This window comes from Caretta caretta, chromosome 25 (genome assembly GCF_965140235.1).
Source record: "Caretta caretta isolate rCarCar2 chromosome 25, rCarCar1.hap1, whole genome shotgun sequence".
Taxonomy (NCBI): domain Eukaryota; kingdom Metazoa; phylum Chordata; order Testudines; family Cheloniidae; genus Caretta; species Caretta caretta.
The window spans coordinates 5,719,108-5,783,886 of NC_134230.1; the positions used below are offsets into that span (position 1 = coordinate 5,719,108).

At 47.4% G+C, this 64,779-nt stretch overlaps 1 protein-coding gene across 1 annotated transcript; it reads left to right on the forward strand.

The window, feature by feature from the left end:
- The first annotated feature begins 24,359 nt into the window (after positions 1-24,359).
- On the forward strand, positions 24,360-55,671 carry RAB11B (RAB11B, member RAS oncogene family). The gene is made up of 5 exons (XM_048831159.2): positions 24,360-24,522; positions 44,688-44,883; positions 45,984-46,177; positions 48,000-48,080; positions 50,449-55,671. The coding sequence occupies exons 1-5, from the start codon at positions 24,483-24,485 to the stop codon at positions 50,592-50,594; spliced, it is 657 nt and encodes a 218-aa protein (XP_048687116.1). The 5' UTR covers positions 24,360-24,482; the 3' UTR covers positions 50,595-55,671.
- Positions 55,672-64,779: the final 9,108 nt, after the last annotated feature.

Sequence of the window (64,779 nt, forward strand, 5' to 3'; positions counted from 1 at the left end):
CAACATATCCACGCCCCCTTGTGTTCTGAAATAATACGTTGGTGGATAGATACGGGGGGCGCGGATGGTGTTGGTTTCATTCAAAACTAAATTAGTCCCAGGGTGTGTGAAGACGTTAGAGACCCTCTGTGCTATGTTCACTGAAGTAAGATGCTCCTACGAATAAAGAGCAGTGAAAGGGCTGCACCCTTATCTGTTCATTTCTGGATTTTCATTTTGTGGCAGTTGGAATAAATTTTCCAGCTTTACTCTCCAGTGATACTCAACCTTTATTTCCAGCACCAGCCAGAAATCGTTCCCGTTGTGAGCTACTTACTGCCTGGCACAGGGGCCCTAATGTGCAGAAACTGGCTTTCTGCAAGACTCCAGCCAAAAGAGCAAAGCTAGCAGACAGTCCAACCTTTCACAAAAGACTAGCACTGGGACGCTTGCAAGCTAGCTAAAAGAGCTGACCCTGACCAGCTGGAGAACTATCTGCTGTTCTCACTTATTCCTTGGTCCTGATCTACCCTATGGTGCAATTCCACCTCTTGCTGTGAGGGATGAGACCCCCCCCCCCAAGGCAGAGACTAATCACAAATTAAGTGTGTTACTGGGCCTTCCCAGCCAGGTGCGGATCGTTCTCTGGGAAATTCCACTATTGTGACATACATTAACAAGGAAGGGGAAGTACCTGGAATCTTAACTAGAATTCCCTCTGAATCCCTCCTCATCTATTTTCCAATGCACACTTTGATCTTCAAGTCCAAATGAAAGATGAGGGCTCCCTCTGGTGATGAGAGAAATGACACTACATGCAGTGCTACTGAGGAAAGGGCTATTTCAAATATTCCTGATATTCCAAATGTTCACAACCATGGATATGAAATGCCCCCTTCCCAGGAAACAGGGCAGCACCAAGTTGATATCTGATGCTGTGGCCTTATAACAATTAATTTAAGAAAGCATTTATGTAGCAGCTTCCATCTAAGGACTGCAGCGCAAGTCATGCAGCACGAGAGTGTTCTGAATTCTAGTGAACCGCTTCCCCCGTGGGGCACAAAGCTCCGCAGCCTTGCTGGAAAGAGTGGCTTGTTTTCCCACCCCCCCCCCCCACCTGTGAACAAACTACTCTTCCCTCAGAATAGGTTCTCTGCCTTGGATAGAGAAGTGTTTATCTGACTGACAGCTGTGCTTCAAAACCCCCCAAGAATTTAAAAGTGGTAACAGAATCTAGATCCAGGCTTTAAAATGAGTAATAGTGTGTAGCTGAAAATCAGTTCTCCTTCACTCCCCTGCCATGAGTTTGGTTCAGGTGCCTACATGGCCCCTGGTTGTAGAGCAATGCATGGGCTGTTCTATGCTAGAGAGGTGGAGCATGTCGCAAGGGGAGGTGACCATACAGAGTCCTCAGGGACAGAAGCCTCAATGAGTCCTGAGGGGTGCAGTGAGAGGTGGGTAGATGGGAGTGATGTGGGGCTAATAATACAAACTGTGCAGGCCAAGAACTCTGTGGCCCTCGGAGTCAAGGCTGGCTGGAGTCAATAGGCTGGCCTCGAGGCAGTGGTCACAGACAGATCAAGTGTGACACTGGCGTGGTGAATCACTCATGTTTTAAGCCCCTCCAGAGCAGTATCACCCACCACAGAGGTTTCCATATACTAGTTCAAACTAGGCTTCCAGACACTAGGAAAACAAAGAAAGGGCTTTAGGCTTAAATAAATGGCATTTAAACTGACTCAGGGTCTTCTTTCTAGTACAGCTGACAGGATCTTCTGCCCAAGGGGGCCCCATAAGATTTTGGCCTACCAGGGCCCTGTGATGGGTGACTTCTGGTAAGCTCTAAGCATGCATATAGGAACTTTCAACTACCTGAAAGGGGGTTCCAAAGAGGATGGATCTAGACTGTTCTCAGTGGTAGCAGATGACAGAAGGAGTAATGGTCTCAAGTTGCAGTGGGAGAGGTTTAGTTTGGAGATTAGGAAAAACTTTTTCACTGGGAGGGTGGTGAAGCACTGGAATGGGTTATCGAGGGAGGTGGTGGAATCTCCATCCTTAGAGATTTTTAAGGCCTGGCTGGACAAAGCCCAGGCTGGGATGATTTAGTTGGTTTTAGTCCTGCTTTGAGCAGGGGCTTGGACTAGATGACCTTCTGAGGTCTCTTCCAACCCGGATCTTCTATGGTTCTATTGTTTTTATGTTTCCTTTGCAATGCTTTTACGTTAGGACTCAATGTGCTTGCTCAGACAGAGCTGGGAGGTACCTTGTACCTGCTGGCAATACACTGTTCATCGCCTTTGGAGAGAGAGCAAAGCGCAGGTGCTACCTTTAGGCATGCTGGCTTGCTGGGGATATCCAGTGTAAGGCAGGAAGATGGGCAGCCTTAAAACACTGATCAGAAGGGAGAGAGAGACACACAGGTCTCCACCCAAGAGAAATAACAGCTGGGGGCCAGAAACCTTAGGTGGGTGCCCTTGAGGCTCCACAGAGAGCGAAATACAGGTGCAGTTACCCTGAAACTATGACAGGAACTAAACTGCTAGATCCATCCTCAAAAATCATGTTTGAGGGCAGGAGGTTTCTTCTCCCAGTTTAGACAGGATATGAGAGGGAAGAAGTGCTGTTAGGGGCTATGTTTGCTTGGTCCTTGGGGAAGGGAGGCAGATGTACAGCAAATGGGTGAATTCATCATTGTGTTTCCTTATTTCCCTCTTAAATGGTACCCCACTTGTGTCTCAGTCCAGCTGACTACTTTTACATCTCCCATTAACAAAATGCCTCCTCACCTTGCAGCTTCTGAGTCCCTGGGATGGAGGTGCCAGACACTTCCTCCCATTGGCTTCACCTTCACGCCAAACAGTCATTTGTTATTTACAGAACTGTCGCTTCCTTCACACGGCAGCCCTTCCCCGGGGCTCGTGCTGACAGAGGTTGTACGGAGGTCCACAGTGAGAAGATTAACAAGCAGGTGGTGATACTCCTGGCTAGCAAGCCTGACTTTAGGATTTCTGAGTCCCCATCAGAGTTGTTCTTGGAAGTTGGCATTTCCTCAACACCTGTTCTTCACCCACAGCAAATCCCCCCGGTCTCTTCTCTCTTGTTTCCTTCCACCCTGCACTGGCAATGGTTAAGAAAAAGCTTGCAGGACACTGGGCAAAGAACACACACAGCTGCAGACCGTACATCCCCACAATAAAATTGTGAGCTACCTGTGAATCCAGGTGTTAGTCTCTATCTGCAAAAAGAACAGGAGTACTTGATTCAATGGCTGAGTTATTAGACATATTGAATCTATTTCCCCATGTTAAGTACCCTCACAGCTTCTTGTCAACTGTCTAAATGGGCCATCTTGATTGTCACTACAAAAGCTTTTTTCTCCTGCTGATAATAGCTCATCTTAATTAATTAGCCTCTTACTCCACCTTTTCATGTCATCTGTATGTATATATATATACACACACACACACACACACACATCTTCCTATACGTTCCATTCTGTGCATCCGATGAAGTGGGCTGTAGCTCACAAAAGCTTATGCTCAAATAAATTGGTTAGTCTCTAAGGTGCCACAAGTATTCCTTTTCTTTCATCACTTACTGGTTTTCCAAGAGCAGAGTAGTGTCCATCTTGACAGCAAAGCATTCATTCAAGGAGCCATCCCCACCTATCTGTGAGAAGCAGCAATGGCTGCTCTCCTTCCTGGTACTCCTGTGAGACTGCTCCTCTGACCACATCTGAGGAGATCTCTGCAGGAAGGAGAAGGGATTCCTGAAGGAGGGTAACTCACTGGAACGGAGAGAGCCTTGTTGAGGTGTAAGAGGGAGGCAAAAGCCATACGTCCACCTCCCTAAGCACCACGCCTTTTTGCACATCACTCCTCCTTGATCAGATGGTGACATGCTCAGTGGCACCATTGGTGGGCTGTGTTCTATGCTGTCGGCCAATCACCAAATACTGAGGCTTGTATTCCCACGTTCTCTGCCTAAGGCCCCCCAGCTTATCAATTACTAAAGTCAAAGGGTCATCAGGAAAATATTATTCTGGAAAAAGGCAGCATGTGTTCTCTGAGAAGAAGACAATCCCTGGAGTACATCTATACTGTTAATGCTGAGTCCCTCCTATTATCTTTCTCTTCCATGTCCTGGGCTCCCCTCCCATGACCTTCATGCCCATCTTTCTGCACAGGAGTGACTGCATCATGTTAGCAGCAGCATCTCTCCCAGAAAAGAAGAACTCCCTGCCATGAGTCATCCTCAGGCGGCTCTTCCTCTACAGCTACCCGACCTCTTCTGCACCATCCTGTGACTGAGCCACATCCTCTACGCTCATTAGGGACCCCAATCCATGGCTGCTTAGTTTTCCCAGTCAAAGCATGGACAATAGCCTGGTGCTACCTGTCACAGAGTTCACTCACTGCTAGGGCACCTCCTGGCTGCTCTGGGGATTAGTTCCTTCCAGGTCCTATGCCCCCTTCTGTCACTCGTTCCTGTGCACTGCCACCCATCTCTCTCTCTGTGACTCAGGGTGCTCTCTCTTCGTGACTTGGCCCTCTGTGCAGGAGACTGTGTGCTCTCCCCTTCTGGGGGTTATCAAAGTCTCTCCATCCAAAATGGCAGTCTTCTTCCTGACTGTCTAGACTGTGTCACTTCCCCAATGGCTGGTAGGGAAATCTGGGCCTGTCTCTTCTCCAGGTTCCAGCTCAGGGACCCTCTAATCAGCAGCCAAGGTCTGCAGTGTCCCATCTTGATGCCATTTCACTGACCCTTTTCCCCCCTTCTGGATAAACCCTTCCCTAGGGCCCGGGTTCCCTGGGGGTTTCTGTTCTCGCTCTGGGTTTCCTTCCTCCCCTCTTTAACATCCTAAGAGTGGATGCTGGCTCCCTCACTACAGCCTTTTCTGCTGCCAACTTCCTGGCTTTATACCAGCCATGCCTGTTCCTTCTCAGCTGGGGTTACTTAGGCCACCTAATTCCCCTCAGGTGTGGCCTATCCATTTAATTGGCCCCTTCTCAGCCTCATTAACACTTCCTAGGCTAGTGTGGGGTGAACACCCCAGCACACTACCATGCAGTAGACTGCTGTAGGCTGCCACGGGCACAAGTGCCCAGGGAATAGGGGTTAGCAGAGTGGGAAAATGTGAGGGGTAGGAAACTGTAGAAGATAAGAGAAAACATGTTCAGCCACAGCATCAGGGGCTCGTTCACCTGCACATCCACCAATGTGATCTCTGCCATCATGCGCCAGCAATGCCCCTCTGCCATGCACATTGGCCAAACCAGGCAGTCTCTACGCAAAACAATAAATGGACACAAATCTGACATCAGGAATTGTAACATTCAAAAAACAATAGGAGAGCACTTCAGTCTCCCTGGACACTCAATAACAGACTTAAAAGTGGCCATTCTTCAACAAAAAGAAAAACTTCAAAAACAGCCTTCAACAAGAAACTGCAGAACTGGAATTAATTTGCAAACTTGACACCATCAAATTAGGCCTGAATAAAGACTGGGAATGGCTGGGTCACTACAAAAAATAATTTTCCCTCTGTTGATACTCACACTTCCTTGTCAACTGTTGAGAATGGGCCACATCTACAATGATTGAATTGGCCTCATTAGCACTACAAAAAGTAATTTCCCCTCTATATTCACCCCTTCTGGTCAACTGTTGGAAATGGGCCACATCCACCCTAATTGAATTGTCCTCTTTAGCCCTGACCCCTGCACTTGGTAAGGAAACTCCCATCTTTTCATGTGCTGTGTATTTATACCTGGCTACTGTATTTTTCACTCCATGCATCTGATGAAGTGGGTTTTAGCCCACGAAAGCGTATGCCCAAATAAATGTGTTAGTCTCTAAGGTGCCACAAGGACTCCCCATTGTTTCAGCCTCACTGAAGCTATCAAAATGCATCCTGTCTGATTTTGCAGAGCTCTCTGGGAAGCAATGGGACCTGTGGATAGATGTACAGTAGACCCCATGTCTACAAGATTAGGAAGGCATCAGACAGGGCACCTGGGCTCACGCCCCCCCAGAACAGAATATCTTGTTGTTTTGTGTTGCAAACAGGTCCACTCAAGAATAATCTCTGTCCAAAAAGACATTCTGGAGGATGGAGTCTTTGATTTCCCACTTGTGGTCTGAAGAAAAGCGTCTGCTCAAATGGTCTGCTATGCTGTTTTGCAGACCAGGTAAGAGTACCGCAGAGAGTGAGATCTGGTGCTTGATGCACCAGATCCAGAGCCTGACTGCTTCTTGACAGAAAGGGGAGGATTTTGCCCATCCACTTTGTCAGGGTTCCCTCCGCACTCTGAACTCTAGGATACAGATGTGGGGACCTGCATGAAAGACCCCCTAAACTTATTTCTACCAGCTTAGGTTAAAACTTCCCCAAGGCACAAATTCTTTGCCCTTGGAGGGTACGCTGCCACCAACAAGTGATTTAACAAAGAATCAGGGAAAGGACCACTTGGAGTTCCTATTCCCCCAAAATATCCCCCCAAGCCCTTACATCCCCTTTCCTGGGGAGGCTTGAGAATAATATCCTAACCAATTGATTACATAGTGATCACAGACCCAAACCCCTGGGTCTTAGAGAAATCAGTCAGGTTCTTAAAAGAAGGATTTTATTAAAAAAAAAAAAAAGTAAAAATCACCTCTGTAAAATCAGGATGGAAAATAACTTTACAGGGTAACAAAGATTCAAAAACACAGCAGAACTTCCTCTAGGCTTAGTTTCAAAGTCCCTCCCTCCAGCAAAGGAAAAATTCACAAGCAGAACAAAAGATAATCTAACACGCCTTGCCTGGCTTTTATAGGAGAAGGAGTTTTCTGACCTCATGCTTCTCTGCTTCCCAAGAGAACACATACAACAAAGCCTTCCCCTCCTCCCCTTTCCCCAAGATTTGAAAGTATCTTTCCCCATTGGTCCTTTTGGTCAGGTGCCACCCAGGTCATTTGAGCTTCTTAACCCCTTACAGGTAAGGAGGAATTCTAGGCTACCCTTAGCTGTATGGTTATGACACACTTGTTAATGTAAAATATGGTCATTGTATTGTCTGTCATTATCTGTACAGACTGCCCAGACTGACCCACAAGCTTTTGTGGACTGTTCTGAAGTCTAAGAGGCTGAAGTGTGTTTGTGCTTCTCAAGGCATCCACGGGCCTGCACCTGCATACCATCTATTTGTGCTCTCCGTCCCAAAAGTGAGGCACCTGTCTTCTTAATTTTGAATGGGAGGAGAGGTGTAAAGGGAACTTCTCTGCAGGCTTTGTAGAGTCCTTCCACCATTTCAGGTTGACAGAACTAGTGAAGGCATACATCCTGGCCATATCGAGATGATATTTGATGGGTGTATACCAATCTCAGCCAGACTTGCATGCATTGGAGTCATAGTCTGCCATGAGACGTCTTGAAGCTACACAAAGCCATGTGTCTGAAATGAGTGAAGACACTGTGGTGTCTGGAAGCTTGAATAATAGGAATATAGCAGTAGGAATATACTACTAACCAACTGACCGGGATGATGACCAGCAGTTGTGAAATGCTTAGGGAGATTAAAGAGGCTACAAAAACAGAAAACCAAATAATAACAGGATTTCAACTATCCCCATGTTGACCTGATACATGTCATCTCAGGATGGGATGCAGAGATTAAATTTCTAGACACAATTAATGGCTGTTAATTGGGAGTTTTCTTGGAGCAGTTGGTCCTGGAACTAGGCAATTCTTGATTTAGTCCTAAGTGGCGCACAGGATCTGGTCCAAGAGGTGAATATAGCGAAACCACTCAGTAATAGCAACCTTAATGTAATTAAATTTAACATCCCTGTAGGGGGGGAAAATACCAAAGACACCCACCACAGTGGCATTTAACTTAAAAAAGGAGAATTACACAAAAATGAGGAAGTCAAATCATGGACTTGTTTGAATCTAAAATTGCTCCGATGAATTTGATTCTCTGGATGGGAGTCAGATAGGCTTTTGAACACTGACTTTCAGATGCAGGTTCTGGAACAAGTTGAGTGTGTAACTAATGGCTTCTGAGACGTGTTGAGGAGATTGTCTCTGTACCAGTCAAACATCCAGGCAAGGATACACTAAAATATTCCTCCTTCTTAAATGTGCTGCCATGACTGCTAGCACTGTGGTAAATACTCTTGGTGTGTTCAATAGACCAAAGGGTAACATTCATAAGAACATCAGAATGGACCTACTGGGTCAGACCAAAGGTCCATCTAGCCCAGTATCCTGTCTTCCAACAGTGGCCAATGCCAGGTGCCCCAGAGAGAATGAACAGAACAGGTAATCACCAAGTGATCCATCCCCTGTCGCTCATTCCCAGCTTCTGGAAAACAGAGGTTATGGACACCATTCCTGCCCATCCTGGCTAATAGCCATTGATGGACCTTTCCTCCATGAATTTATCTAGTTCTTTTTTTAATCCTGTTATGGTCTTGACCTTCACAACATTCTCTAGCAAGGAGTTCCACAGGTTGACTGTGAGTTTTGTGAAGAAATACTTCCTTTTGTTTTAAACCTGCAGCCTATTAATTTCATTTGGTGATCCCAAGTTCTTGTGTTATGAGAAGTAGTAAACACTTCCTTATCTACTTTCTCTATACCACTCATGATTTTATAGACCTCAATCATATCTCCCCTTAGCAGTCTCTTTTCCAAGCTGAAAAATCCCAGTTTTATTAATCTCTCCTCATAAGGAAGCCGTTCCATACCCCTAATAATTTTTGTTGCCCTTTTCTGAACCTTTCCCAATTCCAATCTATCTTTTTTGAGATGGAGTGACCACATCTGCACACAGTATTCAAAATGTGGGTGTACCATGGATTTATATAGAGGCAACATGATATTTTCTAAAAAAAGGAGTTCTTGTGGCACCTTAGAGATTAACAAATTTATTTGAGCATACGCTTTCGTGAGCTGTAGCTCACGAAAGCTTATGCTCAAATAAATTTCTTAGTCTCTAAGGTGCCACAAATACTCCTTTTCTTTTTGCAAATACAGACTAACACGGCTGCGACTCTGAAACATAGTATATTCTGTCCTATTATCTATCCCTTGCTTAATTATACCCAGCATTCTGTTCACCTTGTTGACTGCCGCTGCACATTGAGTGGATGTTTTCAGAGAACTATCCACAATGACTCCAAGATCTCTTTCTTGAGTGGTAACAGCTAATTTAGACTCCATCATTTTATATGTATAGTTGGGATTATGCTTTCCAATGTGCATTACTTTGCATTTATCAACATTAAATTTCATCTGCCATTTTGTTGCCCAGTCACCCAGGTTTGAGAGATCCTTCTGTAGCTCTTTGCAGTCTGCCTGGGTCTTAACTATCTTTAGTAATTTTGTGTCATCTGCAAATTTTGTCACCTCACTGTTTACCCCTTTTTCCAGATCATTTATGAATATGTTGAATAGGACTGGTCCCAGAACAGACCCCTGGGGGACACCACTATTTACCTCTCTCCATTCTGAAAACTGTTTATACCTACCCTTTGTTTCCTATCTTTTAACCAGTTACCAATCCATGAGTGCACCTTCCCTCTTATCCTGTGGCAGCTTATTTTGAGTAAGAGCCTTTGGTGAGGGACCTTGTCAAAGGCTTTCTGAAAATCTAAGTACACGATATCCACTGGATCCCCTTGGTCCACATGCTTGTTGATCCCCTCAAAGAATTCTAGTAGATTGGTGAGGTATGATTTCCCTTGACTAAAACCAAGTTGACTCTTCCTCAACAAATTATGTTCAACTATATGTCTGACAATATTGTTCTTTATTATAGTTTCAACCAGTTTGCACGGTGCTGAAGTCAGGCTTACAGGCCTGTAATTGCCGGGATCACCTCTGGAGCCCTTTTTAAAAATTGGTGTCACATTAGCTATCCTCCAGTCATCAGGTACAGAAGCTGATATAAATGCTACTACAGTTAGTAGTTCTGCAATTTCACATTTGAGTTCCTTCAGAACTCTTGGGTGAATATCATCTGGTCCTGGTGCCTTACTGCTGTTTAATTTATCAATTTGTTCCAAAACCTCCTCTAATGATACCTCAATCTGAGACAGTTCCTCAGATCTGTCACCTAAAAAGATGGCTCAGGTTTCGGAATCTCCCTCACATCCTCAGCCATGAAGACTGATGCAAATAATTCATTTAGTTTCTCTGCAATGGTCTTATCATCCTTGAGTGCTCCTTTAGCATCTCTATCACCCAGTGGCCCCACTGGTTGTTTAGCAGGCTTCCTGCTTCTGATGTACTTTTAAAAAAAACTTGCTATTACTTTTTGAGTCTTTCCTCAAATTATTTTTTAGCCTTCCTAATTGTATTTTACACTTCATTTGTCAGTCTTTATGCTTCTTTCTATTTTCCTCACTAGGATTTAAATTCCACTTTTTAAAGGATGCCTTTTTGCCTCGTTTGCTTTTTTTTAATCAATATTGGTAGTATTTGTGTCCTATTGTGAATCTCATGTACTTCCTGTGTGATAGTATTATTGCTATGTGGAAGCACACCTCCTGAATATCAAGAGATGTGAACCAATCCCCTGGATGCAGAGTAGGAATTATGGAGGTGAGTGTAATGGGTTCCCCCGAGGGTGCCACCTGGAACTGGAGTACCACTGAGCCCTCTGACACACTAGCCTGGATTCCCTCTCACACTGTGTAGCTGTGACAAGCTGTAGACTCACTCCAGGTCCTACACTTCCTCCAGCATTCACATGGGTAGGGGCACACCCAGCTGCAGTTACATGCAGCCTCTCTGATCACCCACGGCATAAGCCAACAATAGAGAGGCTACAGCCAAAATAACCATCAGCTTCCCAACCAAGGACCCCAGAAACTTAGTACCATCCTGCCCTGGTCCAAACTCCAACCAGTATGAATTTATTATCCAGTTCACCTCCCTCTCAATGTGGAGTGGAAATGCAACAAGCCTGTGTTAAACCAAGTTGAGATTTTCCCCAAGACACTTCACTTAAAGGCACAGTGGGTTTAAATTAAAACATAAAACAACTTTATTAACTATAAAAGATAGATTTTAGGTGATTATAAAGGATAGCAAACAGATCAAAGCAGATTACCCAGCAAATAAACAAAAATGCAAACTGAGCTTAACGTACCAGATAGATTGGATATGAATTAGCAGTTTCTCACCCTGAGAGATGGTACAAGCAGGCTTGTAGATTCTTAAGAGACAAGCTGCATTTGCTTTGCAGCTTGGGATCCCCAGGTTTTCATACACAGGCTAGAAATCCCTTTAGCCTGGATCCAGCACTTCCCCCAGTTCGATCTGTGTTCCTCAGGTGTTTCCAGGAGTTTTCTTGTGTGGGGAGTGAAGAACAACAGATGATGTCACTCCCTGCCTTATATCGCTTTAGCATGTGGCAGGAGCCCTTTGTTCCAAAACCAGCTCCCAGATCAGTGTGTGGAAAAATACAGACACCCCAAGATAGAATCCAGAGTCATGTGGCCTGGTCACATGCCTTTGCATACCTTGCTGAGTCATAGCAGCCATTATTTACAGGCTGTCTGGAATGTTTACAGGAAGGTTAAGTTCTTCCAGGATCCATTGTCTTTGCTGATGGGCCAACAGCACTATTTGGCCTCTTCACTGTTGTACCTGAAAGGCTAGTTGTGGGTTTCACCCAGAGTAACCACATTTTAAATACAGATACATAGTTAATATTTATAACTTTAGATACAAAAATGATACATGCATACAAATAGGATAATAATATTCAGCAAATCATAACTTTTCTGATGACATCTGTGACAGGGTCGGGCCAGATGGCTATAGGAGAGTAATTTTTTTTTGTTTGAATCAAAAGATGTTTTTTTATTTGCATAACACACTTACAAAGTAAAAACAGCAGTATATGCAATGTGTAACATTGCAACCAATCACAATTGTTTTCTCATTAGCTTCAGGGGAGGGAAGTGTTCAAGCTTGCCTGGGCCCAGAGCGGGGGGCTTCCTCGACTCTCGTGGTCTTCCACCCTTCCGAGTTACCTGGTGGCCCAGAGCGAGGGGGCTTCATCGACTCAAGTGGTCTTCCACCCCTTTGAGTTACCTGGCACCACGCCCGAGTGTCACCAACAATTCCCTCCTCTGAAAGCACCCAACAAGAGGGGCAGGCTGTGGGGTGGACAATCCGGGGGGGACGACGTGCACCCACATGTGAAAGGACCCCTCTAAGGTGGTGGTGTCCGCAGCAGCAATGGCTGGGGCTGGGGTCCCTTACTCTCTCCCCCAATCAAAGGGTCAGACAAAGGGACCCGGACGGGGACACCGAACAGAGAACCTCGGACAGTGCCCACCGCTCCTCAAAAGCATCAAGGGAGTCAGTGGACGCCGCCCAGAGGAACACTGCCCAGATACATGAACGGACTGAGGATCGGAAAATGGCCCTACAGTCACAGGAAACTGCATCAGCCAACCTCCTCTCTCTGGTTTTATAGATGGCCGTTTTAGCCAGGGCCAGGAGGAGGTTAACTAGGAGATCCTGCGACTTTGTGAGGCTACAGATGGGGAGTGCATAAATAAAAAGGTGAGGGGAAAAATGCAACCAAAAACATAATAGGAGATTTGTGAGGAGCTGGAACAGGGGCTGCAGCCTGGCACACTCCAAATATACTTGCGCCAGGGTTTTCCTCACACCACAAAAGGGACAAGTATCTGGGACGGGGGTGAACCGCGCCAAGTATGTGCCCATGCTCACAGCTCCATGAAGGAGCCGCCAACTGATGTCTCCGACGGGCCTCGGAACCAAGGTGGAATATAGGCTGGCCCACTGGGGCTGCTCACCCTCCAAAGGTGGCAGAAGGTCTCGCCACTTTGTTTCGGGGCGGGACACTAGGGTGAGGGCGTGAAGGGTGTGGAGCACAAGCGTGTATAGATGTTTCCTTGGCGCGGTTTGGAAGCATACCGGCTGCAGTTCATGCAGCTGGCTCGCAGTGAAGGGGTGAGGGGGTCGATTGGGTCTGCGGGGCAGGGGTCCAATTAAAAGGTCTGGCGGGCCTGGGGTAGAGGGTGGGCGGGGCGTGCCCTTGAGCAAGACCCGGTCGAGGTAAGCTCGAGCAGCAGGCGGCAAAGCGGCCTTCGCCTCCTGAAGTACGCGCCGGGGGATGTGAGGTCTGGAGAGCCCCATGCGCCGGGCGAGCGTCAGGGGATCCAGCCAATCTCCCCGGTCGTAGTCCAGGAGGTCTCCGACTCTTGTGACTTCTGCCAGGATCAAGCTCTGGCGCACCGAGCGGGACTCCGCCACCTGCACACGGAGCTGGGGGTTGTGTAGCAGGGGCTCCGCGAGGAGATCTACCCCCTCGGTGGCTGCCACGGACCTGGTCATTAAAAACAGTTTCCAAGTCCGGAGGAGGTCCTGGTAGAAGACCGGCAGTCCCGAGAGGTCTCGCGGAAGACCTCCCGGACAGAGATAAAAGAGCTGCCGGTCATATCAGAGCCCTCGGATGCGGCGCAGGATGGCGTGCGCCAGTGTGCTCCACGCCAAACTGCCTGCACCATAGAGGAGCCTCTGTAGGGCCTGGAGGCGGAAGACAAGGACCTGAGTGTGCAGACACTTCAGGTCCTGTCCTCCTTCCTTCAGGGGTAGATGAAGAATCCCTACAGGGGCCCAGTGCATTCCTGACCAAAAGAACCGCAGAATTGATGTCTGGAGGTTGGTCAGGAAACCCAGGGCTGGGACCAGGGTGTTGAGCCGGTACCAGAGCATGGACAGGACAAGTTGATTAAGCAGCAGCGCTCTCCCTCAGAGGGAGAGACATCAGAGTAGTCCCGTCCATTTCCGGAGCTGCTCTATCACCCCGCTCTCTACATTTTCCCAGTTTTCCAGTGGAGAGGGATGCATGGCAGAAAGGAAAACGCCGAGGTAGAGCAGCGGACCCGTGCTCCACCGGATGGTTTGAAGCGTGGGTGGGAGGGAGCTCGCCTGCCGCCAGTCTCCTACCGCCAAGCCAGAGCTCTTGACCAGTTGACCTGGGCGGAGGAGGCTGCCGAATAGATGGCCTGGCAAGCCTCCACCCGCACCAAGTCGCCGGGGTCCTGGATCACGAGGAGCACATCACCAGTGTACGCCGACAGGACCAGCTGCAGCTCCGGCTCCAGCAGCACCAACCCTGTCAACCTCCTGTGGAGCAGACAGAGGAAGGATTCGATCACCAGAGCGTACAGTTGGCCCAAGAAGGGGCACCCCTGCTGTATTCCTCACCCGAAGCTGACCGGTTCGGTCAGGGTCCAGTTGAGCTTAACCAGACACTCTGCGGAAGTGTACAGCACCTGGAGAAAACCCACAAACTGGGGTCTGAAGCCAAATGCCTGAAGAGTGCTCAGGAGGTACCCTTGGTCCACCCTATCGAACGCCTTCTCCTGATCTAGGGACAGGAGGGCGAATGACAGATCATCTCTACTCCCGAGTTCCAAAAGGTCCCGAACCAGAAATAGGTTATCAAAGATACTGCGGTCCGGGATGGTGTAGGTCTGGTCTGGGTGGATCACGTCCGCCAGCACAGACCCTAGCCGCAGTGAGATTGCTTTCGCTACGATTTTGTTGTCCGTGCTGAGGAGCGAGATGGGAACAACCCCGGGTGTTCAATGTTGCGATGGTGAGAGGTGTCATGGGGGGGGCAGGGGGGATCCTCACTAGCGGGGATGCTCGCATCCCCCAGCAGGCCGCGCAACCGTCCTTGACCCATCCCGTAGGTGAGTAATTGGTCGCGGAAGACGCAGACCCGCCAGTAGGCCGCGGCATCCTGCTTCCCTGTCCCTTTATCTTCCCCCAAGAGGGCCCTTGTGGCCCGGAGGATTTGAAAAAAATCCCCCCATCGCTGGAGAGCAATGCTGCGGGAGCCACGGACATCCTCTAAAAACTTCCGCAGCTCTCCTCGCAGCTCATGGGGGGGTAGGGTTATGGTTTCCTGGTTGTTCCCCAGCGGGGCCCTTGGTGCAGCCCCGTGGTCCACTAAAATGGACAAGCAGGGTGCGGACCCCCGACGGGGTGCCTGATGGGCTGGTGTTTCTAGGCTCGCCTCAAGCTCTGGGGCGATAGTGGGTGGAGGAGGGAAGATAGCAGCTCCTAATGGGACAGAGCAGGAGAACACAAAGGCCGCTCCCTGGGGGTCATTAATTGGGAAAGGGAAGGAGACAGCCCCATGGGCAGCAATGACATTGCAGGAGTTAAATTGGATAGGGGTAGGGGCAGGAGCAGGGGTGAGGTTCTGGGTTTCGAGAGGCAAGCAGCTGGATGGTGGCACCTCCAAATCAGACTCAAGGGTTAAGGGGGTGGGGAGGGAGCTCTCAGTGATACCGGGCGCGGGCTCTATGGTGGATTTAGCGGCCACAGCATCAGGAGGTGGATTATCTTCTGTTGGGCCCCCACCCAAGAAGGAAATCGATTGCTCCAAACCAATGGGGGGTGCCCCTGGTGACTCGTCTCCCTGCCGCGTGGTGCCGGCTGTCACCTGAGCAGGCTCGGTGGTCGTCAGCGGGATGCCATCAGTGGTCAGGTCGGTGGAGGAGTCCAGGGGCTCCTTGGAGGTGGGAGCAGAAGCAGCAGTTAGGGGGAGGGAGCATGGGGAAAAGAGGGGTGGAGTGAGGTCACCCAAATCGAGGTTTGCTGGCAAAAGGTCACCCTCCCCCTGGGCAACTGGGGTCAGATCTAGGGCCTCGATCTCCTCGAACATGGAGGAGAGGACACTTTCCATCGCCCCAGGGTTCTCCCCGCTGGCACCCGCAACGACGGTTGCCTCGGGGTTCACGGGGGCTTTGGGTAGCGTCAGGACAGAAGGGGCTTCCTCGAGGGTCTCGGAGGGGAGGGTCTCCCGTGGAGGGGAGACACTACCTTCCGGTGCTACCACGTCTTTCCCGGCTGACACCGGTGGATGGGATGCACTCGTGGGCAAAGCGGAAGGTTCGGCATCGGTGCCCCCCTTCCTGGTCTTTCGGGGGGCCTCCGCCTCGGGTAGATGAGGCGGAGCTCGAGCCTTCTGCTTGCCTCGCTTCCCCTAGACTAGGGCCCAGCCCTCCATGGCATCATCTGGGGGCTGGTTAGCAGGGGTCGTTTCAGGGGATAAAGGCGGTGGCTCAGGGACTTGGGGGGGGAACGGTGGGGCAGCATAAGGGAGGGACGACTCTCCCTGGGGCAGGCTCTCTCCCATGCCTGGTGGTATCTCTGCCACACCCTCCTCCAGATTGTCAGCAGCGAGGGCGCGGCTCTCCCGCTCATCTGGGCCTTGTAGGGGAGGTGCCCCTTGGGCCTGAACAGGAGAAGTGGTGGTCTGAAGGAAGGGGGGGGCGGGTTCAGGTATCGGGCAGCCAGGGGCGTCGGCAATGACGGGCCGATGTCCTGCTGGGTCTCGGGGATCCCAGATGCCCCTCCTTGCCGGGCTAAGGGGCAGTTCCTCCGGACATGCCCTGACGCCCGGCAGAGGTAGCACCTGGTAACAGGCCCCCCGGTGGGGGACTAGGAAGGACCCCTCGAGTGCCTCTCCGTCAATCGCCGCCGATGGCAGTAGAAGCTGCACTTGCCGGCGGAAGGAAAAGATGTGACAGAGGGTGGGGTCCTTGCAACCCAACAGGAGAGGGCTGATGACAGAAACAGGTTTCCCCAGGCTGGAAAGGGCGGGTAACAGGGCAGCACTGGGGAGAAAAGGAGGGACAAAGGTCAGGACCAGGCGAACGCCCAGGTCCTCTAGCAGCTCTAGGGGGACAAACACCCGCCCCACCGCCAGGCCCCTTTCCACCGCCTCCTGGGCGGCAGCCTCCGATGCTAAGAAGAAGACGACCTTCCCATACATTTTGGAGGCCGCCACAATGGCTGAGGGCCCCACCACCCTCGCCAAAGCCCGCACGTAGGTCTCCACGTGGGGTGAGGTGGGCACCAGGAGGCATCGGACACTGTGCTTCCTTGTCATGGTGGGGAAGGGGCCCCGGCTGCTGTTGATGGTGGCGGAGGCGGTGGGTGGGATAGATGATGAGGCGGCAGGTAGGGGGGCTGCCTCCGCCCGGGCATACATCCTGGGGGGTGAGGGAGGGACACCCACAGAGCTGGTGAAGGGGGCAGCGGGGAGGGACGCTGTGGTCGGTGATGGGGCCACAGCAGTGGGGGTGGCCCCTGCCACGGAGGGCCTGGTGGTTTTAGTGGGGCCCTTCCCCTTGCCCTGGCCTTTCCCGCCGGCTGGGGGGGCTCCCCTAGAGTCTGGGGAGGTGGTGAGCATGTCAGCGGCGGAGGTATTGCCGATGCCCCAGCGGGGGCGGTGGCAGGTTGTTAACAAGCATTAGGGTCAGGTAAAAAGGGACAGGCTGTGGGATGGGCAGTTCAGGGGGACACATGAACCACCATACGCTTGTCCAGAGAGTCCTGTTTGGTTGGCTGGTGCTTCTGGCCCACACGGTGGAATCAGGGCGAGCAGCTAAGTCCAGAGGTAGATGTTAAACAGCCAGCAATGACGGTGGAGGAGGCAGTTGTGAAGATGGTAGTGTGGGGGTTGGGAAGATACAGATGGATCAGGGGGCAGCTCCGTGCCACACCCCCTGTGTCCCTACAAACACAGTCACGACACAGTCAAGGCCTCCCCCCACACGAGAGCACAGTTTGAAAGTTACTCAGTCTTGGGCCCCCTCCACAGCGATGTGCAAGTTCCCCGGGCGGTGTTCCTCTGATAGACAGCTGTCTGTCTGTCTGCTCTGCGTTTTCTTTTTTGCATTCCAGAAATGCCGGAGCAAGTGATAAGACTCCTTTCAACCAAAGACGGGTCCACAAACAAACAACAAGCGGCTGGGTCTGGGTCCTTCCACGCCCCCCCTCTGGGGAAGCGGGCCGGCAGGCCCCCCCCCGGGGGGGTTCAGCTGGAGCGGCAGCAGCTTCTGAGGGCAGGTGGGCGGGGGCGGGGGGGGGGGGGCTAACAGCCGGCCGGCAGCCGGCCAGCACTCTAGCAACAGCGGAGAAAGAAAAAAAACCAACAAAAGGAAAAGAAAGGGGGGGAGAGCGACTGGTCCACTCAGGGTGGGGAAGCTGAAAGCAGGGGCAAAGTCAAGGAAAGCCCAGGCCAGAGAGCAGCAGCAGGAGAGCAGGCTAAGTAGGTCCCTTTTTCCTGGGTAAGGTAACAGGGAAGATTTTTTTTTTTTTTTTGAAGCAGAAAGAAAGTTTATTGGTAACGCTTACAGAATTACCAAAGGAAACAAAACAACTATGCAACAAAACAACGCAATCAGAAGGTATAACACAGCAGCTTTCAGGAGGGAGAAGTGTTCAGGCTAGCCTGGGCCCAGAGCGGGGGGGCTTCCTCGACACTCGTGGTCTTCCACCCTCCTGAGTTACCTGGTGGCCTAGAGCAGGGGGGCTTCCTCAACACTCGTGGTCTTCCACCCCCTCGAGTTACCTAGCGCCGCGCCCAGTGTCACCGATCCTCCCTCTCCTGAGAGTGCCCGGTAAGATGGGCACGGCTGCGGGGTGGGCGGTTTAGGGAGGGGGGGGTAGACACCCATGTATTATAGAACCCCTCCTAGATGACAGGAATGATGGTATCCCCAGCGGCGACGGCTGGGGCTGGCGTCTCTCGCTCTTACCCTCAATCAAAGGGTCAGACGGAGGGAACCGGACGGGGTCACCGAGCAGAGAACCCCAGACAGCGCCCACCGCTCCTCGAATGCTTCAAGGGAGTCGGTGGACGCCGCCCAGAGGAACTCCGCCCGGATACGTGAATGTACTGAGGATCGGAAAACGGCCCCACAATCGCAGGACGTTTCATGGGCCAACCTCCTCTCTCTGGTTTTATAAATGGCTGTTTTAGCCAAAGCTAGGAGGAGATTGACCAGAAGATCCCGCGACTTTGTGGGGCCACGGATGGGAAGTGTATAGATAAAAAGGTGGGGGGAAAAATGAAGCCAGAAGCGTAATAAAATATTTGTGAGGAGCCGGAAAAGGGGCTGCAATCTGGCACACTCTAAATACACGTGCGCCAGGGTTTCCCTCACATTACAGAAAGGACAAGTGTCCGGAATGGGGGTAAACCGTGTCAAAAACACGCCCGTGCTCACAGCTCCGTGAAGGAGCCGCCAGTAACAGGGAAGATTCCAGAACAATCAGGAACCTTCTGGAGACAATTAAGACAGGCTGATTAGAACACTTGCAGCCAATCAAGAAGCTGATAGAATCAATTAAGGAAGGCTAATCAGGGCACCTGGGTTTTAAAAAGGAGCTCACTTCAGTTTGTGGTGTGAGGAGCTGGGAGCAAGAGGCACTAGGAGCTGAGAGTGAGAACGCGGACTGTTGGAGGATTGAGGTGTACAAGCATTATCAGACACCAGGAGGAAGGTCCTGTAGTGAGGATAAAGAAGGTGTTGGGAGGAGGCCATGGGGATGTAGCCCAGGGAGTTGTAGCTGTCGCACAGCTGTTCCAGGGGGCACTCTAGACAGCTGCATTCCACAGGGCCCTGGCCTGGAACCCGGAGTAGAGGGCGGATCCGGGTTCCGCCCCAAATCCTCCCAACTCCTGGTCAGACACAGGAGTCGTCGACCTGGACTGTGGGTTCAGAAAAACGGCCAAGCTGAGGGCTGCCGTGAAGCTCCAAGGCGAGCAAATCCGCCAATAAGCGCAAGACCCACCAAGGTAGAGCAGGAACTTTGTCACACATCTTACGTGCCCCATCTTGTACAAAATGCATCAAAATTATATCATAATAATATCACTGTGAAGAATATGTGGTGCAGTGTCACAGTGAGGGTGACCGTTCTGAACTTCAAGTTGTGTATGATTGAGTTCAGCTTTCTTAAGTTCAAGATGGGTTACCATCCCCCTTTCTTATTTGGGATAAGTATTTGCTGTAGAACCCTTTCCCCCAGTACTGAGGTGGGACCTTTTCTATCATTCCAAAAGAGAGGAGTGAGAGGACCTCCTGTTATAAAAGATCCTTGTGAGAAGAGTCCCTGGAAAAGGAAGGGTAAGGGGCTTTGGAGGTAGGCGCAGTGAGAAACCAGGTGGTGTAGCCTGATATCATGTCCATAAACTCCTGGTCTGTGTTGAGAGAGGACCACATGTCCCTGAAGAGGGTTAGGTGATTCCCAAAAGATAGGATCGGTTCTAGATCTGAAGAGGTGGGCTCATATCTCTCAACAGTCCCACCAAAATTAATGTTTCTGCGATGCTGGGTGGGTTGCTGAGTGTGGCTGCCTGTGTCAATGAAAATGTCCCTTTTAGGAGGCTCTGTAGACCTCTAGTGGAAGAAGGGTGGCAGAGCATGAGATTGCTGTCTAAAATGCTTCATTTTAGGGACCAAAGTGTAGACAGAAATCACAGAGATCCTCCTCTGCAAGGTGTGAAGAGCCTCATCTCTTCTTGAGCTAAAGAACTCTGCACCTTTGAATGGTATGTCCTCAATGGTGGATTGTAAATCCCAAGGGAAGCCAGAGCCTTTCAACCATGAGGTGTCCTCATGACCACCACTATGGCCACTGATCAGGAGGCACTGTCTGCAGCATCCAGAGAAGTCTGGAGACTGGACTTTGCCATGAATTGGTCTTTGTTGATTAAAGAGAAGAACTCTTCTCTGGCTTCTGGTGGAAGTCTGTCTGTAAAGGCTGCCAACTTTTTGAAGACTTGGAAGTCATATCTGGCCATTAGAGCATGATAGTTTGTACCCAAAATTATAGTCTTGCTGAGGAATACGACTTATGGTCAAATAAATCAATTCATATTGGTACTCAGACTTTTGGTGTGTCTTGGTTTTGCTGTGACTTCTCGTGTGTAGACGTCATGACCAGTAAAGATGGCATAAGGTTTGTATAGAAGAATTCAGCTCCATTAGGGAGGACTTGGTACTTTTTGTTCACCTTGCAGGAAGTTAGTGCTGCTGTGGGTGGTGTTTGCTGGGTCCATGTAGAATGTCCATTAATTTGTGGATTGGCCTCCTGGATCTCTTCTATGGGGATCTGTAAGGCTGTTGTGATTCTCCTAAGTAGGTCCTGAACCCCTTTAAGTCATCCCTTTGAATTTGGGGAGTGCTGGAAGGACAATGGCCTTGTCAGGGGAGAATGAGGTTAATGTCAGCAGCAATAGGTGCAACCTCTTTTGGTACCTCCTCAGGAACAGGAGAAGGCTGATTTGGTGAAGGTTCCAGAGCAGCCAGGGTGGCCAAGACTGTGTATGGAAGTGTCTTAGGTACACAGGGTCTGAGGTTAATTATTCCTCTTTTTTGCTGACCAGGGTCCCCAGTACAGCCACACTGGCATTGAGAGTTATGGACCAGTGGCCAAGGTATTGCGATCCACATTCCGTGACCTGATTGATGGGTTTCCCAGTGCCTGTCTCCAGAAACCTTCTGGGGTCCCTTCCAACCCTGATATTCTATGATTCTATGATTCTAAAAGTCTCTAGACCATCTGTAAGACACTGAAGAGGAGGCAGGAGAAGCTCTAGGGAAGTACATGTGCTGCAACCTCTCCGAGTTGTGACTGTCATCTCAGGCCACTGAGGAAGAGTATGTCAGCCCTGACAACACCACTTACGATCTTGGTGTGGTAAGTAGAGTCACTGAGGTAGGCAGTGCTATGGTTGCTGAATGTTTTGGCACCAGCAGAGAAACTGATGTAGACAACAGAGGTGATTCAGGCTCCTGCAATATAAGCATATCTGACAGTATTGTAAAACTCTGATGCCATCTGGTGCTGTGGAGTAGGCCGTCTACATGGGGCTATGGTCTCTTTGAGTAGTGTCATCCCAAACTGCTGGGGTTGCAGTGCCTAACGTAGCAGTACCATAAAAGCTTTTGGCGATGCCAAATGTGACCTCAAGAAGGAAGAGCCCCTGAGCGAAGGCAGCTTCATCAGTGACAATTGTGATGGTTCCTCAGTGTGCCGCTTTGGTGCCAAAGGAGCTTTGGTGGGAACCACACTGGGCCACAAAATCTCGGTGGAAGAGTGCTTTGGGGGAGATCTCCTTTTGGATTAGCTCTTTGTAGGGAATCTGCCCCTGGAACTCCCGGAGCCGTAAGGGAATTCTGACGTTCTTTTCTTGGGCTTAGTCACTAAAGCTGAAAAGGGAGCCCCATGAGTCAGAGAACCCATGCTCATGCCAGAGGTGCAGTCTTTCTAAGCTGCTGGGGAGTGTTTGACCCCCACTCCCCCCCCCCGAGCTCCCCCGCCTCCTCCCCAGCACCTCCTGCACACTGCTGAACAGCTGATCGCCGGTGTGTGGGAGGCGCTGGCGGGGGTGGGGGGAGGAGGAGCTGATTGGGGGCTGCTGGTGGGTGCTGAGCACCCACTCGTTTCTTCCCGGAGTTGGGAGCCAAGCAGGGCCTGGCCAGGGTGGGGTTGGGCAGAATTGATACCAGCCAGCTGCCCTCGGGGCCTGCCCGGGGTGGAGCTTGGGGCCGCATGTCCTCTCAGCACTGCGGGGGGGGGGACCAGCCGGGTGCCCTCGGGGCCTGCCCGGGGTGGGGGCCGCGTGTCCTCTCAGCACTGCCGGGGGAGAGGGGAACCAGCCGGGTGCCCTCGGGGCCTGCCCGGGATAGGGGTGGGGGCCGCGTGTCCTCTCAGCACTGCCCGGGGCGGAGGGGGGGACCAGCCCGGTGCCCTCAGGGCCTGCCCGGGGTGGAGCTTGGGGCCGCATGTCCTCTCAGCACTGCGGGGGGGGGACCAGCCGGGTGCCCTCGGGGCCTGCCCGGGGTGGGGGCCGCGTGTCCTCTCAGCACTGCCGGGGGAGGGGGGTGACCAGCCCGGTGCCCTCGGGGCCTGCCCGGGGTGGGGGTGGGGGGGCCGCGTGTCCTCTCAGCACTGCCCGGGGCGGGGGGGGGACCAGCCGGGAGCCCTCGGGGCCTGCCCGGGGTGGGGGTGGGGGCCGCGTGTCCTCTCAGCACTGCCGGGGGAGGGGGGGACCAGCCGGGTGCCCTCGGGGCCTGCCCGGGATAGGGGTGGGGGCCGCGTGTCCTCTCAGCACTGCCCGGGGCGGGGGGGGGACCAGCCGGGTGCCCTTGGGGCCTGCCCGGGGTGGGGGGGCCGCGTGTCCTCTCAGCCCTGCCGAGGGAGGGGGGGGACCAGCCGGGTGCCCTCGGGGCCTGCCCGGGGTGGGGGTGGGGGGGCCGCGTGTCCTCTCAGCACTGCCCGGGGCGGGGGGGGGGGGGACCAGCCGGGTGCCCTCGGGGCCTGCCCGGGGTGGGGGTGGGGGGGCCGCGTGTCCTCTCAGCACTGCCGGGGGAGGGGGGGGACCAGCCCGGTGCCCTCGGGGCCTGCCCGGGGTGGGGGCGGGGGCCGCGTGTCCTCTCAGCACTGCCGGGGGAGGGGGGGAACCAGCCGGGTGCCCTCGGGGCCTGCCCGGGATAGGGGTGGGGGCCGCGTGTCCTCTCAGCCCTGCCCGGGGCCGGGGGGGACCAGCCGGGTGCCCTCGGGGCCTGCCCGGGGTGGGGGTGGGGGCCGCGCGTCCTCTCAGCCCTGCCGAGGGAGAGGGGAACCAGCCGGGTGCCCTCGGGGCCTGCCCGGGGTGGGGGCCGCGTGTCCTCTCAGCACTGCCGGGGGAGAGGGGAACCAGCCGGGTGCCCTCGGGGCCTGCCCGGGGTGGGGGCCGCGTGTCCTCTCAGCACTGCCCGGGGCGGAGGGGGGGACCAGCCCGGTGCCCTCAGGGCCTGCCCGGGGTGGAGCTTGGGGCCGCATGTCCTCTCAGCACTGCGGGGGGGGGACCAGCCGGGTGCCCTCGGGGCCTGCCCGGGGTGGGGGCCGCGTGTCCTCTCAGCACTGCCGGGGGAGGGGGGGGACCAGCCCGGTGCCCTCGGGGCCTGCCCGGGGTGGGGGTGGGGGGGCCGCGTGTCCTCTCAGCACTGCCCGGGGCGGGGGGGGGACCAGCCGGGAGCCCTCGGGGCCTGCCCGGGGTGGGGGTGGGGGCCGCGTGTCCTCTCAGCACTGCCGGGGGAGGGGGGGACCAGCCGGGTGCCCTCGGGGCCTGCCCGGGGTGGGGGTGGGGGCCGCGTGTCCTCTCAGCCCTGCCGGGGGCGGGGGGGGACCAGCCGGGTGCCCTCGGGGCCTGCCCGGGGTGGGCTGGGCGGTCGGTGCCGGCTGCGAGGGCCCCGCTGCAGCGCTCCTGCGGGCTCAGCACATGACGTAAGGCAACGAGCGATCCCTCTGTAATGGCCCGGCCCGGCCCGGCCCGCAGCGGGCAGTGGCCACAGGCCGTGTCCCGGTGTCCCGGGGGCCGCTGCCGGCTCGGGGCGCGGGCTGCAGCAGGGCCGACGCAGGGCTCCCCTCACACCACAGCGCTCCTGCCCTGCTCAGCTAGGCTCCGCCCCGGCCTGAAATGATTGGTTCGGCGGCCTGTCGGTCCTCAGGACGCAGTCTCCCATTGGGTGGTATCTGCGGAGCTCGCGCCGTGCCCGCCCTCCGGCGTCCTTGGCGGCCGCTGATAGGCGGCGGCGGGAGCGGTTCTCCCCACCCGCACCGCTCCGCGTCGGTGCCTGGCAGCCAGAGGACCGGCCCCGCCGCCATCGCCATGGGCACCCGGGACGACGAGTACGACTATCTCTTCAAAGGTACCGCGGGCGGGGGGCGCTGCCCCGTGCCGCGGCCGCCCCCGCCCCCGCCTTGGGCCCCCCTCCGCGCCGCTCCCGCCCTCGCCCTGGCGGCAGGCCCGGGAGCGGCCCCTTCCGCCCGCTGCCTGGGCTCGCTGCCCGCGATGGCCGCCGGGCAGCGGGTCGGGGCCGCGGGGCATGTTCTGAGGGGGGCGGGCAGCGGGGCCTGCGGCGCTCCAGGGGCGGCGTATCCCGCGCCGAGAGCCGGAGCCCCCCGGGCTTGGCAGCCGGGGCGCGTGTGGGATCTGCCGCAGGCCGTGGGCGCTGCAAGCCGGGCCGGGCGCTCGGCGCAGGTCGAATGGGTCTGTCGAGCGCTTGTCCATCCCCTGCCCCGCGGCCCGTCTCTTCCTCCCCCGCTGCCGGGGGTGGCCGGAGCGTGTCCGCTTTGGCTTGCAATAGTCGGGGGGCTGGTGGCGGCCCGGGCTTGATGCACAGAGCGCCTGTGTCCCTCCCGAAGGGTTTTCCAAGCACCTTCGAAAACCCAGTTTTTTTAATGTGGTGAAGACCATGCTCCTAGCTGAGCGTTTGGAAGTAGAGGAAAAAGGTGTGAACGCAATTTTTTCTGTTCTTAGGCTCTGTGTGTCTCTCGGTTTTTAAGCACTTAAAAATGTGAGTGTAATGCTTGGCTACGTAAGGCTCCGTCTACACTACACAGCTTTTAGCGACATGGCTACGTTGCTTGCTGCATCCGTGCCGCTAAAAGTTGGGCAGTGTAGCCGCTGTTTGTCGGCTCTCCTGCCAACAAAAAACTTCCGCCCCCAAGGAATGCTCCTGCCAACATCGCACTGTTCACACTGGCGCTTGTCTTTCCGGGGGTGGGAGGCGTTAACACCTCTGAACAACAAAACTTTTGTCTTTCAATTGCCAGTGTAGACATAGCCTTAGAAACAACAGGTTAGCATAAGTTTAATTTTTCCAAAAAACTAGCTTTGGGTTGAGACCAAGCACAAGAAACTTCAGCTCAAATGTTGCTCAAAAATTGCTAAGTGAACATGGAGGTTAGAATAGAAAACTCTTCTCCACCTTAACTGGAGAGTTGCTTTAATAAGCAGAAATTACTCTATTGCTATCCCAATAGAACTGCAACTTTCTAACTACTGGACAGCTTTAAACTGGGATTGCTCAGTAGATATTTAATCCCAGCATGAAATTAATAAATTAACTTCATAAAATTCTTTGAAGCCGGTTGCTGAACATCTGCAGAAGTTTTTAGGATTAGGGATTTCTCTTTAGAGAGCTGAAATGGCTTTGTGCTCTCATCCAAAAATATTGGTGGTGGATGCTCTGGAGTTTTAAGGGTGTGTGTCTGTTAACACAAATATCTCATTGTCACATCTTCGCTGGCAGTAGCAATGATGATTGCACTAGTGCAGACTGACTGCTGGCCCCAGCTCCGAGCTGGTCTGTGACACTGGCAACAATAGCACTCTCGCTATTGCTTCCACCAGTTGAGTTGGAACAGTGTGATATTCTAGGAGAACAAGCTGAGGGTTGATGACATCTAGGTGTGTAGTTGATTTTGGAACTGGAGTAGAATGTGTGTGTTTTCTCTGGTGAAAATCTTCCTGAGGATTTGAAGCTGATGTGTATTGTAGGACGGTTGCAAATAGCAGTACTCCTAGTGGTAATCCAGGACTCTCTATGCTGTAACAGTGTCCTCACAAAAAGAAAAGGAGTACTTGTGGCACCTTAGAGATTAACAAATTTGTTTGAGCATAAGCTTTCATGAGCTAGAGAGCTGAAATGGCTCTCTGAAATGGCAAAGATGAAGTGGGCTGTAGCTCATGAAAGCTTATGTTCAAATAGATTTGTTAATCTCTAAGGTGCCACAAGTACGCCTTTTCTTTTTGCGAATACAGACTAACACGGCTGCTACTCTGAAAAGTGTCCTCACAGTGAGTTAGTGTGCGGCAAGCTAGTGTGCTGTAGATTCACACACGGGCTTGCCATGCTGGAACTTGTTATATAGACAAGCACTTGTTCTTTTCATTGGTGGCCATGCATATATATTTGGCTTGCCGGGGAAAAAACTCATTTTTTCCCATTAGCAGCAGTTTACTGTGTCTCTTACTTTACATTAAAGTTAATATATATTGCACTATATGACCCACTCATTTTAAGAGCTGCCAAATAGTTGGAAAAACTTTCTTCTTCCCTGCCTCCTTTAAAGCACAATTGATTGACTTCCAAATTATGCTAAGCTGCCATGTCTGGTACTAAATCTCATCAGCTTTCCACATGGCTCGGTATCCTAAGACTTTAAAGCTTGACAGCTGTCTTATTCTTTTCCCCTCAATAATAATTCGATTAAGTAGATGAAAGTACACAACATTACATGGATCTTGTTTAAAAAAAATCTACACTGTTTAGAAATATCTGAACTTAAATTAGACTTTAAATTTTCAGGGAGGGACTGTGCTTTTGTATGTCTATTGTAAAGTACTTTCTAACACTGTTTAGTGAGGGGGAACCCTGTTCTATGTGGCTGCGCGTCTAAATTCCTTGGGGGGGGGGGGGGGACCATGTCTTCTATGTGCCATATGGTGCTGGAAACGCACTGATGTTGCTTAGATATTTTTTTATTATTAATTTATCTCTTGGCCCAGCAGTAAAAAAATCTGTTGTGCTGTTCCCCTTCTAGCTATGGGATCATTGATACCAGAGAAGGAATCCTATAGTGGCTCATGATTCTGACCTGGAAAGAGATGGGGCTGCTGCCCAAGCTGTGTCCCCAAAAGTAATAAGACTGAAGTTGGTCTTACCCACTATCTCCACTCGCTTGTGGAACTATATATCAGGGAGTTGTGCAGGCACTGAAGAAATTATTGGTGTCTGAGTGAATTTTTTACTGGTCTTCTGACTTTCCCTTATTTTTATCTGTGCACTGGCTTTTTGAGTTTTTCTACCACTGTTCCAGCAGCCATATATTCGGTGATCTGAGCAGGAAGGAGATGATTGTATTTCAGGAAGGATTTTTTAATTTTACTCTCTGTCAAGGAGAAAGAATATGCTAACCACTTTCTCTGAAAGGGACCTGATATTTATCTTCTGGTGCATCTTTATGATATAATTTAACTCTAATTTTAGTTTTACAGATACAATTTGCTAACGAAAGATACGTACTAATAATCCTCCCAACTCACATGTTGGAGTGGCTCTTAGTAGACCTAATGAGGCTCAAAAACTTCAGGTTTCAGAGGGGTAGCTGTGTTAGTCTGTATCAGCAAAAACAACGAGGAGTCCTTGTGGCACCTTAGAGACTAACAAATTTATTTGGGCATAAGCTTTCGGGGGCTATAAACCACTTAATCGGATGCATGATATGAAAAATACAGTAAGCAGTTATAAATATACAGCATATGAAAAGATGAGTTGTCTTACCAAGTTGAGGGGTCAGTGCTAACGAGACCAATTCAGTTAGGGTAGATGTGGCCCATTCCCAACAGTTGACAAGAAGGGGTGAATATCAACAGAGGGGAAATTATTTTCCTAGTCCTTATTCAGGCCTAATTTGATGGTGTCAAGTTTGCAAACTAATTCTGCAGTTTCTTGTTGAAATCTGTTTTTGAAGTTTTTCTTTTTGTTGAAGAATGGCCACTTTTAAGTCTGTTGTTGAGTGTCCAGGGAGATTGAAGTGTTCTCCAACTGGTTTTTGAATGTTACAAATCTTGATGTCTGATTTGTGTCCATTTATTCTTTTGTGTAGAGACTGTCCAGTTTGGCCAATATACATGGCAGAGGGGCATTGTTGGCACATGATGGCACATATCACATTGGTAGATGTGCAGGTGAACAAGCCCCTGATGGTGTGGCTGGGTCACTACAAAAAATAATTTCCCCTCTGTTGATATTCACCACTTCTTGTCAACTGTTGGAAATGGGCCACATTGACCCTAACTGAATTGGTCTCGTTAGCCCTGACCCCCCACTTGGTAAGACAACTCCCATCTTTTCATATGCTGTATATTTATACCTGTGTACTGTATTTTTCAAGCCATGCATCCAATGAAGTGGGTTCTAGCCCACGAAAGCTTATGCCCAAATAAATTTTAGTTTCTAAGATGCCACAAGGACTCCTTTTTTTTTTCTTTAAACTTCAGAATCTCACTCTTCAACTGTTAAAATATTTACTGCTCTAGAACTTCCTTTGTAAAATCTTGACTTCAGTAGCTTTTTCTGTTAGCAAAAATGGTATTCAGCAGCTTTAAGAAAAATCATTAGCCAGTGGAAGAATTTTAAATTGGGCTTTTCTCTCTTCACCACCCTGATGATCTTTCTAGTGGCCAAGAGAAAAACAGCAATGTTTTATGTGAAATTACTGCATAAACCAACTGTTCAGAATTTGAAAATGGCTGAGAAACTTGAGCATGAACTGTTGCTACAGCCAGCTCACCGTTTTGGTGTTCCCTCACACAAAAGAATTGGCCATCTTGTGTATGTGGATGTGGCTGTTTTTTAATGACTGTAGTAGATATGGAAAGAGATGGCTGAAATCTGTCCTCAGGTAATTTGTTGTTTTTGTACTTGGAGGGTGAAAGTGTGGTTATGGTCAGAAAGCTGCTCTGGAGGACTAGACTTTCTTAGAGTATATCTGTATAATAAACTTTAGTGTCATGTTATGCATCTTTGGTCAAATCTGTTTTTTTATGGATCAAAATGAAACTTTGTCCACTGTCAGCACTGCTCTAGCTTTGTCTGTTATGCTCTATCTGGGGAAGAACAAGCTGATGTCTGCATGTGGCAGAACAGAATTAAAATTGCCAGTGAAGGACTTTGAAATAAGTCTCTCGTTGGTGAATAATACACAAAGCTGAAACAGTTTGGATTTTTCTATTAGCAAATTAGCTTGCAGTGTGGGCTTTTTTTAAAAAGCAGAAACCTTTTGCTTTGAGTTATAAATGGAAGATATAGCAGGTGGGTTCATTGGTCTGTTTAGAGTCAAATACATTAATAGTTGTCCTTCAATGTTTCATAATATCCCCTAAATGGTCTTTGAGGTGATTCACTGTACCTGAAAACTGCAAACTCTGTCAGTTGTCTTCTAACAAGAAAATCAATTGTTACAGAAAAAGTTCACTTTTAAATAAAAATTTTGCAGGCTGCAGGAAGGAAAAATTGCTGACCTTTGTTAAGAAACGGTATCTAGAGCTAGAGAAATATTTGCCTCTAGCTTTTTTGGAATTACGACCAGTATAACTGAAGCTTTAGTAGTAGGAGCAGTAGTAGTAAAGGTAGGTTTATTCATAATAAACCACTTTAAATAATACAAATAATTTAACATATAGGGATGCCAAATCTTTGTGCAACAAGCTTTATTTCTGCAAGCCCTAATGGGAAATGTGCTCTGATATTGTTTAGAGAGTTCAAAATACCACAGGCAAAAAATTAAAAGATGCTAACAAAATTTATTGATGGATTCCAAAGCCAGAAGGGATCACTGTGATCGTCTAGTCTGAATTTCTGTATTATCTTGCAGGTGACACTAAACTGGGAGGAGAGGTAGATACGCTGGAGGGTAGGGATAGGATACAGAGGGACCTAGACAAATGAGAGGATTGGGCCAAAAGAAATCTGATGAGGTTCAACAAGGACAAGTGCAGAGTCCTGCACTTAGGACGGAAGAATCCCATGCACCGCTACAGACTAGGGACCGAGTGGCTAGGCAGCAGTTCTGCGGAAAAGGACCTAGGGGTTATGGTGGACGAGAAGCTGAATATGAGTCAACAGTGTGCCCTTGTTGCCAAGAAGGCTAACGGCATTTTGGGCTGTATAAATAGGAGCACTGCCAGTTGATCAAGGGATGTGATCATTTCGCTCCATTCGGCATTGGTGAGGCCTCATCTGGAGTACTGTGTCCAGTTTTGGTTCCCCCTCCCCCCCGACTACAGAAAGGATGTGGACAAATTGGAAAGAGTCCAGCGGAGGGTAACAAAAATGATTAGGGGGCTGGAGCACATGACTTATGAGGAGAAGCTGAGGGAACTGGGATTATTTAGTCTGCAGAAGAGAAGAATGAGGGGAAATTTGATAGCTGCTTTCAGCTACCTGAAAGGGGGTTCCAAAGAGGATGGATCTAGACTGTTCTCAGTGGTAGCAGATGACAGAACAAGGAGTAATGGTCTCAAGTTGCTGTGCGGGAGGTTTAGGTTGAATATTAGGAAAACCTTTTTCACTAAGAGGGTGGTGAAGCACTGGAATGGGTTACTTAGGGAGGTGGTGGAATTTCCTTCCTTAGAGGTTTTTAAGGTCAGGCTTGACAAAGCCCTGGCTGGGATGATTTAGTTGGTGTTTGTCCTGCTTTGAGCAAGGGTTTGGACTAGATGACCACCTGAGGTCCCTTGCAACCCTTGATTACTCTATTCTGTGATTACTAGGGCCCTATCAAATTCATGGCCATGAAAAACGTGTCACGGACCATGAAATCTGATCTCCCATTCTGAAATCAGGTCTTCTGTGTGCTTTTACCCTATACTATATAGATTTCACGGGGAGATCGGTGTTTCTCAAATTGGGGGCCCTATCCCAAAAGGGAGTTGCAGGAGGGTCATAAGGTTATTTTTAGGGGGGGGTCGTGGTATTGCCACCCTTACTTCTGCATTGCTGATGGTAGGGTGCTGCCTTCAGAGTTGGGCATGGCCAACAGCCATTGCTCTCCAGCCACCCAGCTCTGAAGAAATAAGGGTGGCAATACCCTATTATGCCATCCTTACTTTTGCGCTTCTGCCTTCAGAGCTGGGCGGCTGGAGAGTGGCAGCTGCTGACTGAGGGCCCAGCTCTGCAGGCAGAAGCACAGAAGTAAGGGTGACAATACCATACCGCGCCATCCTTATTTCTGTGCTCCTGCTGGACCATGGTGCTGCCTTCAGAACTGGGCTCCCGGCCAGCAGCCACCGCTCTCCAGCTGCCCAGCTCTGAAGGCAGCGCCGCCACCAGCAGCAGCGCAGAAGTAAGGGTAGCGGTACTGCGACACCCCCCTCTCTCTAAACTTGTACCCCCCAACTCCTTTTTGGGTCAGGACCCCTACAATTACACACTGTGAAATTTCAGATTTAAATAGCTGAAATCATGAAAGTTACTATTCTAAAATTACTAAATCCTGTGACTGTGAAGTTGACCAAAATGGACCTTCTCATGGCCAATGATTGGTTAGCCTCAAAAAGCTCAGTCTATTTAGTTTGTCACTATAAGGCTTGTTTTCAAATCCTTTACTCATTCTTGTGGCTCTAAACCTGCTCCAGTTTATCAACATCCTCCTTGAATTGTGTGCACCAGAACTGAACTCAGTATTCCAGTAGTGGTCGCACCAGTGCCAGCGATAGAGGTAAAATAACATCTCTGGATTCCCCTGTTTATGCATCCCAAGATTGCATTAGTTGTTTTGGTCACAGCATCACACTGGAAGCCCACCCCCAAATCTTTCTCAGAATCACTGCTTCCCAGATAGTCCCCCATCCTGTAAGTATGGCCTACGTTCTTTGTTCCTGAATATATAGCTGACATTTAACCATTTTAAAACTACGGCTATCAAGCTATTAAAAAAATTAATAGCAATTAATTGTGCTGTTAAATAGTAATAGAATGCCATTTATTAAGTATTTTTGGATGTTTTCTACTATTTAAAATATTGATTTCAGTTACAACACAGAGTACAAAGTGTACAGTGCTCACTTTATATTTTTTATTACAAATATTTGCACCGTAAAAAAGAGAAGAAATAGTATGTTAATTCAGCTAATAAAAGTACTGTAATGGAATCTTTTTATCATTAAAGTTGAACTCTCAAATGTAGAGTTATGTACCAAAAAAAACCTGCACTCAAAAATAAAACAATAAAAAACTTCAGAGACTACAAGTCCCTCACTCCTACTTCTTGTACAGTCAATTGCTCAGACCAGGGGTCGTCAACTTACGGCTCTGGAGCTGTATGCGGCTCTTTGGCTGCCCCCTTGAGGGCAGCCATTTTTTGAGGGCGTGTGAAGTGGGGGGTCTGGCCAGGAGGTGTTTACCACAGGTGGCTCCCGTTTGGAAGTGCAACTGGGCTTGGCAGGCAGGCTGCCTGACTGCCCTGGCCCCATGCTGTTCCTGGAAGTAGCTGGCTGCTGGCACATCTCTGAGCACGCCTTGGTGGGAATGGGGGCAGCGGGTCTCCGTGCACTGCCCGTGCCTGCAGGCAACACCCCTGCAGCTCCCATTGGCTGGTTCCCTCACACCCCCTGCACCCCAATCCCCTGCTTTGTAATCCAGGAAGACTGGCACCCAGCAGGTGGTGGGAGGTTTGCATGCAGGGGATTCGGAGTCTGATACAAAGCCAGGGTGAGGTTCACATAAGCACTGCAGCACGGATGTAGTTGCTGTGCTGTCTCAGGTACGCAATGCTCCTGGCACCCCATGATTCAGAAATGCAGAGACCACTCAGCCCTCAGGGAGCACACACATGGTATAGTGACATCGCATTACTGTGACCCCCTGCCAGGATACTGGCCTTATTCAGAGCCTCATTTGAGGGACTGCCAGGTCGCTTCAGGCCCTGTAGCAAATGTATTTGAACAAACCCAAATCTGAATGCAAGTATTTGCAGGAGTGATGGGTTCAAACTTATTTGTATGTCATGAACATCAGTAGTCCCCAACTGAGATCACGTCGTCTTTGTGCTAGGTGCTGTGCAAATGCAGGGGGTGTGCCTGCATTGCAATCAGAAGCGTGATTGCAGCTCTGCTAGCTTTACTCTAGCTACCCTGGCTAAAGATATCGGTAAAGATGCAACAGCATGAACCCAGCATGGACCCAGCATGGTTTAACACCATGGCTACATACGCAGGCTGTGGGCAGTCTGGTACAGTCCTCGCTGAAGCCTCTAGATTGGGGATTGGCAACCTTTGGCACGTGGCCTGCCAGGGTAAGCCCCGGCGGGTCGGGCCGGTTTGTTTATCTGCTGCATCTGCAGGTTCGGCCGACCGTGGCTCCCACTGGCTGTTCCAGGCCAATGGGGGCTGCAGGAAATGGCAGCCAGCACATCCTGCACTGCTTCCTACAGCCCCTGTTAGCTTGGAGCGATAATCCGCGGCGATCTGCCAAACCTGCAGACGTGGCAGGTAAACAAACTGGCCTGGCCCACCAGGGGCTTACCCTGGCAGGCTGTGTGCCAAAGGTTGCCGATCCTTGACCTAGATTCTAGTTGCATTAAAAGTATTGGTGAGTAGTAATAACTTTAATATGTTCAATTATTATTAGTTGATAAATTCTAACTTTACAAGTAGCTTTGGGTGTGATAGCGGCAGAGAGTCTGTGGCACCTTATAGACTAACAGACGTATTGGAGCATAAGCTTTCGTGAGTGAATACCCCTTTGTCGGATCTTGAAATATTTTGGTCAAAGACAAAAACAAAAAAAATGGCTCTTCTTCTTTGAAAGGTTGCCAACCCCTAGCTCAGACAAACCAAGTTTGTTTACATTTGCAGGAGATGCTGCTGCCTGCTTCTTGTTTACAATGTCACCTGAAAGTGAGAACAGGCACTCCCATGGCAGCCTTGCAAGACATTTACATGCTAGATGCACTAAAGATTCATATGTCCCTTCATGCTTCAGTCCCCATTCCAGAAGGTCATGTGTCCATGCTGTTGACAGTTCTGCTCGATAATGATGCAAAGCAGTGTGGACTGAGGCATGCTTATTTTCATTATCTGAGTCAGATGCCACCAGCAGAAGGTTGATTTTCTTTTTTGGTGGTTTGGGTTCTGTAGTTTCCGCTTCAGAGTGTTGCTCTTTTAAGACTTCTGAAAACATGCTCCACATTTCGTCCCTCTCAGATTTTGGAAGGCACTTCAGATTCTTAAACCTTGAGTGCTGTAGCTATCTTTAGAAATATCGCATTGGTACCTTCTTTGCATTTTGTCACATCTGCAGTGAAAGTGTTCTTAAAGCAAACAACATGTGCTGGGTCATCATCTGAGTCTGCTATAACATGAAATATATGGCAGAATGTGGGTAAAACACAGAGCAGGAGACATACAATTCTCCCCCAAGGAGTTCAGTCTCAAATTTAATTAACACATTTACTTTTTAACGAGCGTCATCAGCATGGAAGCATGTCCTCTAGAATGGTCATTGAAGCATGAAGGAGCATATGAATGTTTAGCATATCTGGCACATAAATACCTTGCAATGATGGCTACAAAAGTGCCATGTGAACACCTGTTCCCACTTTCACATGACATTATAAATATGCAGCAGGTAGTATTATCTCCCGTAAATGTAAACAAACTTGTTTGTCTTAGTGATTGGCTGAACAAGATGTAGGACTGAGTGGACTTGTAGGCACTGAAGTTCTACATTTTTTTTTTGGTTTTTTTTGAGTGCAGTTATGTAACAAAAAAAAATCTACATTTGTAAGTTGCACTTTCATGACAGATTGCACTATGGTACTTGTATGAGGTGAATTGAAAAATACTGTCTTTATCATTTTTACAGTGCAAATGTTTAATCAAAAATAGTATACACTTTGATTTCAATTACAACACAGAATACAATATATTTATGACAATGTAGAAAAACATCCAAAATATTTAAATTTCAATTGGTATTCTACTGTTTAACAGTGCGATTAAAACTGTGATTAATTGTGATTAATTTGAGTTCATCGCATGAGTTAACTGCAATTATTTGACAGTCTTAGTTAAAATGCATTTTGTTTGCTCATGCCTAGGTTGCCAAGCAACCTAGTTCACTCTGAATCCGTGACCAGTCCTCTTTATGTACTACTCTCCTCCCCTCCCCCCCCATTTTGTCATCTGCAGATTTGAGTGATGGTTTTGTTTTCTTCCAGGTCAATACTACAAATGTTAACTAGCGCAGGGCCAAGAACCACTCCCTGTTTGTCCCCACTGGAAACATACCCTCTTAATGATGATTCTCAATTACACTTTGAGATCTTTTTTTCAGAGTAGCAGCCGTGTTAGTCTGTATTCGCAAAAAGAAAAGGAGTACTTGTGGCACAATAGAGACTAACAAATTTATTTGAGCATAAGCTTTCGTGAGCTACAGCTCACTTCATCGGATGCATACTGCTGATAAGTTTAACTTTAGTAGCTGCTGTTTGTTGTACACTTCAGTGGAATAAAAAGTGTTAATCTGTATTTTCTCCAAATACAGAACTGAAATATTGAACTTTTTCTGCATTATTTCTGATGATTCCACCATTTCATTCTGGTAATGGACCAGATCCTCACATCGGTATCTTTTTTTTGTTCCTCGTATATTTAGAAAACTCCTCCTTATTGTCCTTAACTCTGCTGGCCAGAGATTTCCCCTTGTGCTCCTTTGCATCCCTTATTAATTTTCTACAATTCCTAACTTCTGATTTATGTTCATTACTATCAACCGCCCCTTTTTTCCATATATAATATATATATATATATATATGCCTTCACTTCCCCTCTAACCAGCAGAGCCGCCTTCTTCAATTGTGGCTTTTTGGGCATCGAGTAAGCTGCTCTTAAATGATTCCCAATTATCATACACGTTCTTCTGATTGGTTGCAACACTTCTTGAGTTAGGAGACTGTCATCTATAATTTGTACAAATTCCAAGGATGATATAATACTGGCAGCACGAGACCTCCAGCATATGTCACTGCAATTAAAGTCCCCCCCATGATCACACAGCACTTTTTTTTCTGCACATTATAGATAGCTATATAAGGAAGTAGTCATCATGTTCCCTAGTGTGATATGATGGTCTGTACAAGACACCAACTAATAGCCCATCTTGTGCTTAATCTATAAAAACATCGATCTGTAAGAATTAAGGATCATTTTCTTCTGAGTTATCAGTGACTCTGAAACAGGTAATGCCGTTTTTGACAGTGCCCCTCCCTCTCCCCTTTTGCCCACTTGATCCTTCCTGACTAGGTTATAATAATTGGTGTTGATGTTCCATTGTGCAAATCATTTCACTGGGCTTCAGTAATACCAACTAGATTGAATTTATGTGCATAAATGAGCAATTCCAGTTCTTGTTACCCAGACACCTAGCATTGGTGCATAGGCAATTCAAGGCTAGTGAATGTCTCCATGCCCTTTTGGTTCCTTGATTAATTTTTTTGCTGAGTGCTCATATCTTCCCTCTCTTTATCCTTCCCTTTTATTAGCTTAGCCCCCTCCTGACTACTCAAGCCAGCTTGTCCCCAAGAAGATTGATCCCCTTTCTACTGAGGCAGAGGTCATCCAGACTGTATAGTCCCTTCTCCCCATAGAAGGTGGACCAATGTTCTGCAAAACCAAAACCCTCCATCGTACACCACTTACCTATCCAGTGGTTCACTTCCTCAGTCTTCTGTCTGTCTTGTTCATGGGACAGGAAGGATCTCAGAGAAGATTGCTTGGATGCTTGTCTTCAACATGCTTCTGAGTTTCCTGAAGTCCTCTACTATCTGAGAGATATTCCATGACCATGTCATAAGTGTCAATTTTTAATGTCAACTAGTGTCAATTTAAGCTGCACAACTGTAAGAAAATCAACTTTTGTCTTTGTGCTCAATTTTTTTTTAATCCGGTCTTCCATCTTTACTGCTCTAGCTCTGCTAGGAGATGTGTATTTTTAAAGTCAGGATGTCTGCTTATTTTTGGTTCTTACTGGCTGAATTTTGCCATTGGTGCTTCAGTTATCTGGAATTGAGTATGAGACTTGACTCTTTTTGTGAACTAGGTAGTGTTAATAATGTATATTGCACCTCCAGATAGGCAGAAGACTTCAACCATTTCTCTGGGATGAGGACCTAGCAACAGTAATACGTTAATTCATTACTTCTAGACTAACGCACAACAGTTCCCTCTACACTGTGCACTTAAAGGCCAATCTGAAGTTCTAACTTGTCCAGCACACAGCAGCTTGCCTTCTGGGTGGGATGAACGTGTGTGTGAGAGAGAGGAAAAGTACATCACTTCTACACCCTCAACTCTGTCCAGTTCAGGGTCGTCTTCCTAGATTTTTTTTTTAAATGCCTTTAATGACCTGGGAACAGACTATTTCAGCAACTAGTTTACCATTTGTCCCCCTTCTTTCTTTTGCCAACTTACTGTACTATGTTTGGTACTTGTAATAATTAAACTGATGGCACAGTGTAGTTAGAGAAAAGGAAGTACAGGAAAGAGGTAAGCAGCAGTGTAGTTGAAGATGCAAGTTTGGTTGACTTAAGATTGGGTTAAACTGATTTTAAGTGCACTTACATTAGGGATTTGCACTGGTTTAACTAAATTAAAAATCTATCTAGTTAGATCAGTGCAACTTTTTTAGTACCTTTAGAGCCCATTAATGTTGTTGTGGTTTGGTATATTCCAGCGTAGGAGCATTTGAAAGTGATGTATAATTTTATTTATTGCAACACCTAGAACTCCCGTCATAGACTAGGTTCCCGTTGTGCGAGGCCCTGTAGAAACACAGGACGGACTGTCCCTAATCTAAAGAGTTTTTACAATCTGAGTTTTGCCCTATTTATTTCATGTTTCATTTATTTAAAAAAAAAAAAGCTTCACACCACATCCAAAACCATTTTTTTCATTTAATTCCACCGGGAAGCTCTGCTGATTGTCTACTGAATTGTTCCTGATGCTAGGAACCTCTTGAATTCTAAACTCATGTCTGACTTTGACATGTTGTCTGACCTTTGAGTAAGTCACTTCAACCTTTGTCTTCTGCTTCCTCTTGCTTAACTCACAAGGTTATTATGAGGATTGATGTTTGTAAAGTACTTGGAGACCTTTGGATGAAAAGTTGTATAAATACTAACTAATACTTACTGAAATTTTTAATTTAATTGGGTGTAATGACTGGAGAAACAAACTTGATATCTGCAAATTTCTAACCAAAATGTCATTCAAAACACACAATATCCTGATACAGGTGAAATGCCACTCCCCCTTAGCAGGATTTATGGCAAGACTAGGGAACTACTTAAGATTTTAGGAGGTCCCTGAATTTGCTTGTCACAGAGGTTGCATGAAATGACCCCTTCCTCCCCCACCCCCTTCTCCATTTGTCTATGAATCTGATAACCAAAAATGTTGAAATGTATGTCTAGATCAGGGTGTTAATCTCATTCTAGGGATAAGGCAAATTCCATTTATGGTCTGTGGAAACTTAAGACTGCTTATCCCCCACAATCCGGAGTGTAACTCCCCTTGGAATCAGTGGGAGGTTGGCCATTGTGTAGTTACTAAACTTCAAGGGCCCCATGAAGCTGACTCAGTGTCTGACTACTGTGGTTTATGAAGTAAAAATAATCACAACTAAACACATTTTAAAAGCTTTTATAACTTTATCAAGACTTCCCTCACCCCTTGGTTCTTACTCTGCATCCCAGCTATTGGGGATATTACATACACAAAGTCACTTAAATTGCTTTGAAACTGATTAGTGCAACTTTCTTTATGGGTTTTTTGGTTTTGTTTTTTTTAATCCAGGCTTTCAAAAAATAGTCAGTATATCCCAATTCTTGTTCACGTCAACTAAATAAAACTTTGAATTTTTAGGCAAAAACCACTTTTAAGTGGCATTCTAAAAATGTATATGTATAGTCTTGTTTCCCTCCTTCCTCCTTAAAATTTCCAATATCTCAGTTGGCAGAGGAGTACTTGGCAAATGTCAGGTGGATTAGTGCTGAGTTTTGGCAGTGTTTTTTGTGGGCTAGGAACCAGGGAAAGGGGTTCAAAATAGGGCTTTTCAGTCACTGATTTGTTTAAATTTTAAGGTAAGAGACCATTAGATCATTTCATAGTCTGATTTCACATATAACATAGATCATATAATTTCACCCAGTTACTCCTGTATTGCCCCTAATAACTTGCAGTGAAGAACTAGTCACAAACTTAACTGTAATTCCACACATACACTAATAGAATGTTAATGTCACAATTGAGCACTTGGATTAGGAGATGCCAAAGCTAAGATTGGACACAGCTTTAACTCTGCCCCTTTTTGCATGTGTAAAGGCTATCATAATTATATGACAGGTTTCAGAGGAACAGCCGTGTTAGTCTGTATTCGCAAAAAGAAAAGGAGTACTTGTGGCACCTTAGAGACTAACCAATTTATTTGAGCATAAGCTTTCGTGAGCTACAGCTCACTTCATCGGATGCATACTGTGGAAAGTGTAGAAGATCTTATTATATACACACAAAGCATGAAAAAATACCTCCTCAGACCCCACTCTTTTCCCCTTGTTTTTTCCTACCCCCTCTCCCTCCTCAGACGTTCTTGTTAAACCCTGGATTTGTACTGGAAATGGCCCACCTTGATTATCATACACATTGTAAGTAGAGTGATCACTCCAGACAAGCCACTACCAGCAGGAGAGCGGGGTGGGAGGAGATCATAATTATATGATCACATTCTATTTCTCAAATGACAAATACCTATAGTATTACAACATTAAATACACGTATATCATCTTGGAATACCTTTTTCATTTTTTGGTTTCTGCGGTGCAGGGTTATGAACAATATTTGAATGAGGCTCTTAGGATCAACAAACTTCTTTACCAGACTACTGGTGGGATAAGCCTTCTCTAGAAGATGGAGAGGGCACTTCTTGCTAGCTTAATCCTTTCTTGGTGTAAGAGCAAAGACTAGTAACTTTTTGTCCAGGTAAGTGGAAAAGCATTCATCCTCCTGTCCTTCCCACTTCAGGCTTTGTCTACACTGCAAAATTAAATCAACCTAAGTTAAATCAACGTACAGCCATTGCAGTAATTACTGCAGTTTTTCAGAGCCACACTAGCTCCTTCTGTTGGTGGTGAACGTCGTCCTCAGGAGTACTTGTACTGAGGAAACTGACCGTGTGGAGCAATGACAGCCTGGAGCCCCGACGCTGGGGCTGACGGTCCAGAGTGGAAAGCAGGAGGGGAAGAGCACAAGCCTGCCCACCTCCCAGTAAGGGATTGGGGGAAGGAGAGCCCAAGCCTGGCCATCACCTGGGCTCTCCACCCCGCCAGTTCCTCATCAGGAGGTGGCAGCAGGACTCTGGGCTGTGGGGAGATGGCAGGGGGCCCCAGGCTGTCAGCCAATGGGCAATGTATATGCCATATGCCAATGTCAGCCAATGGGCATAGTGATCAATGGCTCAGTGTCTAGTTGGCAGCCGGTGTCAAGTGGAGTGCCCCAGGGGTCGGTCCTGGGGCCGGTTTTGTTCAAAATCTTCATTAATGATCTGGAGGATGGTGTGGATTGCACTCTCAGCAAATTTGCGGATGATACTAAACTGGGAGAAGTGGTAGATACGTTGGAGGGCAGGGATAGGATACAGAGGGACCTAGACAAATTGGGGGATTGGGCCAAAAGAAATCTGATGAAGTTCAACAAGGACAAGTGGAGAGTCCTGCACTTAGGACGGAAGAATCCAATGCGCTGCTACAGACTAGGGACCGAATGGCTCGGCAGCAGTTCTGCACAAAAGGGCCTAGGGGTTACAGTGGACGAGAAGCTGGATATGAGTCAACAGCATGCCCTTGTTGCCAAGAAGGCCAGTGGCATTTTGGGATGTATAATTAGGGGCATTGCCAGCAGATCAAGGGACGTGATCGTTCCCCTCTATTCGACGCTGGTGAGGCCTCATCTGGAGTACTGTGTCCAGTTTTGGGCCCCACACTACAAGAAGGATGTGGAAAAACTGGAGAGAGCCCAGCAGAGGGCAACCAAAATGATTAGGGGACTGGAACACATGAGTTATGAGGAGAGGCTGAGGGAACTGGGGATGTTTAGTCTACGGAAGAGAAGAATGAGGGGGGATTTGATAGCTGCTTTCAACTACCTGAAAGAGGGTTCCAAAGATCTAGACTGTTCTCAGTGGTAGCTGATGACAGAACAAGGAGTAATGGTCTCAAGTTGCAGTGGGGGAGATTTAGGTTGGATATTGGGAAAGGCTTTTTCACAAGGAGGGTGGTGAAACACAGGAACGCGTTACCTAGGAAGGTGGTGGAATCTCCTTCCTTAGAAGTTTTTAAGGTCAGGCTTGACAGAGCCCTGGCTGGGATGATTTAATTGGGGATCGGTCCTGCTTTGAGCAGGGGTTTGGACTAGATGACCTCCTGAGGTCCCTTCCAACCCTGATAATCTATGATTCTATGAATGTAAGTAACGCAGTGTCTATGCTGACACTGCGTCATCCTAACTACATCAACCTAAGTGCATGGATGTGGAGTTAAGTTGATGTAGTGGGCGACTTGTATTGGCAGGAGCGCCATTGTAGTGTAGACAACTAGAGCTAGATCAACGTAAGCTGCCTTATGTCGACTAACTCTCTGTTGTGTAGATCAGGCCCTAGAAATGTCTGAACCACCACTCCTTGTGGAGGGCCTGTTATCTAGGGTGGCTTAAAATCTGATTTAAATAAACTAGATTTGTTTAAATTGGATTTATTTAAATTTTTTCTTTTTACAAATCTGTTTAATTTTAAACTTGAAATAACAGCCTGTGCTAAGTCTAAAACCTCCTATAGTATATGTTAAATAAGAAATAATTCAAGCAGTACATGTTTACTACTGAAGTTTTTAAAGGAAGTCAAATCCCCGAACTGGTGGAAGTCACAGTTAAGCATCTGGGACTAGAGTTTGAAGTGGTAAACCAGTTTTTCACAGCAGTAGCCTCTCTTTGCACATGCAGAAGAATATTTTCTTTATTTCAGTTCATTCAGCTAGTTCATTCAAAGCTGTAAAAGCAGGAAAGCTTATTTTCCACCTCCAGTCTCTGAATTAAAGAGGTCTAAGACTTTGAAATAAAATTTTTAGTTCTAAAATCTTCAAGGGTACAGGGACCAGAAACAATCAGGTCAATTCACTGACTACAGATAATACGTCCTTTAATAAATTAAATACAAAATATGTTCTCAAACTTCTTATGTATCCAGAAATATTTACTTAACTAATGAAAAGCTTTTTAAATGTCTTGTGCATTTTTAATTGAATTTAAATTACCATCTAAATGCAGCTTGACACAGATCATGAGTAGAGAAATTAATCTAATAAATAAAAAATCCCGTTTCCTAATTTTTCCATTTTTGTATTGTTAGAAATCTTAAATGTATGTTAAGCAATATAATTGCTTAAATGTGTGTGGAAATGGTGTATGCTCCTGGCTATCAGGCAGAAGTACCACATTTAGTGAAGAGGAAGTCTGTGAGGCAACCTAGGACCCACCCACTATAATTCACTCTTGTTATTGCAATAACGGGATGTCCCACATACCGTCTGTCTGTGTCTTTTTGAACCTTCTTCAACTTCAGTAACCTCTTTTGGAAAAGGGATGCATGATGCTCATATTTTTTGCTGTGATTGGTGAGGGTGGCTTTTGTTGATTTGACCATGAGTTTCCATTTATTTATTGCTTGCTAACTTGTGCACTCCCTAAAGTAGGAATTAAAAAAAAAAAAAAATAGTAGTCCTGGTACCTATAATTCCCCCTCATGGTCCCACAAGAGCTCAACTCTAGGCTCCTCAGTCATTACCTCTCTTGGATGGACACCTTTTGTCTTTGTCCCTCTTGACCAGGGTTTTTCCAGGCTTCATAGTTCCTTCCCCGCACTGAGTTGCTCCAGGAAGGCAGACTGCCTAAACAGGCCTGTTTCTGCACTTTGCTACCTCCTCAGGCTATAAATAGTGTAATTGCCACAGTAAAGTTACCACACAGCTCTTTCTAAGCAAGTACATTTATTCTTAAGGTAACCGCATTAGAACATTAAAAAAATAAACAAGCTTAAATGGATACCAATAAGCTTAACAGAGATCATCTCCCCAAGAGCTCCAGCTGGTGTCAGTCCTTTCAACCATACCCTAAGGATTGGGGCCTTCCCCTTGGACAAGTCTGATCCTGTTCATTTTGCTGGATCAGAACAAAGACTGAGTCAGTTTAAACTCAGGCTCTTTAGTCATTCCTTTGTCTGTTGGCCTCTGGAGAATCCAGTTTGAACTAATAAAAGGGAGCCTCCCCAGGGCATGATACCTCACTCTGGAGGTGTTAAAACGTGAGGGAATTTGCCTAATTACCTCCTGCTGTTCATAGTTCCTAAAGGGATGTGGTTACCCTCCCCCATGGAATTCTATATAATCCCTGTTCCATAATGATACATAAACTTAATATGGTAAGATCTCTCAAAGAGATTGTAGGCAACTGCCTAAAATGTCTAAGTCCCTGCAATGTTCTGTTAAATAAACTTGTTTGATAGATCTGGCTGAGAAAATAGGTTGTTGTTGGTTTTGGGGGAGAGGGGATTGTATTGGGAGCTCAGCAACTGACCAAAGAGTAAAGGAGCAACCTGTTTATCTCCTTAGAGTGTGAGCACAGGTGCAAGCCAGGACTGGGTTTATATCCAAATACATGTAATGAATGTTAAGTGTGGCTGGTCCCAGAGTTAGGAAATGGCATTGGGATCTGGCATTCATTTAATTTTCATCTAATTACAAGTATTTTTGTAAAATTGATAATTTGTTTGTAGTCAAGATCTCATCAGTGCTGTTTATACCAGTGGTTCACTACCTATTTACCACTGTGGTAAGTGTTTTATGTGGGCCATAGCCAATATGACCTGTATGGCCCTGAGGTTGTCCCATGGACTGCAGCTGTGTGCTGATTGGTCCACAGGTTGAGAACCACTGGTTTATACCATTTCTCTACAAGGTTTAGTTGGAACCTTGCCATGTTCAGGTAGAGACTTTCAAATGGTCATTTATCAACAATGATGTAACCTACCAGAAACTGGCTGTTGGTTGAATTACAAGTTTTACACTATGAAATGTGGGTTTCTTTCAGATCTTGCTCATAGTGGTAAGTGACTATCTGTTTTCTTTCTGCCTAACTTTATGTGAAGCTCTTGCTTATGCCTACAGATCAAAAACTTCTTAGAATGAAACCTGTACCGAAGGGACTGCAAATAATTGTTTATTTTAGGGGTTTTGTACTCCACATCTGGGCAGGCAGTGAGTGGCCTGATAAAATTTTGTTGACTGGGGACTCTGGAGTAGGGAAGAGTAATCTTCTGTCACATTTCATATGCAATGAGTTCAAATTTCCCAAGTCATAAAATATTATCATTAATTCCTTCTACAAATCTCAAGATAAAGGATTAATTTTGATTTCTTCCAGTTGTGTTGATTGGAGACTCTGGGGTAGGGAAGAGTAATCTTCTGTCACGCTTCACTCGCAATGAGTTCAATCTTGAGAGTAAGAGCACCATTGGGGTGGAATTTGCCACCAGGAGCATCCAAGTGGATGGGAAGACGATAAAAGCCCAGATCTGGGACACTGCAGGGCAGGAACGATATCGTGCCATAACCTCAGCGTGAGTATTGCCTGGCACCAGCTCTCTTCTGCTCCACTTCTGCTGTTGGTGGAGATGCATGAGAAGGAAAGAAACCAGTTTTACTTTCTACTCCCAGGATTAATCTGCATTCAGTGAGGCTCAATAGAGCAGTGGTTCTCAACCTTTCCAGACTACTGTACCCCTTTCAGGAGTCTGATTCGTCTTGCATACTCCAAGTTTCACCTCTCTTAAAAACTACTTGCTTACAAAATCAGACCTAAAAATACAAAAGTGTCACAGCATACTTATTGAAAAATTGCTACTTTCTCATTTTGTTTGTGTATGAAATTTTAATTTGCACGGACTTCGCTAATGCTTTTTATGTAGCCTGTTGTAAAACCATGCAAATCTCTAGATGAGAGGTATGCGTGTCCCTGGCTGAGAACCACTGCAGTAGAGAACCACTACAATGCTACTTTTACAGTCGCTTTTCGGCGTACAAACACACTATAAAAAGAATGGTTTCAGAGTAGCAGCCCTGTTCGTCTGTATCTGCAAAAAGAACAGGAGGACTTGTGGCACCTTAGAGACTAACGCATTTATTAGAGCATACGTTTTTGTGGGCTACAGCTCACTTCATCGGATGCATAGAATGGAACATATAGTAAGAGGATATATACGTACAGAGAAGGTGGAAGTTGCCATACAAACTGTAAGAGGCTAATTTCTCCTGCGGATAATAGCTCATATTAATTAATTAGCTTCTTCAGTTTGTATGGCAACTTCCACCTTCTCTGTATGTATGTGGAAAGCTGTATTACATAAACTCAGCAAAACTTTTTTGAACAGAAGTCTCCTGTTTCTTATTCTTTGAAACGATAGTGAGTTTCCCTTTATGCTGCTAATATGTCCTGCTTAAAACAGTCTCCAGATCTTCAGCGTTTTGTTAAATACATTTCAGTTTTCTGAAAATCCCATTTTTAAAGTTGAAACTCGCTCTTCTCTTTTTAAAGAAGAAAACAAACCCTTAGTGCCCTTTTTTGAAAATAAACATTAAAATAGAAAAACTAACTGAAATGTTTCTCTGTAGATCCCTGAGCTGAATTCCATCTAACGCAGTGTATTCTTTATGGTTTCAGCTATTACCGTGGTGCTGTTGGGGCCCTCCTTGTCTATGACATTGCCAAACATCTCACCTACGAGAATGTCGAGCGCTGGTTAAAGGAGCTCCGGGATCATGCAGACAACAACATTGTCATCATGCTGGTGGGAAATAAAAGTGACCTGCGCCATCTGAGAGCTGTGCCCACCGATGAGGCCCGGGCTTTTGCAGGTTTGTGGACTGTGTGTGTTTTATCTATTAAGCAGTGTTTTAACTTCAGCACATGGTGTGTAGCAGACTCAAGTACTCCATCTCAGACAAGGGGCAGCCTTCCATTTGGAAGTTCTGACTTAAGGGGTGATGTGATATTTAAAAAAAAAAAAAAAAGCCAATGGAAAAAGTGCTCTTAAAGGTTGAACAACAGTGTTTGATTAAACTCTTTTGAGACCCAGAGCTAGGAAGATGTCTTGCAAACCAGTGATGATCCTGTCCCTGGGCTGCCTGATATCTGAAGACTCTTGTCCGTCTGGGAAGAGTAACAAAGATCAGGATGAAAAATGTTGCTGATGTAAAAACCAGTGTCAAAGGATCTTGGGGGATGAATAAAGAAGAACATAAAACACCAAAAAACTAAACTTTCTCTGAGTATTACATTCACTAAAGAGTGAAACATTTGGGTTGAACAGAGCTTTACTTTTGGCTGTGGAAATGGTTTAAAACCCTCCCTGCCTTGGTGTTGGCTAACACAATGTAACTGAACAAGTCACAAATCTCAAGAGACAAAATGGGTCTTTCCCCTGCATGTGCTACTGAAAGCGATATGGAATGAGAGGCTGCAGCTTCTACCTCAGCTGTTCGATCATAGTTAATGATGGGGCGGGGTCTGCAATGCAGACTTCCAATCTAAGGTCTCACATTTTGGCAGGCAGTACTGTAGCATCGTATGTGTAGCATTTAAACATTGATGGTGGCAGTAGTACATGACCTCTGTGGAGGGAAGGCAGTCCAGGGGTGGCGAGTTGTGTGGGTCCGTGGTGCCTGGGCTCCAACAAATTCAGGGGCCGGCTCCACCAATGTTAGGGGCCGGGTCTCTCCCCCAGCCCCGCCTGCTGCCCCTACATGCCTCCCCAAGCGTACCTGCCCGCCCCGGGCAGCAGGCAGCTGCCCCGCCACTCCGTGCTGTGCTCCCTCGCCTGCCGCTGCCAGCTACAAGGGAGCGGCGCTGGAGGCAGGCTCAGGCGGCTGCTGCGCCTGCAGGAGGAGGAGGCACATGGCAGCCCCCCCTTTTCCCCCTGCAGGTGAGTCCTCTCTGGCCCTCCCAGCCCGGGGGCAGCCTGCCTGCTGTACCCCAAACTCATCTGCAGCCCTGCACCCCAACCTTCTGTCCCAGCCCAGAGCCTGCACCCTAAACCCCCTCCTACACCCTTCCCACACCCAAACTCCCTCCCAGAGCCTTAGGCAGGTGGCGGGAGGTGGGGGGGGCACTTGGACCCATTCTGGGTACTACCAAAAATTATACAAACCTGCCATCCCTGGGCACTCCTGTTTCATTGTTTCCTGCCCTTTCTAGTGTGCTGTCTCCAGGGAATTATTGGATCACAGAAGTCCTGCTTTTTCCAAGTCAGTCCCTCTGGGAGTGGAGGGAGGGTGAATCCTGCAGTTACTCATCTACATGACCTGTGCCTGTGCTATTGCTCAGAGGCACTTCTGTGTTGCTGGGAGCTGCATCACACTGGTCGTGTCAAATGGCTGTTGGCGACTGCAGAGGAATAATAGCGGGCAGGGCAGGGCAGGGCAGGGGACCCTGTTGCTTGGCAGAAGAGGGATTGAAAGGAGGGAGATGTGCTCCGACTTGGCGGATTGCTACTGCTAATAGGACTATAGCTAAATAAAACGAGGTGCCAAATCCATTTGAGCAAGTAGTGGAGTCTCCCCTCTCTCACAGAAAACAAGACTGGGGTCCGGGCCGTCTAAACCAAGAAGTCGAAGCTAAGGGCTGTAATTCAAAAGTGCTGCTAAAGTCTTTAACTGAATGATCTGTTCCTTTTTACAGAAAAAAATAACTTATCTTTTATTGAAACTTCTGCCCTGGATTCCACAAATGTAGAAGAAGCCTTCAAGAACATCCTCACAGGTATCGCTTTGCTTTTTGGCTTGCATGTCTGCAGTACGACACACTAAAGGGTTTTACATGGGGAAAAGCTAATGAGAACCTCTGTAGGAAAGGTTTCAAAGTGGTAGCCATGTTAGTCTATATCAGCAAAAACAACAAGGAGTACTTGTGGCACCTTGGAGACTAACGAATTTATTTGGGAAAATGTGTTAGTCTATAAGGTGCCACAAGTACTCCTTGCTGGTTTTGCTTGATAGGAAAGGCACCTACCAGCTGGATAGAAGACTTGAGTCTTACGTGATGATGGGTACAGTGGAGACAGACCGTTAGGGACAGCAGTTAACTTCTGAAGTCTTTTTGCTGGTTTGTAATGCCAAGATGACCTGGAAGGGATTTGTGCCCTTGCAATTGCTGCTGATGGATACCGATGAACAGAGAGGTTCTTGCTGTGTTTTTTATTATTTTATTTTAAATTGGGACACTAAGGGCTGGATTTGGATTTTGCTTGAACTCGGGCATGTGATGTTTTCTTGGGCTCACGATTTTGTATAGAAGATGGTAGAAAGACCCTGAGTGTGCCAATGCATACATACACCACTGTCTTTAAATTTAATCTGAATTTAATTGAATCTTTCAATGTTTTTTAATTCAAACATGAAAGAAAAAAGAAAATCCATCCGCACTAGCACTGTACATGCTGTCATACAGGGCTGCGGAGACCCATTTAAAAGGAGGAGTGGGGCAGCCTCTAGCTTAGCCTTGCCCCTGCTCAGCTTCTCCCAGCCCCCTTGCTCTTGCTGTCTCAGCCCTGCCCTCTTGTGGATAGGGAACTGTCTGTTAGGGCTTGAGCTCCCTGTAGTTTATGGTCATCGCTGCTTTCTTTATGGGGGAGTGGAGGATGGGCTACATACAACAAAACAAAGGAACACACAAAACATCCTGCAGGCTGTCCTTGTCCTGGGAGAGAATTAGCCTCTCAAGATCCTTTTATGTCTGGGGGACCCATCTGAAACAGACACCAAAAGTGGATCCCCTCCCAGCAAGGAGGAGGGCACACAATGCCAGTCTTCCTCTGTATCAAGGTGAGAACAGTCCTGCTGCCCTGCTCCCAGACCCTCTGCTTGGCTTCCCCAACCCTTTGCTCTTGTTCTCCCAGCTCTGTCCTTTTCTGCATCTCCAGTCAGCACCTGTCCCTGTGGCTGGGCCATGATCACTGCTGACTGTCCACTTGCTGGCTCTGGCTGCATGCTCCAAACGGCTGCTGCTGCTTGAATTCCACTGCTCAGGGTGCTGTCTGCTGCCCAAGTGGAGTGAGAGTGGGTTGCAGATGGCGACAACAGCAGCCAGCACAGAGGAAGCAGCCAGAGCCATCTAGCAGACAGTCAGCAGCCTGGAGGCACTTCCTCTGTGCTGCGGCTGTTACTTGGAGGTTGCTGGCCCTCTGAACAGAATGGTGGGCAGTGAACACTGACTTCCAAGCAGACACCCCTTCTTTGTCTGCCCACCATGGTAGGCAACTGGCACAAGGAGTGAAATGAAATTTGATTTTAAAAGGCCTTTTTACTTGAATGATTTGTTATGACGCAGGGATCAGTTCTGGGTCTGGTTCTGTTCAGTCACTTTTCAGTGATTTAGATAACTTGCATAGAGCAATGGTTCTCAAACTTTTTTTTTTTTTTTTCCACGGACCACTTGAAATTGCTGAGGGTCTCAGCGGACCACTTAATGATCTTTCCAAATGTGCTTTGAACCGTTAGCGAACTATTTGTAAAGCTCTTTGGATAAAAGCGCTATATAAAAAACCCCTTAATTAACAGGCACGGACCTTAAAGGGAACTATCCGCAGACCACCTGAATGGAGCTCGTGGACCACTGGTGGCCTGCAGACCACAGTTCGAGAACCTCTGGCTTAGAGAGTACATATATAAAGTTTGTGAACGATACCAAGGTGGGAGGCCTTGCAAGTGCTTTGGAGGACAGGATTATAATTCAAAATTATCTGGAGAAATGATCTGAACTACATAGCATGAAATTCAATAAGGACAAATGCAAAGTACTCTTCAAAAATAATGGCTTTCAGAGGTGTCAGTGGGTATTAATATTCTGCCCTGCTTTGGATTAAGCAAAACCAGAATTTGACTAAACTAGAAGAGATTTGGGATTAGCTAGATAACACTGTATAAACCTTGTTATGGCAAGGCAAACAGCCTCCTTTTGAGCCAAAAGGGTCTGCTGTGGGTAAGCACCAGGGCTGGTCAAACTAGATTACCCTTGAAACTCTTCAGTACTACATTCTACAGTGTCTTTTCTGTGGAATGTGCAAATACCTTGTTGGAGCAAATGTGTTTTAAGTCTAGGCTCTCACTAATGAGTCTGTTCTCATCTACAGAAATCTACCGCATCGTCTCACAGAAGCAGATTGCAGATCGATCTGCACACGATGAGTCTCCTGGCAACAATGTAGTTGATATCAGTGTCCCGCCAACCACCGATGGACAGAAATCCAACAAACTCCAGTGCTGTCAGAACCTGTGACCTGTAGATGCTGTCTGTGCCCCTTAAATCATCTGTGCTTCAGTTAGAAACTTGTGTGGGCTTCTTTCAAATATTCTTGTGATTCAATGACTCCCTGTGTTCCTCTTCTCCACACCCCTCCCCAAACCCCGTCTTTCATCTTAGAGCTTTAATTGTAGGGCTAACATTCTCCTGCCTCTGAAATTCCCTTTTGAATGTGATGACTTTTGGGCTTGAAATGTAGGCACTGATCTGGTAGACATATTTGTTGTGGAACATCTGCTGCTGGATGTTATCCTGTGAAGCACTCTCCTCAAATGTATATTTTTATTTTTGTGTGGGAGAGGAGGCATGGGGACTTGGTTAGAACGGCTGAAGAAATGACTACATTTAGGTTTTCATTTTATCTCTTAGTCAGACTTTTTCAAAGCTCCATATGTTTCTGTAAACATGGGGGAGAAATTAAAAGAAAATATCTATTCTACCAAACATTCTGTTTCTGTCCAGATGAAGCATCTCAGTGAGGTTTTTAGGGGCTGCACACATGAGTGGTGTTGATAAAACTTTACTTATTATGTAATTCCCCTGAATGCAGAGTTAGTCTGGCTGTGCAGTTTACTGTTTCCTGCCTGGGAAATCTTCTCTTCTCTTAATTTGTTTTATTTGGGATCAATGAAGTATGTCTGCAATGCATTATTTGCCATGATGGATGCCTGTTCAGCTCTGTGCAGGCAGTATGGAGTGGCTTAATATTTATTCTTGGCTTTGTTAATTAACATTAATGTACAGTAAGTGCCAGCATATTAATTTTAAGATCTTTTTGCAAGCTATAGAACTAGGTTCATTTTATACTGTAGATCAGTGTCTGGAGGAGAAATCCTCTCTAGTCCCAGAATTTTTTTGCATGCTGCTTTCTCACTAGGTCTATCCTTAAATCCATTTGAGTGAGAGTAAAGCAACATTTCCATGTCATGTACATACCTGCACTTGTAAGGTTTTTTGGTTGTTGTAGAGAAACACAATACTTTATACATTTTGTAAAACTTATGCAGAACTGTAGCATCTTGGATTTTCTTTCCATTATCTGTCACTGTTGACCTTGTGCTTAATTTTTTTTCTTGACCTCTACTAAACTGTATAAAATTCCACGTAATACACACAGTCCTGCTACTTCACTATTAGCCTGTTTTCTGAATTGCAGGTTGTAATTTCCAAATGACTGTAACTCGCATCCTATGACTATCTGTCATCAGCAGGGCTAACAACTCTAAAACTTGTTGAATGGGAATAATTTTATCAAAACTTGTCAGTCGCTTGCAAGCTTGTGAAAATCCTCGGTGGGGAAGGGTTCAGCATCACCAGCTCTAATACTGTTACGTCTTTGCAGTAACCAGTGTTGTGTTGAAAGAGAATCCCAGGTGAAATGATCAAAATGAGGCGTTGGGAGCACCAGCTGTTCTTGGGAGGCTAGCTAAAGCAACTTGCTTCCAAATTCCGAGTCCATGCCTCACTTGACAAATCCTACCTTGCATGTCAGTGAGTTGTTGAGCTTTTTATGTTACAAAGTGAATCTGAAACTACATTGTGTGCTTGGGGTTGGGGGGTGGGGGTGGAGTTGACATTCCAGTCTCAACTGTTTTGTATCTGGTTATGTAATAAAATTAAGGGCAGTTAACTCTGATGGCTTTTCTTTATAAGATGTCCAGCCAAATGCATTGAATTTTACAAATAGAAGGCCAGAGTTTTAAACTAAGCAATCACATGGTCTTAGTACTTTATAGTTTAACATAAATTCTTTAAATTTAACCTGTTTTCTAGCACATTCACTGCAGTCACTGGCTAGGGTTCATTTCAGGCTGTGGGATTATGCTCTAGGTGAACGATCCCCATCTCATGGTGAAGGTATTTATCCCTCCTGGGAATTGATGGTGCTGTCCCAGCAAACTCCCAGTGCTGGAAGCACTCTCAGCACATGACACTATCACTAATAACCTTCTGAGAACAGGATTCCTAGCAAGCCTGAACTGGAACCCTTCTGGTGTGTCTGAGCCATTGTGTGACTTGCAGTTAGTATTTGGAGGCTAGCGGGGGAAGCACATCATGCATAATATATTTAAATATTCTCACAAAGGTTTGAAAATATTCCAGGCAGCCGCTCTTGGAGCTGGATTCTCTTTTTTTTTTCTTTTTCTTTTTTTTTTAGAGCTCTATCAACAGAACGCTTTACGTAAAGGAGTAGGGAGCAGTCCCTGAGTACTTGCGATGGCATGAGGAAGAATTGTGCTGTTAAGAGGCCTTAGTTCAGGGTAATTTACTAATACTGTGATTATCCTGCAAAGCCTTTGTTTCTAAAGTTGAACTTCACCTTCCTCTCCTCTTGTTAGCTGGTGAGGGTTTTTCTGGCTAGTTTGAGAAGAGTTGAGAGAAGCAGTAGGTGTCATAATTGGTTACATTCCTAGGCTCTGGAATAGAAACATTTTACTCCTGGGATTCGTGCAGAGCTCTAGGATTTGGCTCAAAGCCCTAATAAACCATCCTTGTCCAGGGCTCAAGTACAACCGACTGTCTTGCTTATTGACGAGATCCTGTGCTACTTCCACCTGCCCTAAGAGGTCCTGGCATCATGAGCTGCTTAGTTGTGCTCTCCCCTGGTGATAAAGTGGGACTACACTGCCCGCGTCACAGCGCTGCCGCGGCCATGCTGTAACATGGGCAGTGTCGACCTACCCTTAGTTTTCTGGCTGCACTCCAGCCCATACGTGACATGAAGTTTTTGTCTGCAGTGGTTGGTTGCTTCGTTAGACTAGGTCTGGACTGTTTCCCAGAGCCTGTTCTGCAATTGTTTGCAAAGTCAGCAGAGCACAAAACTCTTCCCCCTCCTGTGAGGATGAGATGATTTTGCCTAAGGTATGCCAGAGGCCATTAGCACTAGAGAAAGGGCACTTACTGTAGTCTTAAGTCTTATTCACTCTTAAGTGTCTTCCCATGCACAGATAGGAAACCTTAATGGGGTTACCCTGTAATCTAAAATACCTTGATTCTTCCCCCCATGCCAATCCCATATGCTTCTGAAAGGTAGAGTGATTAGAAAGCATTACAGGTGCCTGCTGTTGGAGCCCATGCAGAGGGGAGCTGGACGAAGGAATTCAAAGGAAGCTTTCTGATAGTCAGACCTGGAGTAGCTAGAACAAACCTTCCAATAAGCTGTGCAGTAGTGTGCACTTTCTTGACATGAAAAAATTGAGCTCATCTTAGCTGCAGCATAATTTCATCGGAGTCCCTGGCATAACCTCATTAGCTCCATATCCCAAAGTTGTAGTGCAAGGAAAAACAAGAATGGGTACACTTCTGCCCTTAGTCACTTGTCTCCAATGGGGGCATTTGCATGTCACTGAAAGCAAAATTTGTCTCCTAAATTAAAACTTTTTTGTTTACAGAAAGCTGTCTGTCTGCTCAAGGAAGCAAACCGGTTCTGTGGGAGTTAAAGTTAAATCTTCACAAAGCTTGTTCCCCAAGCTCCTGCTTCACCCAGACACTGCAAACAAACAGTGTTAGCTTTCTAAAGTTAGTTAAAGCTAACTTTAAAAATGTCTTCCACCATCTGGTGTGGATGGTCTGGTCGTTTGTCTCCATTTTGAAGCTTCCTGCTGACTTTAAATTTATTTCTGCCTTGGATGGGGCCATGATAGCAGCATCTTTTACTAGTTAAATAACTAGCTAATCACTGTCTATTGAAGCTGTTTTGGAGAGGAGGCAAAAGACCAAAACTGACAAACATTGGGTGTTCGTTACTGAACACATGCACAGTAGAACCTCATTACATTGGCTCATCCTATTCTGAGCAGGGGTCTCTATTGTTAAATCTCAGTCGTTTCTGTCTCAGATGGGGAAGTCTCAGTAACTGCCTACATGACTGAGTTCAGTGAAAGATATTCAGCCTGTCTTTCTGGAGTTCACCTCTGATGTGCAAAGCAAGCAACTGCGGTCCAGTGGAAAGTTTAAATCACTAAAATTGTTATTGCAAAACTTCACAATGGCTGTCTGCTGTAATTGTTGAATCCCTTTGTTAAAAGGACTCTGTGTCTGCTGTAGAAGTGTTTGCAAAGGGGAAAGGAATATGATTTCCTCTTTCCTCCCCCCACAGCTCATCAGAGCTATATCGGGGCACCACGTATAGTCAGCTCCCTCTACAGAACCCCCAGCCTGTGGGAAAAGACCGAGTATATTTGTCCATTTTAAAAAAGATCAAAGTGGGAAATATGAATCAAGAGAGATCTTCACACTGCAAGACAACTGCCCTTTCAATTGGAATTGTTAGGCTGCCATCTTGATTTTGAGGACAGGTCTGTGCCTTTGCTATTTGAACAGGTCACTCATTGAAAGAAGCCAACTTGCTTTGAGAATCTGCTTCTCTGTTTGGCCAGTAATATTTTGATTTGTGGGCTAGCCCTGTGGGCACAGAATGCAGTCATGGCCTTGATCTGTCAGTGGTGTGAAAGTGTGTCCGTCTGTTCTCTGTGATAGGAGAGTCTCCATTCCGAGCATAAAGGAAGAATACTTTCCTTAGACATTTTGATCTCAGTAGACCAATACAGACCTAATTCAGTGTTTCATAGGCACCTACTGAGGCCTTTTTCCCCCCTTCCTAACAATAAAGGAACCTACACTAAGGACCTGCTCTTTTTAAAGAGGCAATTTGGAGTGAAGGCTGAAATTGTCCTGAACTGATCTACAGCCCGTAAGGGCTGAGCTTGGACTCTCATGGTTTCTAGAAGAGAACCTTAACAGGACTGTAATGTAGAATTTTGTAGTTCAGAATGATGAGCAGTGGGCTATTTCTAGAAAAATTTTGTGATCTCCAAGGCTGCTTCATTACAGTTATTTACACTATCCTCTTCTTTTTGGTAGAGTGTAGTCGATCCGGCTTTGTGGGATGTAACACTGGACCTTTATGCAACTGAGAAGAGGTTCCTTTCACGTACTTTTACTCATGGTTAATGTGTTCAGTTAAGTGCAATTCACTTTGTAAATATATATATGCATCACTTGATTTTTGTGCATGATTATGTATTGTGGATATAAACATTGCCAAACCAAATTGCATGTGTACATTTATTTTGTTCTGAACATTCTTAGAATAAGATGGGAATCTGTTGCTTTTGGAACTGGCAAGGTAACTTTTTTTTAAAAAAAATTTTTTGTTTAAATGGATAAAGAGGGCCTGAAAGCTTGGAGCCTTTTTTGGCTTGTTTTGAGTGAGTGTATTGTCTCACACACATTGATCCTAGTACTTTGCTTCTCCAAAATCCGTATGTGTCAACCTCTTGTAGCCAAAAACAGACCATAAAGAGCTACCCAAATTTATATAAGCTAAAAGAAGTGCTGCCTGATGTAGCGGAGGGCTCCCTGTTTTTCCTCAAAATGCCAGTTAATGAATTCTCTGCTTCCGCCCTCTATCCATCCTAATTCCCTAGTAGTTATGCACCACAAACTCCATATCAATTAGCTTTGTCCTTCCAGCCTTCTCATTTGCCCCAGACCATCATCAAGGGTACCCACCCACTCCCATGTCAACTTTGTGTGCATGTACATCCCTGATATCTAACCTGTTGCTCTCCAGCACACCTGTATGCTTCCAGCAGCTGTGAAAATCCTTCACCCCTCTGGGAGGATGGGGGCACTTTCCAGGTTCTTTGTGTACATCTCCCAGATCTGAGATGGTGGTCAGCTTTAACAGGGTTGCGTCTTCAGCCTCCCAGGCCTGGTCACACGCAATGAGGGAAGGGAGCTGCTAGCTTCCTCTTTCTGAAGGTGGCTTTGGCTGTGCTTTCTCCTCCCCTATACAAAATTTCTGTGGGCCCCTGAGGGGGGTGTGCTCTATTAGGCTCAGGCAGTAGCTGTCATAGGCTGGCTCCCTACTTTCAGAGGAAGAGCAGCCAATCAGAGGTGATTCCCCCTAGGCAAGTCTGAAATTTGCATGAAGGGCTGGCGCTCTTTGAGGCACAAGACAGACTGAAATTTCTTAACCATATGCAGAATGACCACAATTTTTGTTAAGTGAAATCTTGTATTAATGAATGTGTAATATGAAAGCTAAAGGTCTGGGGCAGAAGAGAGATTAGCAGTAGCTATAGTAGGATCTTAGTCAGGGTCACAGGAAAAGGGGGGGGCGGACCAGGGAGCCATGGTCCCATCACTTTTTACCAGCCGTAAGGGAGAGCAATGGAGAGGAGCAAGTAGGGGCAGGGCCTCAGGGGTGGGGGTGGTGCGGGGGGACAGGGCCATGGTTCAGGCACTGGTTACCTCCACACTTTTAGGGAGCTTCCACAGCTCCTGATCGGAGTTGCATGGCTAGCTAATGTAGGAACAATCAGCCATAGCATCTGAGCTGCCCTGGACTGTTCTCAACTGTAATGGGTGTAGAGCTAAAGCTATATTCAGTTCCAACGGATTTGAACAAGTCTATAAATCCCTGCCTTGCCCCTTGTCCTGTACTATAAATGCCCCCTTATGTATCCATCCTATGCCCTGAATGAAGCAGTGGGGTACAGGCGGTGGGGGAAGGGAAGTATGTGATCATGTAAGTGAAGGACTGTATCACAATGATACACACAGGGGCAAAACATATGTAATTTCCTACTTCTCTCCTCCTCATCCCACCCTTCTTTTGAAGGAGAAAAGTAAAATCATGCAATTGTAACAGTCCCCTCCTTCAAGTATATGTGCCTCCAGGTGCTCTACCATAGGCTGCGTGTGTGCTGCTGTGCTCGCAACTGGAGACTGTAAACAGCAGCATCCCTGCCGCTGTAGAGCAGCACCTTATGCTCCCACACAAGAACATAGAAGCAGCATGGAGCTGCTGCCCCTCCAGTTCCTTCTCAACCAGCTGTGGCTCAAGATGGAGCAATTGCATTGTCTGCTGCTGTGACCCCCCCCAAAGCACCCCAATACCAGTTGGCACACAGGTGTCCTGCTATTACATGCCACCTTTTGGATATATATCACTGGAAAACTAACAACTCACTGATTACCATATTTACACCATGAGAGAACATTAGTTAACTCAAAGGACATAAATATAAGCTGGAAAATGTTATCAAAATGTATTTGCCAAGCAGCCCCCAGGCCATGCCTGTTCCTGACAAAGGAGTGTCATTCCACCTGCTTGAATGCCTTTCTGATATAAATTAAGAAAGGTGTGCCCAAAGAAAAGCACATTTACATGCAAGAGATACAGTCAGCAGGAGAGCAAGTAGGGAAAGATGACCACTTAATGATCTCGCTGTGGGATGGAAACTCCACCCCCAGGAAGCCCTCCTGCCCCTTGAAGCAGAGTCAAAGATTTTGGAAAGATACAAGGAGTGAAAAAAAATAATTTTAGCTTTCACCAGAGGAAACAAAGGCACCAATCATTCTGAGCTCCGTGGAGAGTCAGGGCCAGAGTCTAGTCAGCTGGGCTGGAAAAGAGACTTGGTAAGAAACATCTTTGAGCAAGAGATGAGTTTGTTATATCAGGGTGTATCTTAGTGGTGTATTTTTACTTTTGTTTTCTTGTCACCCTTTCTGTCTTCATTCCTTATACCTGGTATCACTTAAACCTCTCACGTTTTGTTTAATAAAGTTGTTTTACATCTAAATTCAATGCTTTGATTAAAAGGGTGTGTGTTAATGCCACTTAAGGTAATAAGCTGCTAGGTACTGTCTCTTTAAGGGAACAACAAATGAATAACTTCTGTAAGCATTCAGCAAGAGAGCTGGACACTACTGGGCAGATGATTTGGGGGAAATTTGGGACTGGGAGGTTGCAACGTTCCCCTCTGGTGTTATCGGGACTGGTGATCTGTAGGTCACTCCAATCCTTGACTCTGGGAGCCAGCTTTACCCTGCTCTGCTGTGAGAACCCCCACTCCTGGGCTGCTCCCAGCTACTTGCAAGCAAATGACACTAGCACATGTCTCCAGTCCCAGACACAGCCCTAGAAGCCTCCATCTTGCAGTGTCTAGTTATGCCTGCTGGATGCTGCAAGCTTATATGAGTTCATCAACTTAAAGAAATTGATATGTAGCAGGCTTGTTATCCCAAGGGGAGTCTATGACACACTTCAAACCAAACACATTGCTTCAGGTGGAAGAAACAAACATTTATTAACTACAAAGATAGATTTTAAGTGATTATAAGTCAAAGCACAAAAGTCAGATTTGATCAAATGAAATAAAAGCAAAACACATTCTAAGCCGATCTCAACAGTTTCAGTGTCCTTACAAACTTAGATGCTTCTCACCACAGGCTGGCTGGTTGCTCTTCAGCCAGGCTCTTCCCTTCAGTCGCTTGGTGTGGGGTCTATAGATGTAGGTGGGAGAGAGGAAGAGCATGGCAAACATCCCTCCCTTTTATTATGTCCTTTCTTCCCTCCTGGGTTTGCTGCCCCCTTCAGAGTCAGGTGAGCATTACCTCATCGCAGTCACAAACTGACCAAAGGAAGGGGGTGACTCACTCAAACAGATCCTTTTGTTGCTGCCTAGGCCAGCGACCTTTGTTCCTGTGAGGCTGGGCTGGGTTTGTCTCATACCTGCCCTGATGAGGTGTGAACTGCCTCTCTGCTCTTGGAGAGTTTTTGCCTGGGCTTATTTTAAGCCATGAGGATTCATTTTCAGCCTCATAACTAGATACAGTAATGTTATAGGTTATAATTTCATGTAACAATTACTATAACATTATACCAACAATGTTCAGTGCATCATAAGCCTTCTGAAGACACCCAACATGACAAACTTTGCATTGGATACCACACAATCATTTTACAAGGATGAACATGGGGGTACTGGGTGTTCCCCCAAGGTACAGAGCGTCACAGAGGTGCGTTAGGGTCACCTTGCGTGATGTAATTCGGCAGTGGAAGCCAGGGTACGCCCTGCATGCTTGTATGCTAGTTGTTGGTGTCACGGCTGTGCGCAACACCAGCACAGCATTTAAGGCACTCAGAATGGCAGGGCGGGCAGTGACACAACCCCTTACTGGCCTGGATTGAACACCAAAGTGTTACAGCTGCACTGCCTTTTTGTTATTGTTTGGTTCTGTATATATTTGGTTATTTCTAGGGGTTTTTTCCCCCAGTTTTAAACACAAATTGTGCTTGGGGTGTGTGTCCCCCCCTACAAACTTCTTGCTTGAGTGCTTTGGCACTTCCGTGGGTTATGCCTAAAACTACAAGGTTCAAGCCCTGTCACATGCACTCTAGTTGACTCCATTGTCTGAAACACTCACGTCCCATTGAAGTGTAAAGTCTCTGTGGGGTTTAAAGGCAGGTCTCGTAAAGATAGAGAGGTTAGGTTGAAGCTCCTCTTAGTGGAACACTCCCTAGTTCAGTGGGGTCCACTCACTTGCACCCCTGAACATTGGCCTCAATCTCTCAGGCTACTCTGCTGACTTCTGGAGCCTCAGAGGTGGTTCCAGAGATGAAGACCTCTAAAAGTAAGAAGACCAGAGACTCTAGAAAGAGGGCTAGGTCACCTCATCAAGCTGACTCTTGGGAGACCTCAGATCCCATAATGTGTCCCACTGAGGCTCCAGCTGATGCCAGTACTGAAGCTTTTGTACCACCTAAGAAGTTCTAACCAGAGAAGCCTTCAGCTAAGCAGCACCAAGAAGCCCCTATCTCAGTAGCATCTCACATCTTTTGGCACCAAGATGCATCTAAAACTGGAGACCACCAAGACTGGCACTTGGTTGCCTCCCCAGTACCATCTTTGGAGCATCAATTCTCCAAGCTCAGAGACTTAGTCTCATCAGCATCTCCAGTACCACATGCAGCATTTGCAGCTCTACACTGATCCCCATTCCAGGTTCCTTTACCAACTCAGGCTAGAACTGTAAGCTACGACAGTCCTCCTGCACCCTTCAGATTCTTTTCCCCTGAGGATAGCCTCACCTTGTAGGAACCAGAGTCCTTTCTTCTAAGGAGCACCACAAGGGCTCCTTTCCCAGTTCCACTCTTGGCATCTGACAAGAGAACCCTCCTATATCACATCACCTTCCCCACCCCCCTTTTCAACTCAGTGATGACATTTTCAGACTCTAAGGTCTCCATACAGGGCTCTGTTTTGGCATCATATAACCATATTCCTCTAGGAATCTACACTTCCCAGAGCCCATCAGATGTCCTCGGTCCCTTGTACACTAGTACTGTTGGGGACCCTTCCCCTAACCACCTCCTCAGTGGGTTCACTGGAACCCCTGGGCATGTTACAGAGACCAATTTTATAGAGCATTATCCCAGAGGAAATACAATCAGTCAGGACCACAACACTTAGAGGCACAGCAAGATCACCTGCAGTACCATGTGTCCCCTTGCTATCCGATGAGATGCAAGAGGAACAGGAGCCACCAAATGAAGGCCTCCCCCCTTTGGACAAATCCTTCTCATTCCCTGAAGAGGCAGTAATACTGCCACCGTCCACCCACACTGAAGATTTTGCGGCCTTTCAGGACTTAATGAGCCATCTAGTGAAATCTCTCCAGATTCCTTTAGAGGAGACCAGAGCCTCAAGATTCCCTGTGTGACAGGTTCCCCCCAGGGTGCCACCTGGAACTGGGGTACCACTGAGTCCCCTGACCAATGTTCCCTCTAATTTTTTCCATCCATGTGTGGAATAAATTTTGTTATGTGCATCAAGGTATGTGCAGATTTGTGCCACCAGTAAAAACAAAAAACCTATATATATATATATTTTTTAAAAGTTACCATAGGGATATTACTCCAGCCAGGACCGTTTAGGTATTTTAGAAGTCACTACTCAAAGAATTAAATTTAAGTGTAAGAGAAATAAAAATTATGAAATGCACAGACCAGTCAAAATACTAAAACAACAAACTTTGAAAGAATAAAATTACAGAGAATATATGGTTTCAGAGTAATATATGTACATATATGTATATATTATATGTAATATATGTACATTGCAGGAAGTACCAAGAAATAACAACAATAATACAAGTATATGTTGGGAGAGAAGTGTGAAAGAGAGAGAGAGTATGTGTGTGTGTGTCAGACAGAGACTATGTGAGCTGGCTGCTTGGGAAATCTCAAACAGTGCACTGTCTCTTTAAGAAAGGCAGTCACTCATCCTTCACCACAGCAGCTCCAAGTCTTGACACAGGCTGTATCCCCGTTCCCTTGCTCTGTGGAGATGGGGTACAGGGGCAGGGGGACATCCTGACATCAGCACCCTCCCTCCCCCACTCTGCACAGCCAGCAGAAGGGTCCCGGGAGCAGCTGCAGGATGAAGCAATGTGGGGGGAGGGGCACCTGAACACATGCTGCTGGCCAGCTGGGCAGCATTTGAATCTCCCCTGGGCAGCCACACAAGCATGTAGCTTACAGGGAACACAGCCCCTGACCCACTGGCCTGGGCTCCCTCTCACACTGTACTGCACTGTACTTAATATACTAAATAGATGGGATATGAAAAGCAGATTATTACCCTAAGAGATGATACAAGCAGGCTGCAGATTCTTAAGGGGCAGGCTGCACTTGCTTTACAGCTTGGAATCCCCAGGTATCTCATTCACACACTAGAAATCCCATTAGCCTGGGTCCAGCACTTCCCACAGTTCAGTCTTTGCTCGTCAGGTGTTTCCCAGAGTCTTCTTATGGGGGGAGTGAAGAACCACAGATAATGTCACTCTCTCCCTTATATAAATTTTTGCATATGGCGGGATGTTTGGTTCCCAGACCAGTTGGGGAAAAATACTGACATGTGGTCTGATCAAATGTCCTTCTGGAATCATATCAGCCATTACTTACAGGCTATTTGGAGCATTCACAGGAACGCTCCCCAGGTGGGAGATAAGCTTCTCCTAAGGCCTACTGTTTTTTCCAAATGGCCCATTGCCCTGAATAGGCCCTTCCCCACCAACTATCCAGTCTGAAAGCATCTTGTCTAGTGGTTGTTACCCAGGTGTTACCCTCTGCATTTGAAATGCAAAGACATAGTCAATATTCATAACTTCAGATATGTACATGCATACAAATAGGATAATCATATTCAGCAAATGATAACCTTTCCAATGACACCTCATAAGAATTATCTTGCATAAAATACATCATAATTATAATCATATCATATCACTATGAAGAATATGGGGTGCAGGGTCACACCGTGGTGGACATTTACACACCACCTCCCAAGATAAGATCATCCTACCCACTAATAAGGCACCATTATCGCCTGCATGCACTTCATGGTAACTGACTGCCACTATTTCGCCCACTTGTAAGTGGGCAAAAAAAAAATTGTTACATTCCAGCCAAGGGAATGGAGTACTACTTTTCCTATCCCAGCCCCAACTACCTGGTTATGGACACAATCAATGAAAGGAATCATCAAGCATGCTCCAGATCCTCTCCATCCAACAGGGAGTCCAGATGCCTAGATCTCCTGGGTAGGAAGAGCTATGTGTTGTTGGCTCTTCAATTTTGAGTCGTAAATTACCAGGCCTTGATAGCAAAATATGATTTTAACAGCTATTTATCGTTCACTTATTTTATTGAACATTTGCCAGAAGAGCAAAGGAAATATTTTCAACCCCTCATTTTGGAGGGTCCCTTAATTACCAAACTACCCTACAGGTCGCTCTCAATGCCACCAACATAGTTTCTTATCCTTAGCCACAACAGTGATTATGCTGTGAGCATGCTGGCTCTAGAGTTCTGGCCTCCTGAAGGAGGTGCAAAACACTCCTTTGAAGGGCCCAAGTTCTTCAGCAGTGCCATGGACTCCTTGCCCCACTCCCTTAAGGTTTCAAGGGCTCCCATTGTGGTTCCTGGGAATATATGTGCTTGCAACAAAGAGAAGTTTCAGCAGGTCTCAAACCTGAAAGAGGTACGGTAGTCTGGAAAGGCTCAGAGCTACTGCTCTAAGAGACGATTTTGACAATCTCATCAAGAGCCTCAAACAACCTCTACTGCACAACTCTGCCATCTTCCCCCCTTTTGGAGACCGCCTGTCCCACCTACCTAGTCCTTCCTGGATTTTGGGGTGATGGAGCTGGTTCCCCCAAAATTTGTCCAAAGAGGGTTCTATTCCAAATGCTTCCTGATGCACAAAAGAAAGAGCAGCTGAAGACTGATTTTTGATCTCAGAAACGTGAACACCTATGTCCTATTGCAGCACTTCAGGATGGTAACGCTAGCCACCATAATGTCATCCTTAGATCCAGGGGACTGGTTTGTCTCCTTTGACCTCCAAGACATCGACCTCCATACTGCTAGTTTCCTCTCCCATGAGCACTTTCTATGCTTTGTCACAGGCTCAGAATATTACCGATATCGTGTCCTCCCCTTTGGGCTCTCTGTGGTGAGGGTTTTCATGAAGGTCCTCTCAGGAGTAGTGGCTCACTTGCATCAGCAGGGCACTGCAGTCTTTCCCTATCTGGATGACTCACTCCTACGGGGCTGCACCACCCAAGAGACTCAGTCAGCAACCACCAAGGCCCTAGCCCTATTTTAGTTCCTGGGCTTTCCCATCAATCTAAGGAAGTCTACACTAATCCCAATCCAGTGGATAGACTTCATCAGAGCCACACTAGACTCCCCATCCACCAGGCTTATTTCCCCAAGGAAAGCTTCTTCGCTCTGACCAGCCTGATCTCTACTCTAAAGCACAGCCCCCAAACAACTGCAAGGGCCTGCCTACAACTCCTGGGCCACGCGCGGTCATCCACATCTGTGACACCGCAGGTGAGGCTGCACCTCAGAGGTCTTCAGGCTGGGGTAAGAACTATGTAGACCCCAAACAGACAGGGTCTTTCCAAACTAATCACAGAGCCTCCGCTGGTACCAGACTCTCTCCGGGGGTGGAAAGACCCACTGAGGGTCTGCGTGGCAGCCCATTCTCACATCCTCCACGTTTCCATCAGGCCCAGGAGCGGAGTTCGGGGACTGTCTTCCAGAGCACGGACCAAGCCGGGGCCTCACCCGGACAGACTCTAGGCACCACGAGCCCGCGAAGACGGTTCCGCTGACACGCGGCCAGTTCTCCGCTCCGGGAGGGGAGAGGCAGCCGCTCCCCGGGAGACGTTCTGCCAAGGCGCTGGCCCCGCTGGGCGCCGGCCCCAAGGCCTCTGCTCGCCACACCTGTGCTCAGGCCGAGGCAAGGGGCGGCGGGCGGTAACCGGGCAGCGCCCGGACGGGCGAGCCCGGCGCAGC

What these genes read in the sequence shown, in the direction of transcription:
- RAB11B (XM_048831159.2), top strand. Translation starts at nt 24,483, where the DNA reads ATGGGCACCCGGGACGACGAGTACGACTATCTCTTCAAAG. An exon ending in TATCGTGCCATAACCTCAGC is followed by an intron (nt 44,884 to 45,983) that starts GTGAGTATTGCC and finishes TTATGGTTTCAG; the next exon opens with CTATTACCGTGGTGCTGTTG. An exon ending in TGAGGCCCGGGCTTTTGCAG is followed by an intron (nt 46,178 to 47,999) that starts GTTTGTGGACTG and finishes TCCTTTTTACAG; the next exon opens with AAAAAAATAACTTATCTTTT.